The 72,089-nt window shown below is 36.9% G+C and overlaps 5 protein-coding genes across 5 annotated transcripts; 3 read left to right on the plus strand and 2 right to left on the minus strand.

Annotated features, from left to right (window-relative positions):
- Positions 1-211: 211 nt before the first annotated feature.
- LOC128053928 (olfactory receptor 4K14) lies at positions 212-1,144 on the minus strand. Its single transcript, XM_052646433.1, is given in 1 exon segment — positions 212-1,144. A coding segment is annotated over 1 exon segment (933 nt).
- A 17,325-nt stretch (positions 1,145-18,469) lies between these two features.
- On the minus strand, positions 18,470-19,408 carry LOC128054027 (olfactory receptor 4K13). The gene has a single exon (XM_052646561.1). It carries the CDS (start codon positions 19,406-19,408, stop codon positions 18,470-18,472), a length of 939 nt encoding a protein of 312 aa, XP_052502521.1.
- Positions 19,409-43,584: 24,176 nt separating this feature from the next.
- On the plus strand, positions 43,585-44,523 carry LOC128054186 (olfactory receptor 4K13-like). Its single transcript, XM_052646798.1, has one exon. It carries the CDS (start codon positions 43,585-43,587, stop codon positions 44,521-44,523), a length of 939 nt encoding a protein of 312 aa, XP_052502758.1.
- A 7,383-nt stretch (positions 44,524-51,906) lies between these two features.
- LOC128054064 (olfactory receptor 4L1-like) lies at positions 51,907-52,857 on the plus strand. The gene has a single exon (XM_052646624.1). The coding sequence runs from the start codon at positions 51,928-51,930 to the stop codon at positions 52,855-52,857; it is 930 nt and encodes a 309-aa protein (XP_052502584.1). The 5' UTR covers positions 51,907-51,927.
- Positions 52,858-67,163: 14,306 nt separating this feature from the next.
- Positions 67,164-68,093, plus strand: LOC128054149 (olfactory receptor 4L1-like). Its single transcript, XM_052646743.1, has one exon. It carries the CDS (start codon positions 67,164-67,166, stop codon positions 68,091-68,093), a length of 930 nt encoding a protein of 309 aa, XP_052502703.1.
- The last annotated feature ends 3,996 nt before the right edge of the window (positions 68,094-72,089 follow it).

Here is a 72,089-nt window from a genome sequence, read left to right on the forward strand (position 1 = left end):
TATATTGTATGAGTAATTACATATGCATATATATAATATCACATACAAAATTATGTATATATTTTGTTGAAATCAGTAACTATTTCTCTATAAGGTTACACAATACAAATTATACCGATATAATGTCAGAATGAAATATTTGATCAGAATTATATTAAAGAAAGTATCTTCTGAATGAATAATAACATATAACTTTTTGGAAAGCTGGACTTCAGTGAAAAGTCACATGTTGATTTCTCAGTTTCTTCATTGATATTTTCATCTCCTTATTTCTCAGTGTGTAGATAAGAGGGTTAAAGAGTGGAGTAAAAATGGTGTAAAACACAGAGAGGAGCTTGTCCACAGAGAACCTACTAAAAGGCCACACATAAATGAAAATGCAGGGCCCAAAGAAGAGTGTGACTACCATAATACGTGCAGAGCAAGTTGAGAGTGCTTTGGAGACCCCACCAGCTGCACGCTGTCAGACAGTGATAAAAATAACAGTGTAGGAGATCAAGAGGAGAAGAAAACAGCTCATGGAAAGCAACCCACTGTCTGAGATCATAAGTATACCCAAGACATAGGTGTCCAGGCAGGCAAGCTTGATCACAAGAGGAAGGTCACAGAAAAAGCTGTCCACCTCATTGGGGCCACAGTAAGGTAAATTTACAGTAAAGGCTACCTGGCTGATGGAGTGCACAAATCCAATGACCCATGAAACCAACACCAGCCCCACGCAAGTCCGCCGGCTCATCACTGTCATGTAATGCAAAGGCTTGCATATAGCCACATACCTGTCATAGGCCATGGTAACAAGAAGTACCATCTCAGCCCCACCAACAAAGTGCAAGAAGAAGATTTGAGCCATACATCCTCCGAAGGAGATGAGCTTTTGATCACTAAGGAAGTCCCTGATCATCTTGGGAGTGGCAAATGAGGCCAGCCATATGTCCAGGAAAGAGAGATTCCCCAGCAGGAAGTACATAGGGGAGGAGTGTAGGCGGGGGTCAGATATTACAGTGACCATAACGATAAGGTTGCCCAGAACAGTGACCACATAGATCTCAGAGAAGAATACAAAGAAAAATTTTTGTAGATGTTGTGAAGTGCAGAGTCCATGCAACACAAATTCTGACACCAAGGAATAATTCTGCAGGTCCATTGTCACTGGTCTCAGATTTTGTTCTGAATCTACACAAAGAAAAGAAATATAAGTGAAAGTCCTATCATTTCCAGGCACATGAAAATGAACAACTAAGTGTGATCTAAACATAATTTTTAAGTTGTAAGAGACAACATAAAATAAGATATATAGAAGATTAAAACCAATTCCCTACCAACATATTTATTCACCTTTTTCAGACTTCAGTGTTTCCTCAGGGGCAGTTAGACATTCTGAGAGACTCCAGCATATGAGAGTTGTGGGAATATTTTTTTCTTATCTAGCCTTTGCCTGTGAGCAAAAGTAGAATCAATTATGTACAGAATGTAAACCAAAAATCCTTGTAGGATTGAGAATATAAAGATTTTCTTAATAGTATTGTAGTCTGTCCACCTGTCAATATTATCAGCCAATGTGTAACTGTTTTTAAGTAACAAACATAAGAATTGGAATTAAAACTTAATTTAAAATAATGCCATCAATGACAATTGAATGAACATTGTCAAATCTCCCCTTCTTTCTTTTCCATTTACCTGTGCTGTGCTTAGTCATTCAGACACGTCAGACTGTTTGTTACCCCATGGCCGGTAGCCCGCCAAGCTCCTCTGTCCATGGGGATTCTCCAGGCAAGAATACTGAAGCAGGTTGCGATGCCCTCCTCCAGGGGAGCTTCCCAACCCCAGAATCGAACCCAGGTCTCCCTCATTGCAGATGGATTCTTTATCCACTGAGATTCCAGGGAAGCCCCTTGCATTTACATAAACTTAAAACAATATCTGGCAAAGACATCTGATGGGTGGCCATATCTACATATCTAAACACCAATCAACATGTCTCTCACCAGAAGCCAAGAGATGAAGTAAATTTCATTCCTTAGTGGCAAATTGAAAGGAAAAGTATTCCTCCAAACTGAAAAGTATGATTTGGGTTAAAAACATATTTGAGATGATATACAAATATAGGATAACTGCCAGATTGTGAACCGTTGTATACGCTGTTTAGTAAACTGGGGGGTAGTGACGTTATTGTGCTATATATGAGTTATAGACTGGCATTTATCGTATTTTCTGTTACTGTCTTTCAGCAAAATTTGGTCTAAATAGTAGCCCAATTATATGCAATTTTAATCTAAAGCATGAAACTGTACCATCAGGGAGAATAGCCTCAGTTGAGGCCACCGGACTCTTTCCTAAACTTTACTATTTGTCAGCATCTTGGAGAAAACTTAATTATCAAATCTACAAATGACAGAAATCTGATGGAGTTCACCTATTACATATTTCAAAAGGCTAGAAAAATGGGCTCTAGTCAGCAAATTCTATATATTGAAAAGAAGGAGAAAAGAGTGTAGAACTGATACTTACCATGTTAATAGGGATATAGACTATTATTCATGCACTTCTTTATAATTCTGTTTTTTAAGCTTTTAACTATACTGAGAAGATATTTTTTCCTTTATGATTAGAAGTAAGAGAAAACTGTTTTTGTCAAAAAATGAAAAAACCCTTATAGTATAGTTTGTTATTAATGCTTGTAATTAACTGAATGATAAAGAAGATCTGGTTCAGAAAAATCATATCTTATTTTCCAATTAATATTCAACTCAAGATATGGCTTCCCAAAAAGCAATAGAGTTAGTATCTCTTTCAGGTTAAGCTTATTTGGAATTTTTTTTTTGGTCTTATTTATTAAATCCAATTTATCAACTATAAAATTCACCTATTTTAATCACAAAAACTCTATTATATTTAGTAAACATATCTTCTGTACTAATTTACTCCTTTACACACTCACTATTTCAGACCTTATCTATATAACACCAACAGAGTTTCCCATTCTTACTTAATAAAGTATATAGAAATCAACCAATATGAAAGAAAATAAATAAATTTACCTAAGACTTATACAGTTCCTCTGATTACATGCATTGTTAAAAATTGCTGCTTTTGTCATCTTTTTCAATTTAGTTTGGGAATAAAAAGCTAATGGTCTAATTCATTTGTATTTGTAATTTTTTAAAATAAACTGACTATTTTGAAAGGATTTTAGGATGGCTTTCAATGAATGAGATTTTTTTTAGTACCTCTCAACAAGAACCAGAGCATAAAACCTATGAAATAATTTGGTGAAGTTGGGGGAGAGGCTGCTTTCACAATTATATATAAAAGATTGCTAAATTCAGTATTTGATTTTAAAATGTAGCTTTGAGCTCCCCAGAAATACAATGAGATGTATCCCACTATTGATTTATCATGAGAAATAAGCTGGTGTTTCACTTTCCTCACAAGAGGAAATTACTGTATAAATCTATTTGTGAAGGTATTGAAAAGAGTTCTTTATGAAAAATTTTACAATACATGTAGAACTGTCCTTTGTAAGAGTTTTATTTTGCTTATACTTCATAAAGTTGAAAGTAAAAGTTTTGTAAAGTGTTTACAGGGAACTAAAGTAACATAGGGGCTTCCCAGGTGGTGCTAGGGGAATCCACCTGCCAATGCAGGAGACTCAAGAGATGTGGGTTTGATTCCTATGTTGGGAAGACCCCCTGGAGTAGGAAATGGCAACCCACTCCAGTATTCTTGCCCGGAAAATTCCATGGACAGAGGAGCCTGGCGGGCTACAGCCTACCTGGGGCCCCAAAGTGTCAGACACAGCCGAGCAACTAAGCACATAAAGTAACACATTCCATGCTTGAAACATTCTAATGATATGAATAGGATACAATAATAAAATTTTAAAATCTATAGGAATTAATGATTTTATCTGTTTTAAACCACTCAAATAGCGCTCAACAGGCTTGTCAAGATAATAAAGACTCAGAACTTTTTTATTCCTCTTGAACTTTTATAAATGCATTATATTTAATTGCAACACCTTTGGTAATAGACTGGGGTTATAAATTTGAAGTTAAGTGCTTCATGGACAGAATGGTCATAAATCACAATTCAGGAACCCTTCATAAATGTAGTTGGATTACCCTGACACCCATGGTAGCATACATAGTACAGACCATAATGGCAGTATCTTTATTGATATTTCTTTCTCTTAACGACCACGAAAAATTTCACATGTAAACCTAAAACAACTATGTTTAATTTAGTGTTTATAAAAAGTAAGAGAATGAAACATTGAAATAATCAAATGGAAAACTCAGGAAACAAAAAATTTTTTAAAAAATTTCTACTTGCTGTTGAATCAAAATGTTCCAAAATTAGACACTAGTGATAGATGCACAACTCTGAAATGTAAAAATACTAAAAACCATTGAACTGAACACTTGAAATGAGTGAATTCCATGGTATGTAAACTATATCTCAATAAAGTTTTTTAAAAATAGGTAATAAAAGAAGTAGAATAGGAAAAACTCAGTCAGGTCAGTTCAGTTCAGTCACTCAGTCATGTCCGACTCTTTGCAACCCCATGAATCGCAGCACGCCAGGCCTCCCTGTCCATCACCAACTCCTGGAGTTCACTCAAACTCATGTCCATCAAGTCGGTGATGCCATCCAGCCATCTCTGTTGTCCCCTTCTCCTCCTGCCCCCAATCCCTCCCAGCATCAGAGTCTTTTCCAGAGTTCTAATTTCAGAGACTCTTTTTTATTGCAAGGGCTTTTTAAAGCTCATTAAACAAATGTGGAATTTGTAATCAGGAAAACAAATGAAGCTGATTATGTATACCTACAAAAGATACTTAGATACAGCAATGAAGAAATTTAAATGCTAATACATTTTATTCTAATCATTTAATACACAAGATAATAGAATAAATCAGTCTTTACCTGACTTTTATGTACAGACACACATTCACTTAAATATACATCAAATGATTTTTACTAACCTAAAGTATTCAGTACTGACACAGTAGATCCCTCAGTTTGAATTTTACATCTACCATACTTAAATACAAAATTTATATTTTTATTCCAAGAAGATTTAATTTTCTCTTCTTCATCCTAAAAAATAATTCAGAGAAACATCATTTTAAAAAGATAGGGAACTTCAGATTTGAGTCTCTCCCAGATTTCAGATATAAATGTCTATATCCTCTCACCAATCGGATTAAGAATCCTTTAAAGACGGGCTATTTTTGGCCAATTATCATACTGGCATCTGGGGAATAAACCATCGTGGAAATTTTTGGTAGTGAATCATGTTCACTTTCCCAATTGATAATGGAAGAAACATTTTAAATCTCTGTCAGATTATAGTATCATAGTTGCAATTATTTTAATGTCAACTAGAATAATAAGGCATCATTATCTAGTTTAAAAAGAATAAAATATTCTTTCCTCTTGGTTGGTGGTTGAGTCGCTAAGTCGTGTTCGACTTTTGTGATCCCATGGACTATAGCCTGCCCGACTCCTCTGTCCATGGGATTCTCCAGGTGAGGATACTGGAGTGGGATGCCATTTCCTCTCCAGAGGATCTTCCCAACTCAAGAATTGAACCCTGGTTTCCTGCATTGCAGGCAGATTCTTTACGAACTGAGCTATGAGGGAAGACCTAAAAAATATGCATGCTTTTTTCTTAAATAGTTAAATTAATAAGTTGCATTCTAAAAATACGCTGAAAATCTGCCAACCTCATACATTACTTTTATGCAATCTTGATCAAGCATAACACTTTGGAGAAGGCTCATTCTTACCAGCAATATCAGATTTTATATATAACAAAATATCTTCTTTCTCAAAGTCAGATTCAAGTGATCATGTATAATGACCTGTTGTCCGGGTTACTTGCAGATAATTTATAATTAGTGTCCCACTTACTTCCCCCAGAACATTTTAAATTAAATCAAGTTTCTTATTCTAATGGTTGTATGATGATTGCAAAAATCCTAGAATGTTCTAACAAATGGTAATCACATTTGCAACTCTGTACATAATATTGAATTCCATATTAGACATATACATGCAGTCAAAGTTATAACAAATTTTTCTTCAAAGATAGTTCAGTTCAGTTCAGTCGCTCAGTTGTGTCCGACTCTTTGCGACCCCATGAATCGCAGCACGCTAGGCCTCCCTGTCCATCACCAACTCCCGGAGTTCACTCAGACTCGTGTCCATCGAGTCAGTGATGCCATCCAGCCATCTCATCCTCTGTCGTCCCCTTCTCCTCCTGCCCCCAATCCCTCCCAGCATTAAAGTCTTTGCCGATGAGTCAACTCTTCGCATGAGGTGGCCAAAGTACTGGAGTTTCAGCTTCACCATCATTCCTTCCAAAGAACTCCCAGGGCTGCTCTCCTTCAGAATGGATTGGTTGGATCTCCGTGCAGTCCAAGGGACTCTCAAGAGTCTTCTCCAACACCACAGTTCAAAAGCATCAATTCTTTGGCGCTCAGCCTTCTTCACAGTCCAACTCTCACATCCATACACGACCACAGGAAAAACCATAGCCTTGACTAGACAGACCTTAGTCAGCAAAGTAATGTCTCTGCTTTTGAATATGCTATCTAGGTTGGTCGTAACTTTTCTTCCAAGGAGTAAGGGTCTTTTAGTTTCATGGCTGCAGTCACCATCTGCAGTGATTGGCACTCATTAAATGTTTCTGGAAATGACAATTATTTCAAAGAAATCTCTGCCACTGGCCATAAGAGAAGATAATGCTAAAATTACTATAAACGAGGGAAAGTTTCTGATATGTACAGAAAAAAAACAGCTTTGAAAAGCACACATATTTAGACCCATGAACAATATGAAAAGGTAAAATTACAAGATACTGAAAGAGGAACTCCCCAGGTCAGTATGTGCCCAATATGCTACTGGAGATCAGTGGAGAAATAACTCCAGAAAGAATGAAGGGATTGAGCCAAAGCAGAAACAATACCCAGTTGTGGATGTGACTGGTGATAGAAGGAAGGTCTGGTGCTGTAAAGAGCGATATTGCATAGGAACCTGGAATGTCAGGTCCATGAATCAAGGCAAATTAGAAGTGGTCAAACAAGAGATGGCAAGGGTGAACACTGACATTCTAGGAATCAGCAAACTAAAATGGACTGGAATGGGTAAATTTAACTCAGATGACCATTATATCTACTACTGTGGGCAAGAATCCCATAGAAGAAATGGAGTAGCCATCATGGTCAACAAAAGAGTCTGAAATGCGGTACTGGGATGCAATCTCAAAAATGACAGAATGATCTCTGTTCATTTCCAAGGCAAACCATTCAGTACCACAGTAATCCAAGTCTATGTCCCAACCAGTAATGCTGAAGAAGGTGAAGCTGAACTGTTCTATGAAGACCTACAAGACCTTCTAGAACTAACACCCAAAAAAGACGTCCTTTTCATTATAGGGGACTGGAATGAAAAAGTAGAAAGTCAAGAAATACCTGGAGTAACAGGCAAATTTGGCCTTGGAATACGGAATGAAGCAGAGGCAAAGACTAATAGAGTTTTGCCAAGAGAATGCAGTGGTCATAGCAAACACCCTCTTCCAACAACACAAGAGAAGACTCTACACATGGACATCACCAGATGGTCAACACTGAAATCAGATTGATTATATTCTTTGCGGCCAAAGATGGAGAAGCTCTATATAGTCAGCAAAACAAGACCAGGAGCTGCTTGTGATTCAGATCATGAACCCCTTATTGCCAAATTCAGACTTAAATTGAAGAAAGTAGGGAAAACCGCTAGACCATTCAGGTATGACCTAAATCAAATCCCTTATGATTATACAGTGGAAGAGAGAAATAGATTTAAGGGACTAGATTTGATAGATAGAGTGCCTGATGAACTATGGATGGAGGTTCGTGACATTGTACAGGAGACAGGGATCAAGACCATCCCCATGGAAAAAAAAATGCAAAGAAGCAAAAATGGCTGTCTGGGGAGGCCTTACAAATTGCTGTGAAAAGAAGAGAAGCAAAAAGCAAAGGAGAAAAGGAAAGATATAAGCATCTGAATGCAGAGTTCCAAAGAATAGCAAAGAGAGATAAGAAAGCCTTCCTCAGTGATAAATGCAAAGAAATAGAGAAAAACAGAATGGGAAAGACTAGAGATCTCTTCAAGAAAATTAGAGATACCAAGGGAACATTTCATGCAAAGATGGGCTCGATAAAGGACAGAAATGGTATGGACCTAACAGAAGCAGAAGATATCAAGAAGAGGTGGCAAGAATACACAGAAGAACTGTACAAAAAAGATCTTCATGACCAAGATAATCACGATGGTATGATAACCCACCTAGAGCCAGACATCCTGGAATGTGAAGTCAAGTGGGCCTTAGGAAGCATCACTAAGAACAAAGCTAGTGGTGGTGATGGCATTCCAGTGGAGCTATTTCAAATCCTGAAAAATGATGCTGTGAAAGTGCTGCACTCAATATGCCAACAAATTTGGAAAACTCAGCAGTGGCCACAGGACTGGAAAAGGTCAGTTTTCATTCCAATCCCAAAGAAAGGCAATGCCAAAGAATGTTCAAACTACCGCTCAATTGCACTCATCTCACATGCTAGGAAAGTAATGCTCAAAACTCTCCAATCCAGGCTTCAGCAATACGTGAACCTGAACTTCCAGATGTTCAAGCTGGTTTTAGAAAAGGCAGAGGAACCAGAAATCAAATTGCCAACATCTACTGGGTCATGGAAAAAGAAAGAGAGTTCCAGAAAAACATCTATTTCTGCTTTATTGACTGTGCTGAAGCCTTTGAGTGTGTGGATCACAATAAAGTGTGGAAAATTCTGAAAGAGATGGGAATACCAGACCACCTGACCTGCCTCTTGAGAAACCTGTATGCAGGTGAGGGAGCAACAGTTAGAACTGGACATTGAACAACAGACTGGTTCCGAGTAGGAAAAGGAGTACATCAAGGCTGTCTATTGTCACCTTGCTTATTTAACATATGCAGACTACATCATGAGAAACGCTGCGCTGGAAGAAGCACAAGCTGTAATCAAGATTGCCAGGAGAAATATCAATAACCTCTGATATGCAGATAACACCACCCTTATGGCAGAAAGTGAAGAGGAACTAAAAAGCCTCTTGAAAGTGAAAGAAGAGAGTGAAAAAGTTGGCTTAAAGCTCAACATTCAGAAAATGAAGATCATGGCATCTGGTCCCATCACTTCATGGGAAATAGATGGGGAAACAGTGGAAACAGTGTTAGATTTTATTTTGGGGGGCTGAAAAATCACTGCAGATGGTGACTGCAGCCATGAAATTAAAAGACGCTTACTCCTTGGAAGGAAAGTTATGGCCAACCTAGATAGCATATTCAAAAGCAGGCATTACTTTGCCGACTAAGGTCCATCTAGTCAAAGCTATGGTTTTTCCAGTAGTCATGTATGGATGTGAGAGTTGGACTATAAACAAAGCTGAGCTCCAAACAATTGGTGCTTTTGATCTGTGTGTTGGAGAAGACTCTTGAGAGTCCCTTAGACTGCAAGGAGATCCAACCCGTCCATTCTAAAGGAGATCAGTCCTGGGTGTTGTTTGGAAGGAATGATGCTGAAGCTGAAACTCTAGTACTTTGGCCACCACATGGGAAGAGTTGCCTCATTGGAAAAGACTCTGATGCTGGGAGGGATTGGGGGCAGGAGGAAAAGGGGACGATATAGGATGAGATGGCTGGATAGCATCACTGACTCAATGGATGTGAGTTTGAGTAAATTCTGGGAATTGGTGATGGACAGGGAGGCCTGGCGTGCTGCAGTTCGGACACGACTGAGAGAGTGAATTGAACTGAACTGAACTGAAATTGTACAGTTACCAACAATTAAAAGAGAGTTTAATTCATGTAACATTAACATATAAATTGGTATTTCTATGGCTAACCTGCAACTATACTCGTTACCAAAGTATTTTCTGTAAGTAGTTCTCCTCTATTCTTTCATCTTGTTTCTAATCCCATGTCACTGCTGACTTCTGAAATATATTAATTGACCATTTCACTGCCACACTAACTGAAAATGGTTAAGATATAATTGATTCCTCTTAAATCTTTAAATCTTCATTACATAATTAACTGTAGCACTAATTGCTTAAAATGAATCTGCCCCGAGAACCTATTTTATGCCAGAGATTGTATTATAATCTAATGGGAATAAGAAATGAAACATCATTGCAGCCTCAAGGGGTAACTTGATTAGTGGCTCTTGACAAAAAATGCAATAAAATGTCAAACTTTTAATGTTAGTATCATTAGCATGGACAGTGTGTACACAAAAAGGACAGTGGTCAGGTTAAGATAGAAAACATCATTGAGGGCACAGAACTACCTGCTCAAATTTTTTTTTAACTACTATTTATTGAGTATTTAATATTAACTATGGACTATGTTAGTTTGTGACTGATAAGAGTTATTGAAGTCTGTGAAAGACTTAATGTAGAGGATCTTTCTCCAGTGTGACTGCTAACAAATTTACTCAAATATTAGTATTTAATTAACGTTCTCTCATTGACACTATATGGTTTTAATACTCTTTTTATGGGTTTTACTAACAGCAAACATAACATTCACAAACATTTTTCACATAATAAGAAATTTTATTTATTAATTTGTTTATTTAACATACATTTCAATTCTATTCTATGACAGAATTTTCTAAGCATTATCATTGAGTGATGTTTTAGTCTGGGGTAATTTCAAACAGTTTCAGTGCTTCAAGATGGAGCAATTCTGATAAGACATTTTTTTTTCTCTCTCTACTACTTTGTGTCTTTGTGCCACATTTTTTCGGAGGACAGATATTCAGGAAAATATATATTTTTAAATAATTAAAAGGGATCCCAAAGCTCCACACTGAAATGGGAAATGGACTGCCTTATTAGATACAGAGCTCCCATTCCAGGGGAGGGTTTCTTTTCCCTGGGACCTCAGAGCTGAAATGCTGCAGCCAGAGGTTACCTCTACCCACAGCACAGCCTTCCCCCTGATTCCTGCTTGAAGGAAACTAAAAACACAAATCCCAGCTTTGGAATTAAACATGAGACTCCTGGACCAGCTCTACACCTGACTTGCTGGATGATCTCTGAATGTTGCTTAACCTCCCTGTGCCTTATCTTCCAGTGTGCCAGACACTGGTCTAGGTGCTGGGATAAAGGCAGGGTCCTCACCCAGGTCATGTCTCTGCTCCCTTTCTGTTCTAGGCCTCCTCCACATGCCACCACTGGCCTCTCTCCATCTGGTAGAGCCATGAGCCTTTTCAGGAAGGTCTGATCCGAAAGGGGACCACTCACCAGTTACCAAGGGGCATCTTAAAATCTTCCTAGGGGCTAGCTGGTGGCTGAAATGGCACTGCCACCTGGGTGGGGCCAGTTGTGACATGAAGGAAGGGAGGAGTGTGAGGCTCAAGGGCAGTTCCATCCACAGAGCCTCATTTCCCATCGCTGGCCCTTACAGGAACAGCTGCCACTTTGTGAGCACCAGTGGGTATGAGGGAGGAATTGCTTGGCATTAGTATATGCATATATTTAATTCCATTGTGTGTTACCCACTCAGTCATGTCCAACTCTTTGCGACCTCATGGACTGTAACCCAGCAGGCTCCTCTATCCATGAGCTTCTCCAAGCAAGAATATGGCAGTGGGTTGCCATTCTCTTCTCTGATAAATAATGCCATAGTTCTCTCCAAACTGGTTTCTCCCACTAATGTTGCATGAGTCCTATATTTCCACATTCTTGTCATCAATTTGCAACATTCAAAATCTGATTTTCATGTTAATTTGGTAGTGCAAGCTTGTATTTAGCCTTAATTTTTTTCTAGTACATGAAGTAAATTTCCTTGGTTATATTAGTTTCCTAGGGCTCATGGAGAAGGCAATGGCAACCCACTCCAGTACTCTTGCCTGGAAAATCCCTTGGATGGAGAAGCCTGGTAGGCTGTAGTCCATGGGGTCGCTAGGAGTCAGACTCGACTGAGCGACTTCATTTTCACCTTTCACTTTCATGCATTGGAGAAAGAAATGGCAAACCACTCCAGTGTTCCCTGGAGAATCCCAGGGATCGGGGAGCCTGGTGGGCTGCCGTCTATGGGGTCACACAGAGTCAGACACAACTGAGGCAACTTAGCAGCAGGGCTACCATAACAAATTGCCACAAGCACTGTGGTTTAAAACAAGAGAAATTTATTGTTCCACATCCTGTAGGTAAAAGTCTGAAATAAAGGTGTCATCAGGGCCATGCTCCCACTGACAGTGCCAGGAAAGGATCCCTTCTTGCCTCCTCCAGTTCTGGCAGCTCCAAGTGTTCCTTGGCTTGTGGCAGCGTAACCCCTAACTCTGCCTATTGTGTCTTCACATGGAATTTCGTTTGTGTAAGTGTGTGTCCTTTTCTGTCTCCATGGGGCACACTCATTGGATTCAGGGACCACCCTAATCCAGTATGACCTCATTTATACCATTATCTTTATTCTATCTGCAAATACACTATTTCCAAGCAAGGTCACATTCTGAGATTTCAGGTGGATATGAATTTTGGAAAATGCTATTCTACCAACTACACCTCTATGGCAAAATTATAAATTATATACTATTTACTGTTTAGCTTTTTACAATCAACACTACTTGAAAATTTCATCATATTTATCATATGTGGTTATTTCAAAACCTCAATGCTTATGAGCAGGCAAGTCTTACAGTTGAAGTGTTCAATATCACTTTTTCAAAAAATCTTGAGTATATAGGAAAATAAATTAGCTTTCGCATTGTTTGTCCATGGACTCAGCTTCCCTCTGTTAGGTTTTAATCTCTTTCAGGATCTTGGGAATGGGTTGTTTATACATGTGGTTTCCAGAATTTGGGTTAAAGGTAGAGGTAGCATAAGAATTATAGAGAGGTACATGGAGTCTAAAAACAGACTGAGTTTGAATCTCAGTTCTTTACTTACTAGATATGGAAACTTAGGTAAATTATAAAGCCCCTCCGTGACAGTTCCTTCATACATAAAAATGGGGATAAAAACATCAAGTAGCTAACAACACTGAAATAGCCAAGTTATTTAGTTTCTCATCCATTATATTATTTTTAATTAAAAATTAATTTAATTCTATTAATTTTTCTAAATCTGTCTTTTGAATACTGACTGAAGAATTGCCTTTGACCACTCTTTCTGTAGTAGCCTTAAACAATTCCTGTTTTTCTTGGGACATATTAACAAATCTTACCAATTATGCTCAAAATAAAATCTTGCAAATTAAGATCATAATGGGTATTTTATATATTTGTTCCTCCTGAAATTTGGAAGGCTCATCCACACTTTTAGAGAAGTTAAATAATTAGTTTTGTAAATTTATGGTAGGTTATAAAATTTTTAAATCATAAGCAATAGATAATTTCTTGCTACTACTAATAGTTTGACTTGGCTTTTTCACCCTAATGGTGACTTAGGTTGTGATGTCTACTGGGATTCTAGACTTGGCTGATGAGTACTAGAGGAAAGAAAGCTCTCAAAATAATGTTAAAACTTGTCTGTGAAAATGACTATTTTTTGGTAATGATGAGAATAATCAGCCTGACTTCCTCTTTGGGAAATACAGGACTTAGAGCCAAATCTATCGAGGGGATTGGGAAGAATTCAGCCCATTCTTATAAATTCTTCCTAATTCTTGGTTTCTTGTTTAAAGCCAGGAAGAGAAACAGGAGGTTGCTCTCTCTAGATGGCGCCCAAGTTCCTTATAAATTTGTGTTAATTTTTGCTAGTGGCCTAACTTTCAGCTTTAGATACATTTTCTTAGATTTCTTACACCACCTAAAAGATTTACCTCTGCCTATTGTAAATGTTGACAGTAGCTCCAAAGAAATTAGCGATTTTATCCATGTCAACATAGTGTATAAATAGATTAAAATCAGCAAAATCTTACTAGAGTTGAACTGTCTCACAAATTTTATGGCATATATCTATTTTGTTCTCCAGCTTTTAGGAAAAAATTCAGAAAATGTACTAAGTCTTCAACATGTCATAAGATATAAAATAAAATACTGAAAAATAATAGAAAAACATATTTATCATAGATGAAATATTATATACTAAGCCCCCCAAAACTGACTAAAATTTTGAATTGTTTAGAGTTTATTTTAGTGGTTAGTTTTAAGTAAGTATATATATGTATCACACACAAACGCACACACACATATATAAAACTAGACTTTCTTCACTCCAGAATTAACAAAAAATACAATTGAAAATGACATTAAAATTAAATAAGTCATAATTTTAATAGTTTTAGCATGTAATGAAAAACTTTATTAAACATTGTTGGAGGACACAAAAGAAGACCTGAATAAGTGCAGAAATAAACATGTTCTGTATTAAAAAGCCCAAAATTGTCAATATCTTACTTCTCCCTAAATTGATGTTTAAGATGAATGCATATATAATTACTTAGTATTCATGTTATTTCATAGAAGTATTCTACTTAGTATCAGTGAATAACTGAATTGGTTTCAGAATAATTTTAGAAGAATTCTAATCGGGATACTTAATAGATAGATATTAAAATAAACGACCCAATCAAAAAATGGGCCAAAGAACTAAATAGACATTTCTCCAAAGAAGACATACGGATGGCTAACAAACACATGAAAAGATGCTCAACATCACTCGTTCATTATCAGAGAAATGCAAATCAAAACCACAATGAGGTACCACTTCACACCAGTCAGAACGGCTGCGATCCAAAAATCTGCAAGCAATAAATGCTGGAGAGGGTGTGGAGAAAAGGGAACCCTCTTACACTGTTGGTGGGAATGCAAACTAGTACAGCCACTATGGAGAACAGTGTGGAGATTCCTTAAAAAATTGCAAATAGAACTACCTTATGACCCAGCAATCCCACTGCTGGGCATACACACCGAGGAAACCAGAATTGAAAGAGACACATGTACCCCAATGTTCATCGCAGCACTGTTTATAATAGCCAGGACATGGAAACAACCTAGATGTCCATCAGCAGATGAATGGATAAGAAAGCTGTGGTACATATACACAATGGAGTATTACTCAGACGTTAAAAAGAATTCCTTTGAATCAGTTCTGATGAGATGGATGAAACTGGAGCTGATTATACAGAGTGAAGTAAGCCAGAAAGAAAAACACCAATACAGTATACTAACACATATATATGGAATTTAGAAAGATGGCAATGACGACCCTGTATGCAAGACAGGAAAAAAGACACAGCTGTGTATAACGGACTTTTGGACTCAGAGGAAGAGGGAGGGGGTGGGATGATTTGGGAGAATGGCATTCTATCATGTATACTATCATGTAAGAATTGAATCGCCAGTCTATGTCTGACGCAGGATACAGCATGCTTGGGGCTGGTGCATGGGGATGACCCACAGAGATGTTATGGGGAGGGAGGTGGGAGGGGGGTTCATGTTTGGGAACACATGTAAGAATTAAAGATTTTAAAATTAAAAAAAATCAAAAAGAAAAAAAAATAAAGTAGATGAATTGTAGGTGGGAAAAAAATAAAATGAACATGGGTTTATGGTAATTAAAACAACTTGCTATTGAATGAATCTCACAGGCATTATGCTAAGTGAAGGAAGTCATGTTCAAAGAGCTATTTCTATATGACTCCATGTCATTCTAGATCCAAGTCTAGAAAAGACTAACACTGGGGACAGAGAACAGATAACTTGTACCAAGACCAGAGGAGGGGAGAGAAGGTTGACTACAAATGGGGCCAGAGGGATTTGGGGGTTTGATGAAACCCTCCTATGTTACTGTGATGTTTAATGACTATATGCTTTTGTCCAAACTTACAGAATGATACACTAAAGAGAGTGATTTTTTTTTCCATTTAAAAACTACTTTTGAAGAAAAAAATAATAATAAAGCCTGATACTGGTACTAGGGTACTAGGAATTGATTGCAGGATTCTCAGAACTATTAATCATCACTTCCCCCTTGTGAGTTCTGAACCAGTCTATAAATAGAATCAGGACAAAAGAAGAGACAGAGTATCAGTATTATTACTGGTAAAGCTGTATTGAATATGTAACTCCAAAAGTCTCTGCACCATTTCCCCTTAGTTTTAACCCTTAAACCCAAAGGGAGGGTTTGCAGAACAAATACTTAAACAGGCAGGGGCAAGCATAACTTTAAACTGCACATACCTCTAGAGCAGATAATTCTTAGAGGAAGACACTTTGAGATGTTTCCAGATCTGCTCCTAGAAGGCAGGTTATAATCCCTGACTCAGGTTTAACACCAAGAGCAGAAAGAGAACTCATGTGTGTGTGAGCAACTCTGAAAGGGCAAAACTATGAGGACCTCATGCTCAGTCTCCTCTCTAAACCTTAATGATCTATAAATCATGCTTCATACCAAGAGGAATAGTGAGTGAGTGGTATAGGGAAGGAAGTGCAAAAGGAGAGAAGACTTGCTAATATCAAGATGAATGTTTCTGTACTACATGTCGATGGCAAGCAGAATTGTGAGAGAGGGAAATTATTCCTCCTAACAACAGCAGTTTACAAATTTCACATAACAAAGTAAGGAGGATAAATTATATTAAAAATAATGATGTGGAAAAATATGTAACTGGGGGAAAATCTTGAGTAGTTAGTGGTTTTACTCTGTGTTGGCATAAAATAAATAAATTACAAATAATTTAAATTACAAATTTTGGGCCACAACCATCAATCAGTAATGTGCTTGTAGAAACAAGACTGTAGACTATTCTAAATCTATGATGAATTTCTATAAGATGTGCTCAGAGAAAAGATATCTCTCGCCAGATAGAATTCAATATGTATGTACATTGTTTTGTCCAGAAACTGGTTTTTCAGTATAAAACAACGAAGGTTGATGTGATGAGGCTTTTACGTAGAAATGACCTATTGATGTGTTGCTGCCATAGTATTTAATTTATTTTCTGGGTCATGCTGCTGCTGCTGCTGCTGCTAAGTCGCCTCAGTCGTGTCTGACTCTGTGCGACCCCATAGACGGCAGCCCACCAGGCTCCCTCGTCCCTGGGATTCTCCAGGCAAGAACACTGGAGTGGGTTGCCATTTCCTTCTCCAATGCATGAAAGTGAAAAGTGAAAGTGAAGTTGCTCAGTTGTGTCCGACACTCAGCGACCCTATGGACTGCAGCCCACCAGGCTCCTCCATCCATGGGATTTTCCAGGCAGGAGTACTGGAGTGGGGTGCCATTGCCTTCTCCGTTTCTGGGTCATAGCTATGATAAATTCCATAAATGCAATAAGATTCTGTTTTATTGTGTGCTGCAGTTAAAAGACAATGGGCATCTCTTCCCATAACCAGTTGCCATAGATTTCCTTTCGCCTTTTATTCAGTTCCAGGCTTAGTTGCTTAGATGGCAAAGAAGGAATATCATAGATAGAGCTGAAATGAAGAAGGTAAACTTGGAATAAGAACAGTACAATGTATGATTTGGGGCAGGAGAGTCTATGCTTTCTTTTTCCTTCTGTTTTAATTTCCATATCATATAGTTTTGAATGCCAGGGAGTGAGTGCCCTTAGGTCTGCTTTTATAAGATAAGACTGCATTTGACCTAACTCTCTACCTCGGCTCTTGCTATCAAACTCCATGTCCCAGCTCAATAAAATTATGTGTGCTTCCTCCAAGGTGTCATATTTCTTGCTTCCATGTGTGCTCCTATACAGCTCCCTTTGTCAGGATGTCTTTCTTCTCTATCCAACCAATGCTTACTCCAGTTATTTCCTTCTCCTGGAAGCCTTCCTTGCACCTGCTCTGATTTAGATGTCACTCCTCTGCATTTCTACAGCACCCTGTGCATCCTTTAATATTGTGCTTTCATGCCACAACACAACTGCAAATTTAGTTCACTCTGGCCATGCTCCTTACAGTCCTAGATACATCTCCCAGGACTTTGCAGACTCACTAAATATATGTAGAATGGTTGGAGGCTCTGTGGTAAGTAGGTAATTAAAAATTAATACATACTGACTAGGGATTATTTATAAAATGCTCTAGCAAGGTAGTTAGCCAGGCCCTTAGCTAAACAACTACATGAAGTGTCATCTGTGTGCATATTCCAAATGCCGAATACCATTGTAATGACAGAAGCTATAACAGCAGCAATAACAATATACTTTACAAGGTTTAAAGACGTGTTAAATAGTAGAATAAACATACCAGGAAGTTTTTCTAGATAAAGAAACTAAGTTGCAGAGAATTTATTCATTTTGTTCAAATTTCCATGAGAGAAAGTGGTGAAGGTGGGATTTAAATGCACACCTGCCCGACTGTAGATATTATGCATTTAAACATTAAGGATGACAATAGTGAGGCTTCCTTTTTAACAATCACACATACTTTTTTATAGAACTTGAAATACATTTTAAAGTACATTCCTAAATAATGTCCAAACACCCCTTCAGCAGTGTCATCTACAAAGCGTGCTTTGAATTTGTATGTCGAGTCCTTATCTTCCTAATGGCTGCTTTTACCTCTTGATTCCTTAATGTATAAATAATAGGATTTAAGAGAGGTGTGAAAATCGTATAAAACACAGAAAGAATTTTATCTATGGAGTATCTGCTGAAGGGCCATACATAGATAAAGACACAAGGGGCAAAGAACAGAGTCACTACTGTGATGTGTGCTGAGAGAGTGGAGAAAGCCTTAGAGGAACCACTGGCAGTGTGGTGCCTAACAGAGTAAATAATTACCATGTAGGAGAGAAGCAAGAGGAGGAAGCAGACCAGGGACAAGAGGCCACTGTCAGCAATGACCAGGAGTTGGAGTACATAGGTGTCCTTGCAGGCGAGTTTAATCACAAGGGGTAGGTCACAGAAAAAGCTATCCACAACATTGGGACCACAGAAGGGCAAATTCAACATGAAAGCCATTTGACTAGATGAGTGAACAAATCCAACTGCGTAGGAAGATAACAGTAGCCCAAAGAGCACTCGTGGGCTCATGATGGTCATGTAACGGAGGGGTTTGCATATGGCAACATATCTGTCTATTGCCATGGCTACAAGCAACATCATCTCACTCCCACCTAGGAGGTGCATGAAGAACATCTGAGAATAACATCCCCACCAGGAGATGGTCTTCCGGTCTCGGAGGAAATCTGCAATCATCTTAGGGGTAGCAAAAGAAGCCAGGATCATATCAATACATGAGAGATTGATAAGCAGAAAATACATTGGTGTGTGAAGGCATGAGTCAAAAATCACAGTGACTAAGATGAGGAGGTTTCCCAACACAATCCCTCCATAGACCACAGAGAATCCCACAAAGAATAAAATCTGAAGATTCTGAGATTTGGAAAGTCCCAGCAAAATGAACTCAGATACCACTGAACAGTTTGTCTTTTCCATGTCATCCACTTGTCTGGCTGTCTACTTAATCCTGTAATAATCAAAATGAGTAAGAATAAGGAGTATGAAAATTGTGTTTACTTAAAGATGGTTCATGCTGATGTCCAGCTTTGCTATTTAGACACGGTAATGAGTATATAGGCACTTTCTACTTTGGGGAATTTTTGTTGGTCAGTGATTCACTAAATGGTCCAGAGAAGTATCCAAATAATAGTAGAATTCAGAATATACATTTCTGAAAAACAAAAATAAAAATAGTTTATGAAACCACAATTTTATAGGTTGTGAACTTGGAATTAGAGGGCTTCAATACAACAACTAGCTGAGCTATTCATTGAGCAACGTAGAATATGCCATTTCCCTTTTGATGGTCAAGTTCCCTTCTCTGTAAAATAAAAAAATTGGACTACAAGACATCAAAAACCTCTTCGTGCTATAAAGATCTCCATGCATTAGATAATTATGGTGGGTTCTATACTGACAGAGTAATATTGAAAATTTTAATCTGGTAATTAGAAATGTATAAAATATATCCATGATTCTCAAGAACTATATTTTGAAACAGATTTTGGTAAAGAACTATGAATTAAAACATAAATTAAGGTTTAAATATATGCTTTTAGTTCCTGAGAAATCTACCTTTATTTTTCCATGCTCCATTCCCTGTTTCAGTGCAACAATGTCTCACAGCTTAACTAGTGATGGTCATTACACACTTTTTAAAAGTATATAAAAATACAACTTATTCACTCAAAATTTAACTGTGTTCACATCAAATGGCTCTTCTAGAAATCTCGGCAAAAAATAGAAAAGGTGAAAAAAATCCACAGCCAAATGTAACTGATTTTATTTCATTTTTAGTTTTGAATCATTTATTTGTTTTTTGTTTGCTTGTTGCTGTATAGAGGACCACTGTTTGGTTTGTGCAGGTGTATCTGTAACAGGCTTCAAAATAACTGAGAAAGTTTGAGGCAACTAGCTTATACAAATTTTGCAGTAGAATCACCTAATTAAGCCCACGCTTATTGCAAAACTGATTTGACTAGGTTTACTTTTTAAAAATTGCTTTCATCATTCAATTCAGCTCAGTCACTCAGTCATATCCAACTTTGCAATATCATGGACTGCAGCACCCCAGGATCCACACCCATCGCCAATTCCCGGAGCTTACTCAAACTCATGTCCATTGAGTCGGTGATGACATCCAACCATCTCATCCTCTGTCATCCCCTTCTCCTCCTGCCTTCAATCTTGCCCTGCATCAGGGTCTTTTCCAATGAGTCAGTTCTTCGTACCAGGTGGTCAAAGTGTTGGAGTTTCAGCTTCAGCATCAGTCCTTCCAATAAATATTCAGGACTGATTTCCTTTAGGATGGACTGGTTGGATCTCCTTGCAGTCCAAGGGACTCTCAAGAGTCTTCTCCAACACCATGGTTCAAAAGCATCAATTCTTCGGTGCTCAGCCTTCTTTATGGACCAACTCTCACATCCATACATGACTACTGTAAAAACCATAGCTTTGACTAGATGGACCTTGATTGGCTAAGTAATGTCTCTGCTTTTTAAAAATGCTGCCTAGGTAGGCCATAGCTTTTCTTCCAAGGAGCAAGCATCTTTTAATTTCATGGCTGCAGTCACCATCTACAGTGATTTTGGAGCCCAAGAAAATAAAGTGTCTCACTGTTTCCATTGTTTCCCCATCTATTTGCCATGAAGTGATGGGACTGGATGCCGTGATCTTCCAGTCTGCTTCCCTGGTGGCTCAGAGGTTAATGGGTGTGCCTGCAATGCAGGAGACCTGGGTTCAATCCCTGGGTCAGGAAGATGCCCTGGAGAAGGAAATGGCAACCCACTCCCGTATTCTTGCCTGGAGAATCCTATGGATGGAGGAGCCTGGTGGGCTATGTAGTCCACAGGGTTGCAAAGAGTCGGACACGACTGAGCGACTTCACTTTTACTTTTGCTTTGCCATGATCTTAGGTTTTTGCATGTTGAGTTTTAAGCCAGCTTTTCATCCTCCTCTTTCATCCTCCTAATGAGGCTCTTTAGTTCCTCTTCGCTTTCTGCCATAAGGGTGATGTTATTTGCATATCTCAGGTATTGATATTTCTCCCGGCAAGCTTGATTCCAGCTTGTGCGTTATCCAGCCCAGTGTTTCTCGTAATATACTCTGCATATAAGGCCCTCCTTTCCCAATTTGGAACCAGTCCATTGTCCCATGTCCAGTTCTAACTGTTGCTTCTTGATCTGCATACTGATTTCTCAGAAGGTGGGTAAGGTGGCCTGATATTCCCATCTCCTTAAGAATTTTCAAGTTTGTTGTGATCCACATAGTCAAATGCTTTAGCATAGTCATTAATAATTTCTAAATTACCTGTTTTTATAAATCTCCTTCAGTAAATAAAATATAGTCTTTTTGCCCCAATGATACCCAGCAGACAGGGAGAAAATATCTTCATGTGAAGGTGCCTTCTGTGAATCCCAGGGGTATCCATGCATCTTCTAGCCTCAATCCCATCAGTTTCCTACACTTTACTCTCCCAATCATCAAAAACAGAAAGAATAAGCATCATAATAGTGTATATTCTGTTTCTTCAAGACAACTTCATAGTATTAATACATTTTCCAAATGAGGCTGTATTTTTCCCTATATAAACATATCTTTTGGCCAATTTCCTACTCTGAGAAACATGAATTGACTTAAAGCACTAAATTACATCAAGTATGTAAAGTTATTCATCTCCATGTCTAGAAAGTTTATAGCTCCTTTCAGCTACAGTCTAGTACTTTAAGGATCCCTTATTGTGATCCTTTTTAAAATCTAATTTTGAAACTTTATTTAAAGAGAACAGGACAGTTCTCAAGAAACACATAAAGTAATGTATACACATTTTAGCACCTGTGCATGACACTCAAATATCTGTTGAATGAATGGTTGAATAAATGAATTATACAGTATATATTCAGGATTTAAGTTAAAATTAGTTTTAGAGCAAAGTCAATAGAACTGGAAAATTGGGAACTTTAATCATATGTCAAATTGAATGTTGAAGCATTTAAAACAGAAACAATCACCATTTAAAAATATTTGTTAAAAATATAGTCTTTCTTTAGATTACTTTTTAAAAAGTAGATTTTACTAAGGGGGAAAAAAAGAACATGTTACACATAACAGGATCACTAACTGTAAGCCATTTATATCCTAGATAGCTTTCAAGAAAAATAATAATATACTAGTATGGTGTTCATTTGTGTGTTGTGTATATTAGTGTATGTTTAGTTATAAGACAAGTCTTCATGCTATATGCATAGTTATTTCCCTTGGGTTTTTCACTTACAAATTAAAGATATGTTCATATGAGTGCATAAAAATTATGAACTTTTTGCAAGTATACAGAATATGATTTTACATCAATAGATGATGCATATGTAATCACCCCACAAATATAGTTTGTTTTTAAGATTTTAACATTTCCCATAAAAATTCTGTTTTCATCATATCATTGTTTTCTTAACTTATAAATTTTTAACTATATTATGAATCCTCAAATGTTCTTAGGTCTTCACAGTCACCCCCTCACCAACTAATCCAATACAATTTTCTAGTATTGAAAAAATTCAATTTCTCTTTCAGCAGAAACAACCTCCCGGCTTTCTGCATTCTTCATGCATTTCTTTCCCATCCTTGTTTGTTTTCTCCTTCTTAGCTACACAAATTCCTTTGTCATATAACCAAATCCTTCAGAGCACATCAAGGCCTCTCTTGTACATAATAAAACCCTCCATAGATTTGAAACTCATGATAATTTCCACTGTATTTATTGCCCATTTCATGCATTCTATAACTTAACTATTTCCCATATATATCACATATATTACATGTATTAATTCTCAGTCTTCTGAAGGAACACTGGAATAAGAGTTGTTTAAGTTGCTAAGCCATGTCCAACACTTTTGTGACCCTATGGACTAGAGCTCACCAGCCTCCTCTGTCCGTGGGATTTCCCAGGCAAGAACACTGCAGTGGGCTGCTATTTACTTCTCCAGGGGATCATGCAGACACAGGGGTTCAACCTGCATTGCCCACATTGGCAGGCAAATTCTTAACCACTGAGCCACCAGGGAAGCCCAGAATAAGAATTCAGTTTAGTTCAGTTCAGAGAAGGCAATGGCACCCCACTCCAGTACTGTTGCCTGGAAAATCCCACGGACAGAGGAGCCTGGAAGGCTGTGGTCGCTGAGGGTCGGACACGACTGAGCGACTTCACTTTCGCTTTTCACTTTCATGCATTGGAGAAGGAAATGGCGATTCACTCCAGTGTTCTTGCCTGGAGAATCCCAGGGATGGGGGAGCCTGGTGGGTTGCCGTCTATGGGGTCGCACAGAGTTGGACACGACTGAAGTGACTTAGCAGTAGCAATAGCAGTTAGTTCAGTTCAGTCGCTCAGTCGGGTCTGACTCTTTGAGACCCCATGAACTGCAGCATGCCAGGCCTCCCTGTCTACCATCAACTCCCAGAGTTTACCCAAACTAATGTCCATTGAGTCGGTGATGCCATCCAATAATCTCATCCTCTATCATCCCCTTCTCCTCCTGGCCTCAATTTTCCCCAGCATCCGGGTCTTTTCCAATGAGTCAGCTCTTTGCATCAGGTGGCCAAAGTATTGGAGTTTGAGCTTCAACATCAGTCCTTACAATGAACACCCAGGACTGACCTCCTTTAGGGTGGACTTGTTGGATCTCCTTGCAGTCCAAGGAACTCTCAAGAGTCTTCTCCAACACCACAGTTCAAATGCATCAATTCTTCGGTGCTCAGCTTTCTTTATACTCCAACTCTCACATCCATACATGACTACTGGAAAAACCACGGCCCTGACTGGACAGACCTTTGTTGGCAAAGTAATGTCTCCGCTTTTTAATATGTTGTCTAGGTTAGTCATAATTTTCCTTCCAAGGAGTAAGTGTCTTTTAATTTCATGGCTGCAATCACTATCTGCAGTGATTTTGGAGCCCCCCAAAATAAAGTCAGCCACTGTTTCCACTGTTTCCCCATCTATTTGCCATGAAGTGATGGGACCAGATGCCATGATCTTAGTTTTCTGAATGTTGAGCTTTAAGCCAACTTTTTCACTCTCCTCTCTCACTTTCATCAAGAGGCTCTGTAGTTCTTTAATTCTTCTAATAAGAATTAGGCACATTTATTCTAACACTAGGTATCTCTGACTCCTAGGGTTAAATTTCTAGTGTGATTTCCTTCCCAAATAAGGAATTTTTAAGGTCCTTGAAAATATACAAATTATTTCTCAAAATACTAATACAGTTTATGAAAGCCATCAATAAAGCTGTTGAGTGAGTGAAACCATACAGATATTTAAAAAGAAAAAAAATTCTAAAAATTTGTTAATATTTTTAGAATAATATTTCTAAAACATATAACTAATAATTTTTACATGCCAGTGGATTTTTCTACTTTTATTCCTTTATGTTTTTATATTGTTGCACTAATCTATGATTCTCCTTTAAAGAATATTTTTATATATAGGCTTTTAATCCAAAACCTAACACATATACATACAGAGAAAGCACACACACATACACACACACATTCATACAATCGCCCACACACCACACAGACTCCCTAAGGGTATGGAGAAGGCAGAAGTCAGAGAAAAGAATCTTTTCTTTTCAAAAGGATCATTTTGATTGTCTGCCTGGCATCTTCCCTTTCTGCAAAAGCAAAGTCCTTCACTTCTCTTTCTTAGACAAAAAACTTTCAGATTATTCTAAAACAGTTGAGGATAAAGACGGATATATGAAACTCTTAAATTAACATTTTAATTCTAATGCTTAAATGGTAAAGAATCTTCCCATAATGTGAGAGAATTGGGTTCATTCCCTGGGTTGGGAAGATCCCTAGGAGGAGGGCATGGCAACCCACCCCAGTGTACTTGTCTGGAGAATCCCTGTGGACAGAGGTGCCTGGCAGGATACATACAGTGCATGGGGTCACAGAGAATTGGACGTGACTGAGTGACTAAGTACAGTGCATAGACTCATGTGCAGGAAGTATAACTGAACTATTTACTTATAGAAGATTATAGTCATCAAAATATGATAAGAAAAGGACAAATTGTGGTTGATTACCTAGTGATTTAGGGTTTCCCAGGTGGTGCTAGTGGTACAGAATCCACTTGCTAATGCAGAAAAGATAAGGTCCCAGTTTTGATCCCTGAGTCAGGAAGATCCCCTAGTGATGGCAATGGCTACTTTCTCCAGTATTCTTGCCTGGAGACTCCCAAGGACAGAGGAACCTGGAAAGCTACAGTCCATGGAGTCACAAAGAGTTGGATACGACTGAAGGAACTTAGCATGCACCTAGTGCTTTATCTACAAAAATAAAATGTTCAAATATTAGAGAACAGATAAAAGATTTATTCTATTAAAGCAGAGACATTACTTTGCCAACAAAGGTCCATCTAGTCAAGGATATGGTTTTTCCTGTAGTCATGTATGGATGTGAGAGTTGGACTGTGAAGAAGGCTGAGTGCCGAAGAATTGACGCATTTGAACTGTGGTGTTGGAGAAGACTCTTGAGAGTCCCTTGGACTGCAAGGAGATCCAACCAGTCCATTCTGAAGGAGATCAGCCCTGGGATTGCTGTGGAAGGAATTATGCTAAAGCTGAAACTCCAGTACTTTGACCACCTCATGCGAAGAGTTGACTCATTGGAAAAGACTCTGATGCTGGGAGGGATTGGGGGCAGGAGGAGAAGGGGATGACAGAGGATGAGATGGCTGGATGGCATCACTGACTCGATGGACGTGAGTCTGAGTGAACTCTGGGAGAGGGTGATGGACAGGGAGGCCTGGCGTGCTGCGATTAATGGGGTCGCAAAGAGTCGGACACAACTGAGTGACTGAACTGAACTGAACTGAAAGTTTATATTTTAATATTTGTAATCTTAATACATAAAAACGTTAAAGAAAAGTGAATATTCTTGGGTCAGATTTGCAAAAGTCATATCCTTATCCATATGATACTAGTCAATTTAGCTGACTTTTTTTCTTTAAAAATAGAATAGAATAAATTGATGTGTTAGATGTGGTAGGTTTATAAGCACAAGAGAATAACACATTTCTTGGGAAACAAGAGGGAACTTTGCATTCACCCAGTTACTATTTTAAATAAACACTGGCATAGTTCACCATAAAATTTTTGTTGGCAATAACATTGACATGATAAAGTTTGACATGGACAGATTGAAAATAAAATCACTTGAGTTGTATCAAAGTGTACTCAATCATATAATTTTCTTCATGTTGTCACACACATTATGAGACTATGCTATATTTATATGACAACTAGAATAATAATGCCTTCTAGAATTTTATAATTTTATCGCATTGTTCAGCTTCTAAATGACTTTTCACATCTGATTCTACCTATGGACACTGTGATTATAAGCCAGTATCCAGGAATGTTTCTGTATTGTTTTAATCTACATTAAAACTGACTCCATGACTTACCAACTCTACAGAGTGTTTCAGAACATCACTTGACTCGGGGCACACTGAAACCTGGAGAGTGTCTCACTCCAAAATAATTGTATTATCCCTAAAATACTGACACAGATGAATATTCAATTTCCTAGGGAAAAAAGGATCATAAATATTGAGATGGTGGTAATAAAAAAGGATATATTTTGAGACCTAACAATACCCAACTGATGATCAAATACCAATGGGAATTATTAAAGATGCTGCATTGTTTTCCCTTAATTACAATAGAATTAAACATTCTTTTCTAGTATCACATAATTATAGAAATTGATATGCTTTATTTATGGACAACAGAAAAGAGGGCAATATAAAACCACTCTCAGGTCTGGTATATTCAAATTATGAAAATTTACTTGAAGAGTTTTAAAAAGCATCAAATACAAAATATATCTGACTTTTACTGTAAACTAACTTTAGTTTTTTTAATGTATTTAATGTATTTTAAATACAACTGGGCCTATTAAAATACAAACTTGAAAAGATAATGTTAGGTAATTATATTTCCCTCTATTTCCTCATTTCCACCTCCAGTTTTAAGAAACTTTTCCTGTGGAGTATTTCCTTTTACTCTTATATTTAACTGAAAAGTACATTTTCCATTAATATTAGCAGACTTTCATGTCTGTATCCACTCCTATTCAAAGTAACATACGTTTTGAATTGCCTGTTTCAGTTTTCAGTAAGACCAGTGCTCTAAGAATGATGAGAAATGTGAATACCACATAATTAAATGTTTCTTGGATAATTTTTTGTATATTAATAACAAAAAATGCCTTTCTTGACCAGAGGAATTGCATTCATATGAAGTACACTGATAGACTCTGCAATGTTATAAATCTTTACTTGTATTCATAGTGGTTGCTTCTATAAGAGGCTAAGCAGATTTAAGAGCTGAATAGGTGTCAGTTCTATTGAATATCTGTTTTTATACCACTGGAGTTTCAGGAATGAATCCAATACAATCCATTTTCTGATTTTGTGCAGGTTTGCCATCAGAGAAATTTGCCTTAACTCATCTTTAGATTATTTTTCCCCATGGGCATCGAGCTCAGTTCAGAGAAGTGGCTTCAGCAGCTGTGTATGAGAGATATATGGACATCTATTTCTTGTTTGATGTTCCCATGTCAATTTATTTCATGACCCCAAGTGGCTGCTTCTAAGAATTCTAAGTCATCTGAAAGACCTTGCAGATGCATTCCAGTTTCCTGGCTCCAGGTTTTTTTTTTAAATAGGTTTCTACATGACCTTTTAAATTTTTCTCAAAGTTCCCATTAAAGTTTCCATGACCAAGTTCTCAAGATAAGAGTGGTTTTATTTTCCAATTATCTAGAGCCAATGTATTTGACCACATAGGAAGAACACTGGTTTAAGAGACTATCAATGTCTGAAGTTATCATTGTGACTATGAACAGAATTCCTGCTGCAATACTAACATGGGATACTTGGCACATTTGTCATGCAGATTTCCCTTTTACCTTTTTCAACATTTTTATTGCTTATTGGGACTGACTGTGGCTGATTAATAATGCAAAGGGCAACATGGCCTTCATTCTGGAAAGCCCATCACTAATCCAAAAAGCTTATTTGGTTTGACCAGGAAAGAATCAAATGGCTTAGACTGGGCTGTCCAAGTTAGTAGCTACCAGACAAACATGATTATTTTAGATAACCTCTGTTTCATTTTTCTTTCGTTTCTTCTTTTTTCCTTTCTTCCTTCTTTCTTTCCTTCTTCCTTCTGTCATTCTCTCTTTCTCTATTTCACTTTTGTGGTTTCTTTAGAGTATGTCATATGTAACTTTAAATTACATAATATAAGTTTTCCAGTCCTGGCAACGGGACTGGAAAAGGTCAGTTTTCATTCCAATCCCAAAGAAAGGCAACGCCAAAGAATATTCAAACTACCACACAGTTGCACTCATTTCACACGCTAGCAAAGTAATGCTCAAAATTCTCCAAACCAGGATTCAACAGTTCATGAACCAAGAACTTCCAGACATTCAAGTTGGATTTAGAAAAGGCAGAGGAACCAGAGATCAAATTGCCAACATCTGTTGGATCATAGAAAAAGCATGAGAGTTCCAGAAAAACATTTATTTCTGCTTTATTGAACTGTTTGGATCACAAGAAACTGTGGAAAATTCTTCAAGAGATGGAAATAAAAAAAAAAAAAAAAAAGAGATGGAAATACTAGACTACCTCACCTGCCTCCTGTGAAATCAGTATGCTGGTCAAGAGCAACGGTTAGAACCAGACATGGAACAACAGACTGGTTCCAAATTGGAAAAAGCCTTAGTTTTTCAGCTGTGTCTGACTCTTTGCAATTCCATGGACTATAGCCTGCCAGGCTCGTCTGTTCATGGGGTTTTCCAGGCAAGAATACTGGAGTGGGTTGCCATTCCCTTTCCTAGGGTATCTTCCGAACCCAGGAAACGAATCTGGGTCTCCTGCATTGCAGGCAGAGTCTTTAACATCTGAGCCACCAAGGAAGCCGTCCAAATTTGGAAAGGAGTACGTCAAAGCTGTATATTTAACTTATATGCAGAGCACATCTCGTGAAATGCCAGGCTGGATGAAGCACAAGCTGGAATCAAGATTGCCAGGAGAAATAACAATTACCTCTGATACACAGATGACACTACCCTTATGGCAGAAAGAGAAAATGAACTAAAGAGCCACTTTATGAGGGTGAAAGAGGAGAGTGAAAAAGCTGGTTTAAAACTCAACATTCAAAAAACTAAGATCATGGCATCCGGTCCCATCATTTCATGGCAATAGATAGGGAATCAATGAAAACAGTGACAGACTTATTTTCTTGGGCTCCAAAATCACTGCAGATTGTGACTGCAGCCATGAAACTGAAAGACGCTTGCTCTTTGGAAGAAAAGCTATGACCTACCTAGACCACATATTAAAAAGCAGAGACATTATTTGGCTGACCAAAGTCTGTCTAGTCAAAGCTGTGGTTTTTCCAGTAGTCATGTATGGATGTGACAGTTGACCATAAAGAAGGCTGAGTGCTGAAAATTGGATGCTTTTGAACTGTGGTGTTCGAGAAGACACTTGAGAGTCCCTTGCTCTGCCAGGAGATCAAGCCAGTGAATCTTAACGGAAATCAATCTTGAATATTCTTTGGAAGGACTGATGCTGAAGCTAAAACTCCAATACTTTGGCCACCGGATGTGAAGAACTGACTCGTTGGAAAAACCCTGCTGGGAAAGACTGAAGGCAGGGGGAGAAGGGGATTACAGAGGATGAGAGGATGACAGAGGATGAGATGGTTGGATGTCATCACCAACTCAATGGACAAAGTTTGAGCAAGCTCTGGGAGCTGGTGATGAACAGGGAAGCCTGGTGTGCTTCAGTCCATGGGGTTGTAAAGAGTTAGACATGACTGAGTGACTGAACTGAACTAAACTTTAAATTGTCACTTTCTGGTTCCTGTCAACTTAAATACTCACAACCTAAAAGTTGAGAGCTATCCCTCCCCCACCCCCCAACCCCCGCCCCGTGGGAATTTTTAGAACTTCAAACCTAGAAGACAACATCTCAAGTGACCCTGAGAGAACTGCTCCAAGGAGGTGAAGGGAAGAACCAGGTTATATAGAAGTTTTGCAACAAAAGGCAGATAGTTTGAACAACAAAATATTGTTATTACTTTAAAAAAACCAGATAACTCAAGTTAAGGAATTTCGTTCTTTTCCATGTGTGGGAAGATGCAAGAGTTTGGGCTCACTGAAATCATCCCATTTATTTGCACCTGAGCTATGTAAGACCAGTATCCCGTGTTGTTCACATCCTGAGTTTCCTTGTGGCTCACTGTAGGGAGTGGCTATAATCTGATGGCTGCAACATGGCAGGTATTCTTCTGCTTCCAAGTTCCCTCAGAGTTACCAGCTCCCCATGGTGGTGGCTGCAATTGCTAATGACTGTAACATCTTCATTTACTGATATGGCAGGAAACGTTCTATTTCTCATACCTCCAAATAATATACCATTTCATAAAAAATATGTAAGAAACTTCTTTATGCATCTTCTCTTCTATGGACTGTTGTCATATTCAAATTTTATTTGTACATAAATAAATGTAAAAAATTTCATTACAACTTCATTTAGCATATTTATATAAACATCAGGTTGCTAAGAATTCTTTAATTTTTTTGTACGCTTTAAAATTTCTTGATTTCAACTTTAAGTTTTAAAGGTAGTTTTATTGTAGGTTGAAAGGTCTTCTTGATCATTGTAAGATGTTTAGCACCATTCCTTCCTCTATGCATTAAATTCCAGTAGTAGCCCCTACATATGACATCCAACCAGGTCCCCAGATAATGCCAAATGTCCTTCACGGAGAATCCCACTGATATATGACATTCAATCATTAGCTAATAAAAATTCAAAGAAGTAAGATATGATCTATATAATCAAGAGATACATATTCAGAAATGTTTTAGATGAACAAGCTTTTAAAATTAAAAATTTTGAAATAGACACTATATAAATAAATCAAGAATTTAAAGGAAAATATGAAAATGAGAGAAAAAATGAAGATATGAAATAAATAACCAAATGGAATTGGGGGATGGTAGAATATAACACAGAAACTGAAAAATTCCATTTTGGAAACAGGAAAAATAAAACACCCTGATAGAAAATAGAAATCATCTAAGCTAAACCAGAAACAGAAGAAAATTGGAGAAAAACTTAAAAGAGCCTCTATAACCTATGAAAAATATCACATGATATACCACATGTGGTACTGGAGTCAGGGATGACAGAAAAGAAATATCTAAAGAAATAATGTTTAAAAAATTCTAAATTTAATGAAAAGTATGTTGGGCTGGATATGTTACAAGATGGAAACAAGATTGCCAGGAGAAATATCAACAGCATCAGATATGTGGATGATACCACTCTAATGGCAGAAAGTGAAGAGGAACTAAAGAGATTCTTGATGAGGGTGAAGGAGGAGTGTGAAAATCCAGCTTAAAACTCAATATTAGAAATCTAAGATCATGGCATCCAGTCCCATCACTTCATGGCAATTAGAAGGGGAAAAAGTGGAGGCAGTGACAGATTTCCTCTTTTTGGGCTCGGAGATCACTGTGGTTGGTGACTGCAGCCATGAAATTAGAAGAGATTGCTTCTTGGGACGAAAGCTATGACAAACTTGGACAGTGGGTTACAAAGCAAAGACATCACTTTGCTGACAAAGGTCTGTATAGTTAAGGCTATGGGCTTTCCAGTAGTCATGTCCAGATGTGAGAGTTGGACAATAAAGAAGGCAGAGTGCCAAAGAATTGATGCTTTCAAACTGGTGCTGGAGAAGACTCTTTAGAGTCCCTTGGAAAGCAAGGAGCTCAAACCAGTTGATCTTTAAGGAAATAAAAACTCTTAGGAAGGTTTGATGCTGGAGAAGAAGAAACTTTGGCCACCTGATGCTAACAGTTGACTCATTAGAAAAGACCCTTATGCTGGGAAAGATTGAAGGCAGAAGGAGAATAGGGTGACAGAGGATGAGATGGTTGGATGGCATCACTGATTCAGTGGACATGGTGAGGGAAGGGAAGCCTGGTGTGCTGCAGTCCATGGGGCTGTGAAGAATCAGACAGGACTTGATGACTGAACAACAGCAGTGAACCCACAGATCAAAATGAGGCTGATGAACTCTTAGCTTTTGTCTGTCTCTCCTTCCATTCTCAATGATAATCTTGCTTGGTAGAGTATTCTAGGTTTATTCTTTTCTCTTTTGATAATTTATATCATATCATTCCCTTCCAGAATGCAAAGTTCCTGCAGAAATTCAGCTGATAATCTGATAGGGGTTCTTTTGTATATGACTCTTTGGTTTTTCTCTTGCTGCCTTTGGAATTATTTATCTTTAATTTTTGTCATTTTAGTTATGATATGACTTGGTGTGAGTTTTTTGGGTTCATCTTTATTAGGGTCCTCTATGATGAATATCTGAATATTTGTCTTATACCTAAATATTTGTCTCCTTCTTTAGTCTCAGGAATTTTTTAGGCATAAATTCATCAACATTGAACACTCTCTTTAAGAAAGGCAGTGTTCACTCTAGCGGGGAGTGTGCTGGAGGTAGAGGGGCCAGAGTGGGTGACTGACATGGGCAAAGGTACACTTTGGGGTGTTTTCTGGAAACCAGCCAGAGCCTGAGGCGGTTTCAATCTGCTTCCTCATCCTTGTTCCTGTGAGTTAAGAGATGTACATGCACTTCACCCGTGGGTCTGGGTTTCTCACAGCCCTCTGTAAGTTCAACTGCTTTTCAAATCAGCTAATGGGACTCATACTGTTCATGGGGTTCTCAAGGCAGGAATACTGAAGTGATTTGCCATTCCCCAAAACACCTGGGCTAACAGGCAAATTTGGCCTTGGGATATGGAATGAAGCAGGGCAAAGACTAATAGAGTTTTGCAAGAGAACGCACTGGGCATAGCAAACACCCTCTTCCAACAACACAAGAGAAGACTCTGCTCATGGACATCACCAGATGGTCAACACCGAAATCAGACTGATATATTCTTTGCAAGCAAAGATGGAGAAGCTCTATAGAGTCAGCAAAAATAAGATCAGGAGCTGACTGTGGTTCAGATCATAAACTCCTTATGGCCAAATTCAGACTTAAATTGAAGAAAGTAGGGAAAACCACTAGACCATTCAGGTATGACCTAAATCAAATCCCTTATGATTATACAGTGGAAGTGAGAAATAGAGTTAAGGGCCTAGATCTGATAGATAGAGTGCCTGATGAACTATGGAATGAGGTTCATGACATTGTACAGGAGACAGGGATCAAGACCATCCCCATGGAAAAGAAATGCAAAAAAGCAAAAATGGCTGTCTGTGGAGGTCTTACAAATAGCTTTGAAAAGAACAGAAGTGAAAAGCAGAGGAGAAAAGGAAAGATATAAGCATCTGAATGCAGAGTTCCAAAGAATAGCAAGGACAGATAAGAAAGCCTTCCTCAGTGATCAATGCAAAGAAATAGAGGAAAAGAACAGAATGAGAAAGACTAGAGATCTCTTCAAGAAAATTAGAGATATCAAGGGAACATTTCATGCAAAGAAGGGCTTGATAAAGGACAGAAATGGTATGGACTTAACAGAAGCAGAAGATATTAAGAAGAGGTGGCAAGAATACACGGAAGAACTGTACAAAAAAGATCTTCATGACCCAGATAATCATGATGGTATGATCACTCACCTAGAGCCAGACATCCTGGAATGTGAAGTCAAGTGGGCCTTAGGAAGCATCACTATGAACAAAGCTAGTGGAGGTGATGGAATTCCAGTTGAGCTGTTTCAAATCCTGCAAGATGATGCTGTGAAAGTGCTGCACTCAACATACCAGCAAATTTGGAAAACTCAGCAGTGGCCACAGGACTGGAAAAGGTCAGTTTTCATTCTAATCCCAAAGAAAGGCAATGCCAAAGAATGCTCAAACTACCACACAATTGCACTCATCTCACACGTTAGTAAAGTAATGCTCAAAATTCTCCAAGCCAGGCTTCAACAATACGTGAACCATGAACTTCCAGATGTTCAAGCTGGTGTTAGAAAAGACAGAGGAACCAGAGATTAATTGCCAACAGCTGCTGGATCATGAAAAAAGGAAGAGAATTCCAGAAAAACATCTATTTCTGCTTTATTGACTATGCCAAAGCCTTTGACTGTGTAGATCACAATAAACTGTGGAAAATTCTGAAAGAGATGGGAATACCAGACCACCTAACTAAGAAAAACCTGTATGCAGGTCAGGAAGCAATAGTTAGAACTGGACGTGGAAGAACAGACTGGTTCCAAATAACAAAAGGAGCACATCAAGGCTGTATATTGTCACCCCGCTTATTTAACTTATATGCAGAGTACATCATGAGAAATGCTGGGCTGGAAGAAGCACAAGCTAGAATCAAGATTTCCGGGAGAAATATCAATAACCTCAGATATGCAGATGACACCACCCTTATGGCAGAAAGTGAAGAATTAAAGAGCCTCTGTATGAAAGTGAAAAAGGAGAGTGAAAAAGTTGGCTTAAAGCTCAACATTCAGAAAACTAAGATCGTGGCATCTGGTCCCATTACTTCATGGGAAATAGATGGGGAAACAGTGTCAGACTTTATTTTTTTGGGCTCCAAAATCACTGCAGATGGTGATTGCAGCCATGAAATTAAAAGAGGTTTACTCCTTGAAAGGAAATTTATGACCAACCTAGATAGCATATTAAACAGTAGAGACATTACTCTGCTAACAAAGGTCTGTCTAGTCAAGGCCATGGTTTTTCCAGTGGTCATGTATGGATGTGAAAGTTGGAGTATAAAGAAAGCTGAGCACAGAATAATTGATGCTTTTGAACTGTGGTGTTGGAGAAGACTCTTGAGAGTCCCTTGGACTGCAAGGAGATCCAATCGGTCCATTCTAAAAGAGATCAGTCCTGGGTGTTCTTTGGAAGGACTGATGCTGAACCTGAAACTCCAGTACTTTGGCCATCTCATGAGAAGAGTTGATTCATTGGAAAAGACTCTGATGCTGGGAAGGATTGGGGGCAGGAGGAGAAGGGGACGACAGAGGATGAGATGGCTGGATGAAATCACCGACTCGATGGACATGAGTTTGAGTGAACTCTGGGAGTTGGTGATGGACAGCGAGGCCTGGCTTGCTGCAATTCATGGGGTCGCAAAGAGTTGGACACAACTGAGCGACTGTACTAACTGAATGAATGGGACTCTTCTTCCCAGTGCCAGAGTCCAGGGCTGGGTTGTCAAAATGCGATTTTTACTGCTCACTCCCTAGGGAGGATCTCCAAACCCCGATTCTTCTGTGTCCCCTGTGATGGATTGTGAGTCGTGAACTGATCTCTTCTCTTCCCTTCCTACCTGATTCCGTGTACATCTTTCTTACAACCTTGGTTGTACAAGAGTCTTTCTGCCAGTCTCAAAGTTGTTTTCAGTGAGAATTGCTCCACGTGTAGATATGTTTTTGATGTGTGTCTGGGGGGAGGTGCAATTAGCATCCTTCTATTTCACCATCATCTCTGTCTATTCTCTCAAAATTATTTCACTTAAAACATTTGGAAATTTTTCATTTTGAAGCAAATGTGGCTTGTGTTTCTTTGTTAAAGGGAATATTTTAAATTATGGTTTTAATCTCTTTGATACACAACATGTACATTTTCTTTCTTCTCTTGCCAGTAGTATAATTGTGGTTTCAAGATTTTCTTGTTTCACTTAAGATGTCCATTCACAAGATTTGGGTAAAAAGAGTTATATAGGTACTTCACAAAAGGGAATATTCAAATGGATAATAATCATATGAAAAGGTATTCCTTATTACTATCAATCAGGGAAATGTACATATAACCACAATTAGTATTGTTATGTACACAAGAACATAGCTTTAATTAAAAAAAGGTTGAGAATAATCAAAGTCTGTGAAGGATATGGAACATCTAGCATTCTTGTACACTGCTGGTGGGAGGAAAAACTGGTGAAACAACATTGGAAACTGGCAGTTTCTAAAAGACATGCCTACCCAAGAGCCAGTAATTTCACTGCAAGGTATATATGTAAAGAAAAAGAAATGATCATGTCCAAAAGAAAGGTACAAGAATGCTTTAAATAGACACTCAGTTTTTGTATGCATGTCTGTTTTTTGAAATGTGGATGTATTGTTGGGAATAACACATTAACCTTTTAACAGGTATGTTATTTTCTTAAGAGTATCTAAACTATGAATACGTGAAGTAACCAATATGTGAAGCTGTCAATGTAGAGGCTGAAAAAAAGTGCTTTTGGATACTATTGACCAGGCTTCTCACTGAAATTCCAATATAATTTAACAAAATAATTGGTTGCATAGACCATTTGTTGACATAATAAACATCGGCAGTCAAATGTGAGAAATAAATTAGCTGCTGTTTGACATGGAAGAAATCGAAAAACAGTAAATGTCTCTAATTTTAACCAAATTTTAACCAGTTTGAACTCTTCTGGAACAATGCAGTTATGGGGGAGCTTGCAAATCCAAAAGGATCTAATTACAGAAGACAATAGAAAGGTATCAGAGGAATGTGACTCTTAGGAATAAGCTATTTCCAATATTTCCAATTAAATTTGTTCTCTTGACTTTTATTCAGATAATAGGATTAAAGAAAGAGATATTTATGGCTAGAAAAGTTTTTTTAAAAGAAATTTTCTATAATAACATGAATTATAATATAATTAATCTTGTCTCTTATATTTATAAATCCTTCTTACTTTGTATTTTTGAAAATTTAATTTTATCTACATTTTAAATGGACACTCAGTTTTTGTATCCATGTCTGCTTTTTGAAATGTGGATGTATTGTTTCGTTAGTAAAGCCTTATTTTGTCCCTTGTTATTGGGAAAAACTTACACACTAATGAGAGAATTTGATTACTCTAGCTTGCCAAATACATGTCCTTTTAATTGCTGAGGGAATTCAGTTATAAGATGCCAGATTTTCCCAAGGTTATTAATTGACACATTTTTCATGTTGTCTTGTACATTTTCAAGTAAAATTCTCCTTTATTAGAATTTGTACATACAAAAAGAAGATTAAAGAAAGTGGGAGCAAGTGAAAAAAAATTCTAGAAGAATCTCAGTGATTTTCAGCCACAACTCTCAAAGCAGGTACAAGGTATGGAGAAAAAAAATAAAGATGTTTTTATGTTTGAATATATTAAATAAACTATTCAAGCATCTTTAATTTTAAAAATTAAATATCTCTATTACCAAATATCTGTGACATATCAAGATATATAGGAAAACATAACCAGAAATCTAGTTCTACCATCCAACTAAATCTCCAAAACTTTGCTGTGTATGATCTCAAGCTATATTTTTATGGAAATTAATTTCTTTTCCCCACAGGTTTAAACATCACATATATTTTCTTAAACATTTTATACTTCACTTTGTCTTATTTTTTTTACATGGCTCTTGATATTGTCCTGTTGACTCATAAAAAATTGATATTAAGGGCATATATATTGACTGTTTCCAGTTCAGCTCTTGCCTCTTACAAATTTTTTGTTTTTGAGATAGTAGAGAGTTTACTCATCCTCACTGAATAAAATCTATTGACCTTTATTTTTGCCTTTTACATGATCCTAACTCAAAACTATAACATAACAAAATGAATATATTTACTTATAGGTTTATCTTGATCTTACCCAATATTAATACAAAAGAGGATATATATTCACTTATATATTTATGTCAGTATTTTATCATTGAAAGTATTGTTGAAATATTTAAAATATTTGAATTTATTTTTCTTTACAATATGTAGCTAACCAGCCATATTTATTCTCAAATAACTGTAAATTTATCCTTAAGAACATATTTTTAATCTATGACTATTTTTAAATTCTCAGGTTTCTTATAATCACTTCATTACTCCATCTAATGTTATGAAACTAAAATATCATTTTATTACTCTGCTTTGTAATACATTTTAATATCAGATTTCATCTTCCTTCACTTCAATAATTTTTCTCATTATTCAAAGAGGACACTTTGGAAAGGTTGAAGGGTAAGGGGAAAGAGATATTGTCCTGACTTTCTTGAAGTTTCTTTGTCAAAGTTGATATACAGTTTAGAATATGTTTCCAATTCTGGCTATATATGATTGATTGCCAAATCCATAATTACCAACTTAGAATTGCCACTGCAACTCTAAATGCTTTAGGCAGTAGATGATAAACTGGCACAGCAAGTTAATATCACAAGTTTCAGGTTATTTATGGATATTTTAAAATATTCCATTATAGCTGTGTGTAAAATAAATGACTCTCTGATTCAAAGCTTTTGGTAGCTAAATGCCAACTACAGTTTTGAGAGCATTTATCCAGGACTAGACTCTAATTCAATTTTATTAAATTGTACAGAATTTGAACTTATAAAATTTAGAATCTTTATTAAAGTTTATATGTTAATATGTCAAAGGTAAGCAGTTCGGTAGTTTAGTGAATTGAGAATTCTCTGAAATTCGTATGAAATATTTCATTAAAATATTGCAGCAATTTAAAATATAACATTTACAAATATAATGTCATATATTTTTCCAGATCAGCACATATACATTTCCATTTTAGAATAATCCCACTAATAGTGGGATTTTGAGGAGGTTCTTGATTTTTGGTTATTAAAGACAATGATACAAAGAGAAGCGATTATGTTTCTTTGAACACTTAGCCTATAAATCCCCTAAGTGGAGGTTCTCCATTAAACTGTCATAAAACCTTTAAATCTAAGATATAGTGCCAACTCCCCCTCCCAAAATATATATAGGGCCAATATCAAAAAGAGAATTATTAAACTCTATCTTACATCCTGTCAAAATTAAATTTATTTTAAAATGTGATAAGCATATGGTTTTTCCACTTTTCCACTGTTTCTTTAACCTTTTCTTACTAATCAGATGTTCTTAGTTTGAAACATTTCTTAGTTTCATTTGTTGACAGTATATTCTCATCTATTTTTTATGATCACTTTTTTTATTTTTTACATTTAGTAAAATCAAATCTACTAGTCTATATCTTCCTAGAGTTTAGTTTTTGCATCATATCTAAAACATTTTTAATGAGCTATTTTAATGGGTTAAAATATGTACCTATGTTTGCCTTTAATGTTTTCATAGCTGTATTTTTACAAATCTAAATCTTTTATACTTCTGAGATTTATTTTCAAAAGCGAAGTGAAATTAGAGGTTTGATCTTACCATTCCTGATTGCTAAGTTGCCGCATTATCATTTACTATTTCCCTTCAGTTCAGTCACTCAGTCGTGTCCGACTCTTTGCAACCCCATGAATCGCAGCACGCCAGGCCTCCCTGTCCATCATCAACTCCCGGAGTTCACTCAAACTCATGTCCATCGAGTCAGTAATGCCATCCAGCCATCTGATCCTCGGTCATCCCCTTCTTCTTCTGCCCCCAATCCCTCCCAGCGTTAGAGTCTTTTACAATGAGTCAACTCTTCCCATGAGGTGGCCAAAGTACTGAAGTTTCAGCTTTAGCATCATTCCTTCCAAAGAACACCCAGGACTGATCTCCTTTAGAGTGGACTGGTTGGATCTCCTTGCAGTCCAAGGGACTCTCAAGAGTCTTCTCCAACACCACAGTTCAAAAGCATCAATTCTTTGGTGCTCAGCTTTCTTCACAGTCCAACTCTCACATACATACATGAATACTTACAGATCCCAAAATCTATTTCTATCATATATCTCATTTACCTATGTGTTTGTGTCTAGGTGTCGACAATACAATTGACTCTGAACACATCCTGGAGAAGGAAATGGCAACCCACTCCACTACTCTTGCCTAGAGAATTTCATGGACAGAGGAGCTTGGTGAGCTATATATAGTCTATGGGATAGCAGCTGGACATGATCGAGCTACTAACTTGAACACATGGGGAGATTAGGGGCACCAACCCTCCAACACAGTGGAACTAACCAATTATACAATACTGTAGTATTTATTGTTGGAAAACAATCTTCATATGCACATTTCTAACCCTTATCCAAGGGTCAACTGTAGTTATCCAAGGGTCAGCTATAGTTTTGTTTCATTTTGCTGTCTCATTCTTCCCGCTCTGCGTCCTTACTCTCTAAAATTTGTAATTTGTGGAATAAGTAGTGCATGAAGGCAAACACCACTATGTCACATGGCAGAGTCACATGTGAAAAGTATGATTTAGTGGAAAAACTTATAAGTAAAAATTTAGCAAAGTTCCTTCTTTTCTCATCATCTCATGAGGAAGCTGGGTTATTGCTGCTTGTAGACTTATAATGTGTCCTAGGCAAGTTGTCTCACCCACTGCCTGGTCTACTTTATAATCAGGCAAACCTGAGAACAAACTGGAAGAAAAGATTAAAATATCAAATCTTTAAAGTTAAGCAATACTAATTTTGAAGCCAAATTTTTAGGAGAGTATGATTAAGCCAACTACTGGCATTTATTGATAATGTGGAATTCTGACATTAGAAAAGTCCTCTTTCCCAAAACAGAGCCACCAGCACCAGCTACTTATTACATACTGGCTCATCAGTAAAGTTATATTTGTTTCTCCACAAATGTGCTTTACTATGTTATTTGTCACTGTCATTTCTCATATTTCTTTGGTTTATTCTTATATCCTTGAGCCAAAATCAAACTGTCTTATATGGCTTTATAAGTAGGTCTTGGCAGTATAAATCTTCTAGCTTTGATCTTCAAAACAGCCTTGGATCATCTTGATCTTTTGTAATTCAATATACATTTTAGAATTAACATGTCAATTTTCCAAAAACTCCTACTTGAATTCAGATTGGGAGTACATGAATATATATATGAACTTAAAGATAATTGGCATATTTTACAATTCATGAATCTAGTATTTATTAGATGCTTATTTTGTTGTCACTTGTAAATTATGTTACTTGCCTAACTTTTTAATTTTGGTAATTATATAAAGTGACTTTCTAGTATTGAACCATTTTTGCATTCCTACAATAAAATCAGGTGGTCAGAATGAGAGCTAAAAAAATACCAATATTTGTGCAAAGTAGTATTTCTATACATCTTTACTGAGAATTTTGCATTATTTGATTAGTTGAAAATGACTAGTAATTGTGCTTCTGGTAATGTAATCTTGAAAAAGTTTTTCACATGTAGATAGATACGTACAAGTATATTGTACAATTTTAGAATATCAGTTTGTCAGTAAAAATAAAATCACTTGCAGAATGCTGTTATGGCAGGATATCACTTATTCATTTTCATATCATACACAAACTAGTAAGATGATAAGTGAACTTTACCTCTGCCAGTATTTTTTATTTTATTTAAAAAGTTTGAAGCAAAATGATAAAAATGCATATACTTATTAATTCTGAAAACAGGATGGAGATCTTTATTATAGTATTTTTTACTTTTCTGGATTCTTAAAATATTTAAAAATATTTTTCTTTGCTCAGCTAGAAACTCTTCTGTTTTTTGTTTTTTTTTTCAGATATCTTAAAAACAATGTATTGTGTTACTATCTCTTCTTAGATACCTGGTATATCTTCCTTATTATTTTGTTTCAAAAATTCTGGCTAGCATTCAGTTCAGTTCAGTTCAGTTGCTCAGTCATGTCTGACTCTTTGCGACCCCATGAATCGCAGCACGCCAGGCCTCCCTGTCCATCACCAACTCCCGGAGTTCACTCAAACTCACGTCCATCGAGTCGGTGATGCCATCCAGCCATCTCATCCTCTGTCGTCCCCTTCTCCTCCTGCCCCCAATCCCTCCCAGCATCAGAGTCTTTTCCAATGAGTCAACTCTTCACATGAGGTGGCCAAAATACTGGAGTTTCAGCTTTAGCATCATTCCTTCCAAACAACTCCCAGGGCTGATCTCCTTCAGAATGCACTATTCATGTGTAAATGGATGTCATTCCACAAAGGTCTGCTTTACACATCCAGAGCAACATGGATGTGTTCCCAGATAAACAGATTTCCTTTCTTTAAAAATTTTTATTTTTACTTTATTTTACTTTACAATACTGTATTGATTTTGCCATACATTGGCATGAATCCGCCACGGGTGTACATGAGATTTCCTTTTGTTTATCAGGGATCCACAAGCCAGTAGCAAGCATCCATTTAGGCTATCTCTGCACTGTACTTCTCAATCTACTAAATGCATAGGCCCAAAGGAAATCAGGGCCTGTGGGAGAAGACTCAAATATTTGGACACTTCTTCCATCTCAGAAAAAAATAAGATGGGAAGCTATCTCAATTTGCCAAACATAGATTCATTTGTCTCAAAACTGATAATGTTTATTATCTCTCTGTTCATCTGACTTTTAGCAGCAACTACAGAACGACTTCTAGATTGTTAATGCTCTATATTCCAGTTACCCAGTTTCATTTCTCTTAGTCCTGCTTATAATTAGAAAACCACTTGTCCTTTCTTTCACTTGAAAGTGAAAGAAAGAAAGTGAAGTCACTCAGTCATGTCCGACTCTTTGCGACCCCATGGACTGTAGCTACCAGGCTCCTCTGTCCATGGGATTTTCCAGGCAATAGTATTGGAGTGTATTGCCATTTCCTTCTCCAGGGGATCTTCCCAACCCAGGGATAGAACCTGGATCTCCCGCATTGTAGACAGCTGCTTTACCGTCTGAGCCACCAGGGAAGTCTTTCACTTACATGACCCTTACTATTGTTAGAGTTCAAGATGGTAGACCTTATTTTTCTGTCTATGGAGGAAGAATAAATCTATTTCTCAAACTCTAAAAGAGATGTCAAAGAGCTTGCATATTCTCCCACCAGCTGAGATCATCACTTTTGTTAAGACCAAATATGAGTTACATATTATAGTTTTAATTTCCTTCAAACATCTTGGTTTATGGCAGATATTCCTCATAATTTTTGTTAAGAAATTGTGTCTATCTCTTTCAAAAAACTGGATTTAGTGTTAATTCTTTTTTATCCTTTTTAAGCATTTCAGGGAATTTTAGGGAAAAAAGTTAAGTGACTATGCACTTATCTTTCAAATTCAACTAACAGACTTTCTATTTTGGTTTTGTTTTAGGTAACATTTGCCAACAGCCAAACAAATGGAAAAACAGAATCACTCTGTAGTGGCTGAATTTATTTTGCTGGGACTCACAGAGTCTCATGAGTTACAGATTTTCTTTTTTTACTTTTTTTCCATTATTTACATAGCCATTTTATTAAGTAACCTCATTATAATCTTGGTAGTGAAATTGGACCCTCAATTACAGTCTCCAGTGTACATCCTACTGGTCAACCTGTCCTTTATTGATATGTCTCTGGCTTCCTTTGCTACTCCTAAAATGAGTGGTGACTTAATTAGGGAAAATAAGGCCATTTCTTATGAAGGATGCATGGACCAGATTTTTTTCCTTCACCTTTTAGGTGGAAGTGAGATGATGTTGCTTATAGCCATGGCAATTGATAGATTAATTGCTATATGCAAACCCCTTCATTACAAAAATATTATGAGCCACCATATTTGCATCAGACTTGCACTTTTCTCCTGGAGTGCTGGATTTGTGCATTCTGTTAGCCAAATGGTTTTTATAGTGACTTTACCATTTTGTGGCCCCAATGTTGTGGATAGTTTTTTCTGTGACCTGCCTCAGGTGATCAAACTTGCCTGCACTGACACCTATGTCTTAGACCTATTAGTCATTGCATTTAGTGGACTACTTTCTTTGTTCTGTTTCATATTTCTGTTCATTTCCTATAGCATCATCCTGATAACTGTCCATCATCACTCCTCCAGTGGATATTCCAAGGCCATGTCCACTCTTTCAGCCCACATCACCATGGTGGTACTATTCTTTGGACCTTGCCTCTTTATCTATATATGGCCATTCAGCCATGTTTTCATAGATAAGATCTTCTCTGTGTTTTATACAATTTTTACTCCCCTTTTAAATCCAATCATTTACTCATTTAGGAATAAAGACGTGAAGAAAGCAATAATAAAAATAAAGACCAAGAATGTGAGTTCCAGATCAGCCTTTTAACTTAAATATTACAATCCTCAAAGGCATCATCATTGTTGTTGTCATTGTAATCATCATCCAGAGACACAGGTATAAGATTTTACACTGAACATAAGTCATATTTTGGGAAATTATTACTTTTCCCTACACAAGAATATATGCAACAAAGCATTCTGAATTGCACATCCAAGTGCAAAATCATTCCAACATATTATCATCCATTTAAGTTGTAATTTTAAATTTTTCTATAAATTCTTAGATTTTAAAATACTGTTGGTTGAGTTCTAACCATGTCTAAGGCACTTTGCATGCATTTACTCTTAACCTCACACAGTGAAAATAGAGAATATTATTTATATTTATCACCAGAAAACTGCACATTATAAAATTTAACAAACTTGTCACAGAAATTGTTAAGTACTAGACCTAGAATCAGATCCTACATGTAACTACAAAATCTATGCTTTTATTAAAAAAAATTTTATCTATATTTTAATTAGTATTCATACATTTTGTTTTCTTGTCCTCTCCTTTACATATCGTAGTTCCCAATAATTAAATCTTCCCAAAAATAGGTTAAAATGATTTTCCTTTGATCTGAAAGTAAAAAGAAACCAACAATTTCTGTTTCCTTATGCCTCTGATTCAATGAAAAGAGTTTATTAAAACAGCTAAGAAGGTTGACCCATTGAGCAAGGTGTACCAGTACTACTGTTACACAGCAGGGTAGGAAAAATCATATTTGAAACCCATGTGATTCTCTGTGGTGCCTCACAGTATTTGCATATCAAGTAGTAAAAATATGAAAATTACACAACCTAGTACAAATTAGAATTTGATTCACTCCACCAAGAAAAGAATCACCATCAATGGAGATCTTGGATGAAGACAAAAGAAGAATGCAATTGGTAGTAAAAGAAGATAGCCATAAATAAATATTACAATAGTTTAACATTGAATGATGATTATAGAAATTAAGACTGTTTCCTTCCTAAAATATTTATGGTCATTGTGTATGTATAGTATTTGTTGACAAATTTCAATTTTTTGTTGTTGTTCATTATCAAGGAGTTGTTGGAGGTTAACTTTAGAATTTTGTCTCTAAGATATGGGATATTCATGTGGGATTATGACTAAATTAGAGGAAATACCAATACCTCACTGAGATGAACAGAGTAACCTACAGAATTTTGTCTTTCCATTTGGAGAAAAGAGGGTGAATGTCTTGATTTGTGTAAATCTTTAGGCTAAGACAACTGTTGTTCCTTGGCAGTTTAAATAAAGATAGAATTAGAGTATTAAACATTTGAGAAGAGAGAAGGCATGTATCGAGAATCACAGAATTTTACCCTGACCAGTAACTTAGGATACATATTTAATCAAGAATAAAGGATATTATATAAGTAATGAGGAATCTGGAGGAATATTTTATTGGGTCAAAATTCATAGTTGAAACAAAAAAGAAGCCTGAATTAAGCAGTTATTTTAAAAAGTTATTTAAACCCATTGTTTTAAGGAGGGTGCATGCATTTTAAGCTAACTGTAATCATTTAATTAGGTACAAAAAAATGAGAACATCTATTTATGTCTTTTAACATTAAATGACAAGTAAGTTTTGTTATTATTTACTACACAGATTATTTTAGGTATTCAATTAATCTGTGTGTTGCCTGGTCATGATATATGGCATTTAAAGTTTCTGGAGAAGATGTGAGCAACCAAAGACAGAGGGGGATCAAAAGCAGTTCTCTTCAAGGTCATTTGCTTTGAACAAATTGTCATTCAATAAACAGCTGTCTCTCTGTATAATAGCTGAGGTGTGCTAAAGTGAAGGAGAGGGAATGCTTAAAGATTATATTATCTCATGTTAGCTCAATTCATCCTCCACAACTTCATTAGGGCTTTAAAAATGTTTCTGTGAATAAACCTTGGATTGAAGATCATTCTTGTTTTTAAAATTCATGTAAATGATTATAAAATGACAGAATTGATCATTATACCCACAATATGAACTTTTCCTTAGCTAAATCACAAAGTATTAATAAAAGAACAATGAGATACATAACTGACAAATACAAGATACAGTAAACTGGCCAAAATATTTAAAGTTAAGAAAAATTATTTCACAACATGGATTTACTTCCATCTTTATTAACAGTGAAAGTGACAATACATATTGTACCTTGATAAATTAGCTAGTCATCAAAATTAGTAAAACACCAAAAACTAAATATATAAAACATAAAATAAACCTCTACAATTTTATTTGCAATATTAATAGTCAATGATAACCAATGGAAGGCTTTAAATTTTAACGAAATGTAGTAAAAAGTGTTTCCGTTTCTTACTAATACCAAAAGAACAAAAGCCACATTCCACAGAGAAATTACTTGTATTTTCTGCCATTCTATAAAAATGACTAAGATGAGCAGTATGACAATAAATAAAATATATTCCTTATCAGCAAATGCTATTGAAAAGCACACAGAAACTATTTCTATTATCTGCAAATTAAGTGATAGAATAAATTATATCTTGGGAGGAGTTTTACCTTATATGAGTTGAAAGATTTTAACACTTGTACATAAAAATTCTCATCAATAATACTGACTCATAATAAAAGCTAGTCTATGACAAAAATCTACATTAAGCCCTTGGTTGAATAGTGAATTTGACTGGAATTAAATAAGAACTTGCAGATAAGATACAGATATGTCAACCAATTCGAAAGTTACTCATGACATTGTTGGCAAGTTATTGAAACAGACTGTGAAGGCTGCTGTGCAAAGTACATTAGGATGATCAATATGATAAACTGTATAAAAGTAAACTCTTAGAATAATTTACTGTAAGATTTTATAGTAAAAAGGGCAATGACAATGAAAATATATTTTGCCATATAAATATTCTCTGAAACTCTCATAGCAAGGTAAATAAATTTTTAAAAAATTAGTATTTTAATGACCATAAAACAGTTAGTTGTAACATTAACGTATAATATGAAATTTGAAGTAATTTAATGTGAATTATTCTTAGTATATCTTTACAATTTTCTATTTCTAAATATATTAATGTGCACATAATATGCACTTTTAGGAGTAATTGTGTAACATGTATAGATCAATTTTTCTATTAAAGATGTAATGGTCATAAAGGTCTAGAGATTATTTATCTGAAATGATACCATAAAATGGTTAGAAGGAAGCTAAGAATGTAGTTTGGGAATAATGTGAGGAAAAGGAAGTGTCCATTAAATCAAAGCTGTCTGTACTTATTATATCACAAAACCCCAATACTCTCATGACTATTTTAATCATTCCAATACTCAAGGAAAGCAAAGCATATTACAGGACCAGAAATTAAGAGTGAACATCTCTCCTGGTTATGCTATCACAGCAGCCCCAATGTTGTAACTACTCCCACTGAAATTTGGATTCCCAGAGCTCCAAAAAATCTGCCTCCAAACTGGTTCACATCTTTATAAAAAGATGTGAACAGTATCCAGAATCACATGAAGGGCATCACAGAGAGTGAACATTAGATTTATAATTTCAAATAACGTCTTGAACACATATTGTTTCTCATAATGCACCTTTACAGCAAGTAAGTGAAAACATTATAGAGGATTAATTCATTACAAATTTAGTATACTGAAGATGGTATTTTAATTAATTCTGTGTTGACTGGAAGGAAAATACTATGGTTTTCAAGACATGGAATTACATACTTATTTTACAATGGACTATAATCAACAATTTCCATGAAAATTGAAAAGGTATATGCTCTCAAAATGATATTGCAAATAATTTTGGTGGTATATGGTAAATGATTAAGAATAATGAATAAAATTAAGAAACATAAATTCCTGAGCATCCAGATAATTCATACTATCATTGAAAATAGTGGAAAAGCTAGAAACTCATATTATTTTTTGTAGTATAGTGATAGATTTCTTTTAATAAATTTCAGGTATACCCAGGACATATAAATAAGAATAGCATGATTACAGTTGGAAAAGAAGCTGACAAGGGAGAATTAATGAACTAGATATTTAGGTATTTAGAACTAGATATTTAGAAAATCACTGTTTGAAACTTATGGTTATTCCATATATACATAGGGCATTTTAAAGAATAAAGACAAATAAGCTCTTACAGGATGTTCATATTCAGGAGAATGAAGGAAAAAGTGAATACTTCAGGAATCTCATTATGAATATTCAAAATAGTAATAATAATCAAGAAAACTATTTAACAAAATAGAGAAGAGCAAGCTTCCAAATAGATGTCATTCAAAACCATAAATTTAAATAGGAGACTTTAAGAAAAGTTTAAAGCTAGATTGTACTGGATTGCAGTGTGACAATAATTGTCTCCTGGTAAAATAAATTTGAGGACAAGCAGCTGGACAGTACTAGAAAACCCTATTTAAAAACACTAAATTAAAATATTAAAGATAATTTTAATTTAATAATAAAAGCAAAAATACATAATAGTTTTATCGAATATAATCACCTTATATAAAATCACCCATTTAATACACATTTTAATGATTATTATTCTATTCACATAGCTATGCAAGGATCACCACAATCTTATTTTACACAATCTTATTTTAAATCATTTTCACCACTGCAAAAAGAAAACTCACGCCCATCTCCAATCGATCCTCAGCTGAAGGGCCACTAATATGAGTTCTTTTTTCAAAGATTTGCTTTTTCTAGACATTTAATATAAGTGAAGTTACAAAGCATATAGTCTTTTGTGTCCAGCTTCTTTTATTAAGCATATTTTTCGATTTCATCTGTATTTTCAGATAAATATGTATAGTTTTAGAAAAAGGTGAAATTAGTCAAGGTAGAAATAATGCTTAGTTTATTTAAATGTCTATAATGAAAATGGGAGAACATATTTATTTGAGTTAGTTTTGCTTATAGTGTTTGTTGTTCAGCTGCTAAGTTGTGTCTGACTCTTGCGACCCTGTCACACACAGCACACAGGGCTCCCCTGTCCTTCACTATCTCCTAAAGTTTGCTCAGATTCATGTCCATTGATTTGGTGATACTATTTAACCATCTCATCCTCTGCTACCCCCTTCTTTTTTTGTTATATTGAGTAATTTATGTCTTATACACACATGAGCAAGAGTAGAAATATTTATTTTCCACAATTTACTAAAACAAGTCTTGACTCCTTCCTTTCCTAATAGAGATTTATATGGAAAAGTCTCAGGGTTATATAAGATTTATATGAGTGACTCAGATTCAACACATGCCCTCTCTGTGCCCATTCTGTGTCCAGCCATTAGCTTATACGTACACCATCTCACCTAATAATCACTACATTTCCTCAGGGTGGTCCTACCTCTAAGACTTGGGAAAATTTAATTAATTATGGGAGTCGATTTTTCATTTACTAAAGAGAACAACTAATTACAAAGTTCCATCCTAACTCTAATATACTGTGATTTTGTCTTCAAATTCCTGCAAAGCGCATCATAAATTGAGTAAAGGTAACTAACACAAAATGTGCAATTATTTAAGAGGAAGACAATTTTCTTCATTGATAGGATTTTTGTCTAACCTATATGATAACTTATTTCTTTTCATTTGCATAGTCTTTTTACCTTCATAATATAGAAGCAGGTATACTAAGTGCAGAACCAAATAAATATTTTCCGAAAGCTTGCTTAAAAGTGAAAGAGAGGAATAAGAGACAGAAATGCAGGGAAAGTCATCAACACAGTAAATTCCAGCTTTCCCTCTGAAATAAAAGGCCAAAATAAATCTTTCTTAATCAATTATGTTTAACTAAATTAATTTCATTTGCATGTTGTTCTGTTTTTACTTTATTGTGGGAAATAAAATTCAAGGGTATTGGTTCCCAAATTATAGCTGGCATATTCATTATTTTCTAACAGTTATCAAGCCATGTCACTTCCCCAGAGTGCATGCAGTTATTGCAATTTCTGTCACAAAAGTCTCAACAGCAATATTTCTGGTCACTCTCATGATAGTCATGTAACACAGTCGTTATAGAAGGCATGGTGTGGAGACTGTCCTCTGCATGCCCCTCCAGGCCCGCAGTACACCATTTAGCATCCACTCTGTACACTCCTGGAGGATGACCTACAGGAACTACATCATTTTTCACTTTTATTTCCCCTAGTTTGTAGACACTGACTATTTCTTAAAAATATAGGAGGTAGGATAACAATTGAGATAATTAAGGTTGTATAATGGTGATAAGAAGTTTTGACAAAAGACTGAGCAGAGCTGAAAACAAGGAGAGATTTATAGGTCATTGGAAAACAAATATTTCCTAAGCATCTCTAAAACTTAATTCAGTCACTTTTCCAAATACACCACTCTTTCTACTCACTGTTATCAATTCTTCTTATAAATCTTCAGTCTTTATGCCTTGTCCTTTTTATTTACTGACCATGAATACTTTTTTTTTTTAATGATTTGAAGATAAATAACAAGCAAGCTTGAAGCTGTGTCTTAAAAGTGACACTTGGAATTGGTTGCCAATTTAAAAAAATCTTACAACATTTTTCACAAATCATGTGCTAAATTAAACATTTTGTTACATGTCTCATTGCTAATTTTTGTTTGACAGTTAATCTCTAGATGGTAAACTCCTGAGATACCAGGTTCTGATTCTTTTTGTATAAGAAAAAAAAGTGCAGTTAATTACCTAGAAGGATTACAAATACTTGTTGAATCATATCTGTTATGCTCATATAAATCGAACATATTAATTCAATCAATATTTAATAATCTGACCATAAATATACATTCCTTTATGTTTGGAGGAAATATGGTGTTTTGCTATAAGCCCAGATACTGGTGTGAGTAAGTCATTTAAAACATCTATGCCAAGTTTCCTTTAATACAAAATTAGGATAATTATAATAATGGGATTGTTATGCCCATAACAGTAAAGCTTGTTAACATATGTGAAATACAACACAGCTTATCACGTAGTGATCATATAATTATAACTAATTTTGATCACTCTACATCCTAAGAATGAAATCTAAAAAGCTCAGCAAAGAAAATTTAGTGTGATATATTGCAACCAAAGCAATATCTATACATTAGGATTGAATCATTTCACTATTTACTTCTAAACCACAACATACCAAAAGTTTGCACACAACACACAAACTTTTCACTGTGAACAATGATGATAAAAGGATTTGGGAAAACATCTCCAATTAAGATCTGAGATTTAAGACTATCTATTCTCATAGCACCAATAGTTACTCATCAAATAGAAATCAAAAAATGTTGGTGTTTTTGTTGAAGTTCATTTGATAAGTCATGTTTGACTCTGCGACCCCATGTCAGTGCTAACTGTGGCTTTTGAAAAAATTCTCTTTGCATATAAAGAACATCTAGAATCTTCCTGAGTTGAGTAAATGGATCTGAAAAATGGATCTGTAGTGACTGAGTTTATTTTACAAGGATTTTCTGCAGGATGGGGACTTCAGATTGTCTTCTTCGTGACATTCTCCTTGATCTATGGGGCTACTGTGCTGGGAAACGCTCTCATTATGGTCACAGTGACATGCAATCCCACCCTTCATTCTCCCATGTACTTCCTCCTTGGAAACCTCTCCTTTTTGGACATGTGTCTCTCCTCGGTCACCACACCCAAGATGATCAGAGACTTGCTCACTGAACACAAGACCATCTCTATAAGGGGATGCACGGCTCAGATGTTCTTTATGCACTTGTTTGGAGGTGCTGAGATGACTCTGCTGGTAGCCATGGCTTTTGACAGATATGTGGCCGTATGTAAACCCCTGCACTACAGGAAAATCATGAACCACAGGTTGCTGAACGGGTTTGTTGTACTCTCATGGACAATTGGTTTTACACACACCATGAGTCAGATGGTATTAACTGTAAACCTGCCTTTCTGTGGCCCCCGCGTCATAGACAGTATATTCTGTGACCTTCCCCTTGTGATTAAGCTTGCGTGTGTAGAGACATACACCCTGGAACTATTTGTCATTGCTGACAGCGGGCTGTTGTCCCTCATGTGTTTCCTCCTCCTGCTTGTCTCCTACACGGTCATCCTGGCCACTGTGCAACGAAGATCATCTGGAGGGCTCTCCAAAGCTCTGTCCACACTGTCTGCCCACATCACTGTGGTCAGTCTGTTCTTTGGGCCGTGTATCTTCATCTATGCCTGGCCTTTCAAGAGTTTTGCCAGAAATAAAGTGCTTGCTGTATTTTACACTGTTATCACACCCTTATTGAATCCTATTATTTACACCTTGAGAAATCAGAAAATGCAAGAGGCCATGAAAAAATTAAGGTTCCAAAATGTTAGCTCCACATAGAACTTTTAGATTTTAGAACTGTGTAAGTAATCCAGCTTTCAAATATAATGCAAATATAATGCAAATATAATTTGAATATATATGCAATACATGGTTTTACTCTTTTATTTTAGAATCATAACTGATGCTTAAAAATTAATGATATATTTTAAATTTATACAGTGCTGTTATAACATATGATAATTCGTGATCTCAGCAAAACAGACATATAAAAATCATTAAATACTTTATGATACAGGCAATATATTTGTTAGTGAAGAAATAAATATGAAAACACAGTGATTATTGTTAAGAGATTACTTCAATTAAAATGGGTTGTTAATGACAGTCATAATACTATCATTTATTCTCAGTCATTTATACAAATGACAGTCATTTATATTATCATTAAATGAGACACCCTGAACAAATTATTGAAAGAATTTGAACCAATGAGAGAAAATGTAAGAATAAAAAATTATATTTGACAGCATCATAAATATGAAATGCTAGACTGAACATAATAGGCTGAAGGAAAAAACAAATAGAAGGGCAATTTCAATAGAACTGCACAGAGCAGCCTTGAAGTCAAATGCTCTAAGAAATTCCATCTGTATGCACAGTTGACTTTCAAACCTAAGGAAATAAAAGTAGTAGCACACTTTTTAAATTGTATGTAATATACCACGTAACTTGTTTTTTCCAAGTGCTTAAACTATGGTTCAATTGTCTTTGTTAAGCTTGCAACTTTTATTGCAATTATAAGCAAATTAACATTTGCTTGTTAGTGTTAAGGGGTAGGGGGCATTTCTTGCTGAATTCAGAATCCTAAACTTATTGATGGCTAATCTTAAGTATTCTTCCCCAATTCAAGAGACTAAATATTTCTTCTTGTTCTAGGCAATAGTTTTGAAGTTAATCCTAAAGAAGCATATAGACTTTTTTCTCCATTCAGTGTATCCTCAAGTTCATCCAGAGTGATGCTGTTAAAACACATCGCTTGGATTCTTTACAGCAGGTTGGTAGCCTGTTTCTTTAAACTCTATGACATGCTAAATTCATGCTTAGTAGTTCACAAATGTCAAAATAACCTAAACATATTATTGACCAGAATGCTCATAAAAAATTACCAGTGAAACAGTTCTATACTATACCTAAAATTGTCCCATAAAAATTATGATTATTTCTCAAAGATGGCGATAATCAAAAAGGTGACAAATAACAAGGGTTGACAAGGATGTAGAATAATTGGAACCCTCATATACTGCTGATGGAATACAAAATGGTGTAACCATTTTGGAGAGAATTTTGGCAGTTCCTCAAAAATGTTAAATATAGAATTACCATGTGCCCTAGTTCAGGTCAGTGCAGTTCAGTTCAGTTGCTCAGTCGTGTCAGACTCTTTGCAACCCCATGAGTCACAGCACGCCAGGCCTCCCTGTCCATCACCAACTCCCGGAGTTCACTCAGACTCACGTCCATAGAGTCAGTGATGCCATCCAGCCATCTCATCCCCTGTCGTCCCCTTCTCCTCCTGCCCCCAATCCCTCCCAGCATCAGAGTCTTTTCCAATGAGTCCACTCTTCGCATGAGGTGGCCAAAGTACTGGAGTTTCAGCTTCAGCATCAGTCCTTCCAAAGAAATCCTAGGGCTGATCTCCTTCAGAATGGACTGGTTGGATCTCCTTGAAGTCCAAGGGACTCTCAAGAATCTTATCCAACACCACAGTTCAAAAGCATCAATTCTTCAGTGCTCAGCTTTCTTCACAGTCCAACTCTCACATCCATACATGACCACAGGAAAAACCATAGCCCTGACTAGACGGACCTTTGTTGGCAAAGTAATGTCTCTGCTTTTCAACATGCTATCTAGGTTGGTCATAACTTTTCTTCCAAGGAGTAAGCGTCTTTTAATTTCATGGCTGCAGTCACCATCTGCAGTGATTTTTCAGCCCCCCCAAAATAAAGTCTCACACTGTTTCCACTGTTTCCCCATCTATTTCCCATGAAGTGATGGGACCAGATACTGTGATCTTCATTTTTTGAATGTTGAGCTTTAAGCCAACTTTTTCACTCTCCACTTGCCCTAGTTACATCATTTCAAATACACCCTCGAAAGAAATTAAGGCACATGTACACCCCCAAAGTTATAATAAAATGATGGTAGCAACTTTCATCATACTAGTAAAAATGTTAAAACAACCCAAATGTTCTTCAACTAATGAATGGATAAATAAAACATGTTATATCCATACAATGGAATATTATTTGGCAATAAAAATGAATCAGGTACTGATATATGCTACAGTTCAGCTCAGTTGCTCAGTCGTGTCTGACTCTTTGCGACCCCATGAATTGCAGCACGCCAGGCCTCCCTGTCCATCACCAACTCCCAGAGTTCACTCAGACTCACATCCATCGAGTCAGTGATACCATCCAGCCATCTCATCCTCTGTCGTCCCCTTCTCCTCCTGCCCCCAATCCCTCCCAGCATCAGAGTATTTTCCAATGAGCCCATTCTTCGCATGAGGTGGCCAAAGTTCTGGAGTTTCATCTTTAGCATCATTCCTTCCAAAGAAATCCCAGGGCTGATCTTCAGAATGGACTGGTTGGATCTCCTTGCAGTCCAAGGGACTCTCAAGAGTCTTCTCCAACACCATGGTATATGCTGCACTATGTATGAATCTTGAAAACACTTGGCTAAGCTAAAGAAATGAGTCACTAAAAACTACACCTTACATGAGTCCATTTGTATGAAATGTCCTTTATAGGCAAAACCTTAGAAGTAGAAAGTGGACTAATGGTTGCCTAGAGCCAGGAGTGTGAGGGAAGCAAGGATGTGGTCTTTTTAGCCTGGCTTCTCTTGGATGTTTTCAAGACTCATTCACGTCACAGCTTACCTCACTTCTTGATGCTAAGAGTGACATGAGCAACGTGAGAGGAGGAATCCCTGGACCATTGCTCTCCAACAAACACACCAATTTAACAGCAATTTGTGATAGATTTTCTTTGTGAGAACTTTGAAACCAATTGAAAGTCTCTTTTACCCCTGGGGGATGAAAAATTAGACTCACCAAATCAGGCAAGGAGATTCAAGTCTTGCTAGTCTTGGAGCTCTGACAGGTCTGTCACAGTCTGGCTCTCTGGGGGAAGACAGAGGCAGTTAGCTGGGCCAGCTATATAATTGATTCTCCATAACTCAGCACAGAATGAGTGGATAAAAAATTCCAGCTCTCAGCTTCTGCCTGTAAAGGAAAAGAGTCAATTTATGGATCTAGCATCCAGACTTCACAGAAGATTCTCAAAGAACTAGTACTTATCTCACCAGGCAGGGGCTGTGATGGTTCTGATAGAGTCCAGATGCTGGGGGACAACTGGGTTGGCAGTTTGGGCTTCTAGATGCCAGAGCTTCACCACATACCCCACCACAATCTGTCCACAGAGTGAGAAAACAAAAATCACTGCCAAGAGGCATGCTTCCTCCTGAGGAGGGAAACCATCGGCAGAGGTCTCCAGAACCTCTGTTCAGGTTTATTGGTGAGGACCCCCTCCTCTACAAGGCCAATCTTTGAAGACTGGCAGAGGCGCCTGCATGGTGTAATGTTTAGAGACCAACACAGAGCATCAACAGAGAACCAGGCAAAGATGTTCTAAATAAATAAGCAAGGTAAATCTCCAGAAACTGACAGTAATGAAACAGAGTTCATGATTTACCTGACTGAGAATTGAAAATAACTGTCATAAAGATTCCCTGTGGAATGAAGAGAACAATGCATGAATACCCCCTTCAATAATAGTCTCATGGCTCCTGCAAGAACATGACAGTGAAATGTCACAATTACTTTAGTATATAGTCTCTTTCATTTTTTTCAGGCCCAGCGTATCCCAGGGATTATGCTGGGCTTCCACTCTAGTTATTATGTACAAGACGAAGTTAGTCCAGGCCTAAAAGATGACCTATTTCCTTGCAGAGGCGAGGACTCTGAAGCTCCTTGAGCAGGAGAAAGTTCAGGTTCTTACTGATGTTGACGAGTCTGTAGAGCTAAAGTCTGCCAGGGCATTTATCCAGATGTACTCATTCCATATTTCAGAGTTCTAAATTTTTCCCTACCAGTGCTCTGACCTTATCATGACACACATGCCTAGAGTGTTTGCACTTGTTTGGATCTCTGTAGCTGTGGAAGATCCCCTAGAGAAGGGAATGGCAACACACTTCAGTATTCTTGCCTAGAGAATTCCATGGGCAGAGGAGCCTGGCGGGCAACAGTCCATGGGGTTGCAGAGTCAGACACTACTGAGAAACTAGCAGTTTCAAAGATGAAGGATATTCTATAGGTATACTTGTGTAACTCTGTTAGATCTTCAGAGTCTTGCTTGTCTGTGTCTACTTAATCAGGAGACAAGGAACTCTTTGAAAACTACCAAAGAGTTTTTAAATCTTTTAAATACCTAACCTTTAACGTCTGCTAGTTAATGGCTTTCAATTTCTTTTTATTTCAAGGCATCAATACAACTTACAATAAGCAAACAACTGCTCTCTTTGTAGGAACTTCTCTTCTCTTTCTTTCAAACAAAAGAATCATTCACCTGCGATAGCATTCCTTTCCAACAGGTTGTATCCCCAGATCACCACCCATGAAATATTTAGCCGTCAGCCAACTACTCTAAGCCAGGACCTGGGTCCCATCTACCCCTTGTGTGAATGCATGCTCACTCACTAAGCCATAGCCAATTCTTTACGACCCCATGGACTCTAGCCTGCCAGGCTCTTCTGTCCATGTAAACTTCCAGGCAAGAATACTGGAGAGGGTTGCCATTTCCTCCTCCAGGAGATCATCCTGAGCCAGGAATTGAGCCTGTGTCTCCTGCATTGGCAGGTGGATTCTTTATCACTGAGCCAGGTGGGAACCCTACCATTTGCAGTGGAATCTTATTGGCCACCAGGTGATGAGCCAGCTACAAATCCCCATTTTCATCTGTTTCTCAGACCACTCCTGGTACCAACTATGTTAATTTAGGTCTTCTGAGAAATGGATACCAAGATGAGGTTACATTCATAGTACATTCACATAGTGGAATAAAACTCGGTAATACATTTAAAAAATTTCAAACTTGTACATTAAACACTCTGGATACATCTCTTAAAGACTGTTATTTTAGAGAGAAGATACTCAAAAGCATACACACTGTAAGATTTTATTTAAAAAATTCAGCAATAGACAAAACTGATATTACGTGAGAGAAATGAGAATAGTCCTTATCTCTGCTGGTGAATGTTTATTGCAAAGCAGTCGAAGGGAAATTTTTGGTGTGAGAAAAATATTTAGAAATTTGACAAGTGTGGTAGTTTCATAGATGCCTGCAAAAGGGAAACAAAATTTTCAAACTACACATTTAAGATTTGTTCATCTTAACATCTATAAATTATTTATCATGTAGATAACAGAATTTAAAGATTGGCTTTAAAAAATAGCAAAAATATCAAATAAAGTTATTGGGTATGGTATTCTTTCAATAGTTAATAAAAGAAAATTTGAGAGTGCTTTATGGAAATAATATTAATTATAATAGAGCAGTATCTTGATTTGTTTTCTTACCAAAACCCTTTTTCTCCTTCTCCTGGGATGCAGCTATAAGCTCTTAAAGCCAATGTCTAATTCATTTTCCAAGGTAAAAGTAGGCATGGCAGAGAGGAGCTCTGGTTTTACTGGTCCTAATAGATATTTTATTGTTTTTTTTTTTTTACATTCTCTACTTTTTGGCATTTTTGTATGCTATATTTGTCTCTAATTTTTCCTATTATGTTAAAATTAAACTAGTAGTGCACTAAAATTAATAGCTTTTCAAGTTTTCTTTTTTTTTTCAGAAAAATAGATGTAATTCACTAGTAAATTACTTATTGCCTTATTCTTTCCTTTTCCCAAACACTGAGAGCACCATAAGTGACCATCTTTTATAAATTAAAACATAGTTTAGAACATTTGACTTTTAGATTATATTAGTATGTATATATGAACTTCTCAGTTCAAACTGAAGAAAATTAGTCTTCAAAGACATGGGCTATTTTATATGATGAGAGAGAGCTTCAGTGTTTTTCTTTGACTGTTTAATAAGAAGTATCCCAGGGGTTCCATTTATTTTAAAGTATCAAGTTATTAATTGAGAACATAGTTGGCAATCAAGATCCAATGATAAATGGTGGTATATAGGGTTCTTTTTTTATACTGAATTATCTCCTTTGATGATCTGCTTCTTTCCTCAATATAAGCCTTTGACCATGTGGATCACAACAAAACTGTGGAGAATTCTTAAAGAGATGAGATAACAGATCACCTTACCTGTCTTCTGAGAAACTTGTATGCAGGACAAGAAGCAGTATTTCTAACCTTACATGGAACAGCTGATTGGTTCAAAACTTGGAACAGAATATGTGAAGGCTGTATACTGTCATCCTGCTTATTTAACTTCTATGCAGAATACATCATTTGAAAAGCCAGGTTGGATGACTCACAGGCTGGAATCAAGATTGCTGGGAGAAATAACAACCTCAGAAATACAGATGATAGTCACTCTAATATCAGGAAGCAAGAGGAACTAAACAGCCTCTTGATGAGGATGAAAGAGGACAGTGAAAAAGCTGGCCTAAAATTCAACATTCAAAAAACTAAGATCATGGCATCCAGTCCCATCACTTCATGGCAAATAGATCGGGAAACAATGGAAACAGTGAGATACTTTATTTTATTGGGCTCCAATATCACTGTGGATGGTGACTGCAGCCACAAAATAAAAAAGCGCTTGCTCCTTGAAAGAAAAGCTACGACAAACGTAGACAGTGTATTATAAAGCAGAGACATCACTTTGCCAACAAAGGTCCATATAGTCAAAGCCATGGTTTTTCCAGTAGGTCATGTACAGGTGTGAGAGGTGGGCCATAAAGAAGGCTGAGTGCCAAACAATTGATGCTTTTGAACTGTGGTGTTGGAGAAAACTCTTGAGAGTCCTTTGGACAGCAAGGAGATCCAACCAGTCCATCCTAAAGGAAATTAGTCTTGAATATTCACTGGAAGGACTGATGCTGAAGCTGAAACTCCAATTCTTTGGCCACCTGATGTGAAGAGCTGACTCATTGGAAAAGACCCTGATGCTGGGAAAGATTGAAGGCAGGAGGAGAAGGGGATGACAGAGGATGAGATGATTGGATGGCATGACCAAATTGATGGACATGAACAGGCTTCAGGAGTTGGTGATGGACAGAGAAGCCTGGAGTGCTGCAGTCCATGAGGTTGCAGAGAGTCAGACATCACTGAGTAATGGAACTGAATTGAACTAGTGTAATGCTACTAGTCAAGGCTATGGTTTTTCCAGTGGTCATGTATGGATGTGAGAGTTGGATTGTGAAGAAAGCTGAGCACTGAAGAATTGATGCTTTTGAACTGTGGTGTTGGAGAAGACTCTTGAGAGTCACTTGGACTGCAAGGAGATCCAACCAGTCCATTCTGAAGGAGATCAGCCCTGCGATTTCTTTGGAGGGAATGATGCTAAAGCTGAAACTCCAGTACTTTGGCTACCTCATGTGAAGAGTTGACTCATTGGAAAAGACTCTGATGCTGGGAGGGATTGGGGCATGAAGAGAAGGGGATGATAGAGGATGAGATGGTTGGATGGTATCACTGACTCGATGGACGTGAGTCTGAGTGAACTCTGGGAGTTGGTGATGGACAGGGAGGCCTGGTGTGCTGCGATTCATGGGGTTACAAAGGTTCGGACACAACTGAGTAACTGCACTGAACTGAATGCTACTACAGAGGAATATTTTCTTCAAAAATTTCAGCTAGGAATAAACAAGAACAAGCAAATAATTGCAGAGTAATGAAATATTTCTAAGTTTAAAATAGCATAAATTTAGGAACTAAAATAGAAGAAAGAGAAATAAGTTTCTGGAATGCTAGGAAACATCGAGCAAGCCTGAATCATGGAAGACATGGCTGGAGCAGAAGCTTTGAAAAAGCAGGGTAGTGCAGGAGAAACAGGTATCAGAGAACAATCTCATGGCTGCTTTTGATTTTGTGTGTCTGCCTTCAAGTCATCCAGTAAACTTGCCACTGAGACACCAAACTTCCCAAGTAGCCCTTCTATGTCCTCTGTCTCTCATTTAAATTTTTTTATTTTTTGGTTTCTTCTCTGTTATTTTCTAAGCTGCTGATTATCTTCTGCTTTAAATATCAGAAATTTATGCTTAAATGAAATACAGTTTTAAGTTACAAGTTGTGTTACACGATCAAGTACTCTGTGAATTTACTGAAATATTAAAATCGCTTTGCAGCTATTCATGCCTTATTTGCTAACCTGGATATAAACAAGGTTGACTAGTATTACATCTTGTAAAAATGAAAATCATTTATTTTTCAAAATAGAAATAGCACTTGTAAGTACTTATGCACTCAGCATAGGAACTTCTAAATACATAAAGCAAATAATAACAGACATAAAAGGACAGTACAATAATGGTAGGGGGCCTTTAACACACTACTTATATCAGTGGATTTTCTTCCAGACAGAAAATCATAAAGAAATATTGGTCTTTAATGACAAATTAGAACAGAAAAACTTAACAGATATTTATTGAACATTCCATCCAAGATCAATAGAATATGTATTTTTTCAATTTCACATAGAACACTCTCTAGGGTAGATATCAAGTTAGGCAATAAAAGAAGTCTCAATAAACATAAGAAGATTTAAAATATATCAAACACCTTTTCCAATAATGCCATAATGAAACTACTGATAATTTTCTTTGGAATATTAATAGTCATATAATAATCAATGGAAGGCTTTAAATTTTTCACTTTATATAATATAAAGTGTTTTAGAATGTTTCTTATTAATAGCAAATTAACAAAGCCATATTTCACTGAGAAAATACTTGTTTTTCTGCTATTCTGTAAACATGGGTAAGATGAACAACATGACAATAAATAAAATACATTCTTTATCAGCAAACACCATGGAAAGGTGCACACAAACCATTTCTAATGCTTGCAAATATAGTGATAGAATAAATTAAGTCTTGTGGAAAGGAATTTTGCTCATTGTAAGACTATGGGAGATTTTAACATCTGTATATGAGAAATTCCCATCAACCACAATGACTCTTGCAAAAAAGCAATATCTATGCAAAAACTCTTGGAGAAGGCAATGGCACCCCACTCCAATACTCTTGCCTGGAAAATCCCATGGACGGAGGAGCCTGGTAGGCTGTAGTCCATGGGGTCGCTAAGAGTCAGGCACGACTGAGCGACTTCACTTTCACTTTTCACTTTCATGCATTGGAGAAGGAAATGGCAACCCACTCCAGTATTCTTGCCTGGAGAATCCCAGGGACAGAGGAGCCTAGTGGGCTGCTGTCTATGGGGTTGCACAGAGTCGGACATGACTGAAGCGACTTAGCAGCAGCAGCAGCATGCAAAAACTCTGTATTAAACCATGGGTTAAATGATGAATTTGACTAGAATTAAATAAAGATTTGGAGATAAGGAACAGAGATGTCAATCAATTCAAAAGTTATTCAGAGCATCCCTTGTTGTCAAGTTATCAAAATAGAATTTGAAGCCTGTGTTGCAGAGTATACCAGAAATATCAATATGATTACTTTAGTAAAAGGAACAACTTACAAAACAAGAATTTATTATATTTTATTTTTAAAAGGATAATGATTATGAAAGGGTTTCCTAGGTGGCACAGTGGTAAGAATCCCCCTGTCAAAGCAAGAGATGCATGTTTGATCCCTGGGTCTGGGAGATCCCCAAGTAGGAAATGGCACCCACTCCAGTATTCTTGCCTGGAAGATTCCACGGACAGAGAAGCCTGGCAGCATACAGTCCATGGGGTCACAGAGTCAGGCACAACTGAGCACACAACACAGAAGCACCAGAAATGATTATGAAACTATTTTGTGCCAAGTACAAATATTCTCTCAAAATCTCATAGAAAGATACCTGGATAACCCCACCAGGCTCCTCCGTCCATGGGATTTTCCAGGCAAGAAAATGGAGTGGGGTGCCATCACCTTCTCCAAAGTAAATCCTGAGTATCCAAATAATTCATACTATCAAATAAAATAAAGGAAAACCTAGAAACTCATGACATTTTCTACAGAATAGGGATCAAGGTTCAAGTGTTGGCAGAAAATGTAAATATGCATATACAATGACAGTTGAAGCAGGAGTTGGCAAGGTGGAGTTAGGTAGACAAACTAGGTATTTAGAAAATCTCTGTATAAAATGTACCATGAATACAATTAGATTTTAAATAAATCTGAAAGAGTGAGAAGTCCCTACAAGACGTTTGTATTAAAGTGCGAAGTCGCTTCAGTAGTGTCCAGCTCTCTGCAACCCTATGAACTGCAGCCTGCCAGGCTCCTCTGTCCATGGGATTCTTCAGGCAAGAATACTGGAGTGGGTTGCCATTTCATTCTCCAGGGGCTCATCTTGACTGAGGGATGGAACCAGGGTCTCCTGCATTGCAGGAAGATTTTTTTTTACTGTCTGAGCCACCAGGAAAACCCTTCATATTCAAGAGTGTTGTTCAGTTCATTTCAGTCACTCAGTCGTATTCGACTCTTTGTGACCCCATAAACTGCAGCACGCCGGGCCTCCCTGTCCATCACCAACTCCCGGAGTCGACCCAAACCCATGTCCATTGAGTCAGTGATGCCATGCAATCATCTCATCCTCTGTCGACCCCTTCTCCTCCTGCCCTCAATCTTCCCCAGCATCAGGGTCTTTTCCAGTGAGTCAGCTTTTCGCATCAGGTGGCCAAAGTAATGGAGTTTCAGCTTCAACATCAGTCCTTACAATGGACACCCAGGACTGATCTCTTTAGGATGGACTGATTGGATCTCTTTGCAGTCCAAGGGACTCTCAAGAGTCTTCTCCAACACCACAGTTCAAAAGCATCAATTCTTCAGTGCTCAGCTGTCTTTATAGTCCAACTATCACATCCATACATGACCACTGGAAAAACCATAACCTTGACTAGATGGACCTTTGTTGGCAAAGTAATGTCTCTGCTTTTGAATATGCTGTCTAGGTTTGTCATAACTTTCTTTCCAAGGACTAAGTGTCCTTTAATTTCATGGCTGCAATCACCATCTGCAGTGATTTTGGAGCCCCAAAAAATAAAGTCAGCCACTGTTTCCACTGTTTCCCCATCTATTTCCCATGAAGTGATGGGACCAGATGCCATGATCTTCGTTTTCTGAATGCTGAGCTTTAAGCCAACTTTTTCACTCTCCTCTTTCACTTTCATCTAGAAGTTCTTTAGTTCCTCTTCACTTTCTGCCATAAGAGTGGTGTTATCTTCATATCTGAGGTTATTGATATTTCTCCTGGAAATCTTGATTCCAGCTTGTGCTTCCTTCAGCCCAGCGTTTCTCATGAGGTACTCTGCATGTAAGTTAAATAAGCAGGGTGACAATATACAGCCTTGATGTACTCCTTTTCCTATTTGGAACCAGTCTGTTGTTCCCTGTCTAGTTCTAACTGTTGCTTCCTGACCTGCCTACAGGTTTCTCAAGAGGCAGGTCAGGTGGTCTGGCATTCCCATCTCTTTCAGAATTTTCCACAGTTTATTGTGACCCACACTGTCAAAGGCTTTGGCATAGTCAATAAAGCAGAAATAGATGTTTTTCTGGAATTCTCTTGCCTTTTCCATGATCCAACAGATGTTGGCAATTTGATCTCTGGTTCCTCTGCCTTTTCTAAAACCAGCTTGAACATCAGGGAGTTCATGGTTCACATATTGCTGAAGCCTGGCATGGAGAATTTTGAGCATTACTTTACTAGCATGTGAGATGAGTGCAATTGTGCAGTAGTTTGAGCATTCTTTGGCATTGCCTTTCTTTGGGATTGGAATGAAAACTGACCTTTTCCAGTCCTGTGGCCACTGCTGAGTTTTCCAAATTTGCTGGCATATTTGTGTGCAGCACTTTCACAGCATCATCTTTCAGGATGTGAAATAGTTCGACAGGAATTCCATCACCTCCACTAGTTTTGTTCATAGTGATGCTTTCTAAGGCCCACTTGACTTCACATGTCTGGCTCTAGGTGAGTGATCACACCATCTTGATTATCTGGGTCGTGAATATCTTTTTTGTACAGTTCTTTTGTGTATTCTTGCCACCTCTTCTTAATATCTTCTGCTTCCATTAGGTCCCTACTATTTCTGTCCTTTATTGAACCCATCTTTGAATAAGTGTTCCCTTGGTGTCTGTAATTTTCTTGAAGAGATCTCTAGTTTTTCCCATTCTCTTGTTTTCCTCTATTTCTTTGCATTGATCTCTGAGGAAGGCTTTCTTATCTCTCCTTGCTTTTCTTTGGAACTCTGGATTGAAGGAAAATTTGAATATTCCAGGAAACTAATTATGAGTATTCAAAATAGTATGAAAAGTATGAAGAAAACTGTTTAGCAAGAACAGAGAAGAGCAAGTTTCCAAATACTAAACATAGCCAAAAATATAAATTCAAATAGGGGTATTAATACACTTATAAGTAGATTCAATTGGACTGTAGTAGGTCATTAATTATCTCACAATGAAATATATTTTAGTATAAGCAGCTGTACAGTACTAGAAAACTATAATTTACAAACACCAAATTTTAACATGAATAAAAGTTAAAAATGTATAATGGGTTTACATTTTATTGAATATAATTCACATAGTATACATTTACCCTTTGTAAGTACACATGTAAGTGATTATTATTACATTCATATATTTGTGTACCTATCACCACAATCTGATTTAAGTCATTATCATCAGCAGTGCTCATTGGCATTCACATCCCAACTCAAGGGGACTACTGATATAATTTCTGTCTTTATGGATTTTTTATTTTAAATATTTCATATAAATGAAATTATATAACATGTGGTCTTTTGTGTTAGGTCTCTTTTACTTAGTTTTTGAGGTTTGTCTAGGATAAGTGTGCGTAGGTTTTAAAAAGTATAAAATCCATCAATACTGAAATTATGTTTGTTTTGTTAAAATGTCTATATGAAAGGGAAAGAAAAGATTTACTTGTTACATTAAGTAATGTGTATTGTATACACATGAGCAAGAGTGGAAATGTTCATATCTGATAACTTCATAAAATAAGCCTTGTTTTATTACTTTTCTAACAGGGATTTATGTAAATTATTCTCAGACTTTAATCTTGGATTTACATGAATAACTGACTCAATATATGCCTTCTCGGTGCTCATTCTGTGCCAAACCAGGAGCTTATACATATGCTATCCGATCTAATACTCACTACACATTCTTGGGAGTGGTCTTGCCTTTAGGACTCAGGGAAATCATTTACTAAATAAGATTTGGAGAAAAAATGATTAGAAAGTTCTATCCTAGTGCTAATGTATTATTTTTCTACCTTCAGTTTTCTCCAAAGTGGATAATAAATTGAGCGAAAGCAATAAAATCTAATTGGCAATTAATTATTCAAGAGGAATAAAAGTTTCTTTACCAATACATTTTGTTGTCTAAGCTATAAAATAATTTCTTTCCTTTCATTTAAATTGCCTTTGTATTCATAATAGAAGAACAGGTCTATTAAGTGCAGAAATAAATATTTTGAGAAGACTTGGTCAGGAAGAAGAATAAGAGACACAAGCGCTGGGAAAGTCATCAACTTAAATGAATGCCATCTTTCCCTCTGAAATAAAGTAAAAGGCCAAAATAAGTCTTTTTAATCAATTTCTGCTTAATTGAATTAATTTCATATTCAGATTTTTCTTTTGTTAATTGTATCATGGGTTGTAAAATTCCATGTACCATAGGAACTATGTGAGGTATAGTCCCTTTCTCATTAACTGGAGCATTTACAATAGAAACCTATCTTTATGTTTAGTTTTAAAAAATAAGAAAATATAATTCTGGAAGTAAAAAAAAAAATAAATCCATGTGACAAAGGCAATGGTCCCCAAATTATAGTTGGTTTTCATGTTAATAGTTGTCAAGGTTTGTCGTTTCTCCATAGTGCATGTAATTGCATTTACTGTCACAAAAGTGTCAACAGTAATATTTCTGCTCATCTACATGTTATTCATGTAGCACACCTCTTCATAGAAGGCTAAGTGTGGTTCTGTCTTCTGTGTACTCCCAGGTCCACCGTCAAGATTTTAGTATACACTCTGTATACTTCTGGAGGCTAACCTACAGGAACATTATTTTCATTTTATTTTCTCTAATTTGTAGGCACTAATCATTTCTTGAAAACATCCGAGATAAGAAAGAACTTCTGGAACTTCTTTTGAGTTGAGTAAATGGATCTGAAAAATGGATCTGAAGCGACTGAGTTTATTTTACAAGGATTTTCTGCAGGATGGGGACTTCAGATTGTCTTCTTCGTGACATTCCCCTTGATCTATGGGGCTACTGTGCTGGGCAACGCTCTCGTTATGGTCACAGTGACATGCAGTCCCACCCTTCATTCTCCCATGTACTTCCTCCTTGGAAACCTCTCCTTTTTGGACATGTGTCTCTCCTCGGTCACCACACCCAAGATGATCAGAGACTTGCTCACTGAACACAAGACCATCTCTATAAGGGGATGCACGGCTCAGATGTTCTTTATGCACTTGTTTGGAGGTGCTGAGATGACTCTGCTGGTAGCCATGGCTTTTGACAGATATGTGGCCGTATGTAAACCCCTGCACTACAGGAAAATCATGAACCACAGGTTGCTGAACGGGTTTGTTGTACTCTCATGGACAATTGGTTTTACACACACCATGAGTCAGATGGTATTAACTGTAAACCTGCCTTTCTGTGGCCCCCGCGTCATAGACAGTATATTCTGTGACCTTCCCCTTGTGATTAAGCTTGCGTGTGTAGAGACATACACCCTGGAACTATTTGTCACTGCTGACAGCGGGCTGTTGTCCCTCACGTGTTTCCTCCTCCTGCTTGTCTCCTACACGGTCATCCTGGCCACTGTGCAGCGAAGATCATCTGGAGGCCTCTCCAAAGCTCTGTCCACACTGTCTGCCCACATCACTGTGGTCAGTCTGCTCTTTGGGCCGTGTATCTTCATCTATGCCTGGCCTTTCAAGAGTTTTGCCAGAAATAAAGTGCTTGCTGTATTTTACACTGTTATCACACCCTTATTGAATCCTATTATTTACACCTTGAGAAATCAGAAAATGCAAGAGGCCATGAAAAAATTAAGGTTCCAAAATGTTAGCTCCACATAGAACTTTTAGATTTTAGAACTGTGTAAGTAATCCAGCTTTCAAATATAAGGCTAACATAATTTGAATATGTTATATGTAATACATGGTTTTACTTTTTTATTTTAGAATCATAACTGGGTGCAGAAAAAATTAATGATAAAATGCTTTAAATTCACAGTTAATGCTGTTATAACACATAATGATAGTTATCTACAGCAAAACAGACATATAATGTCATTAAATACTTTATGATATAGTCAATATTTATTTATTAGTGAAGAGATAATTATAAAAATATGTAGTGGTACTATTAGAGCTTATTTTAATATAGATTGCTAATGATTATCACTAATTTATATTACCATAAATGTGGTACCCTGAATAAATCATGATTTAAAGAATGCTAACAGCAAAGGCAAAAATTTAATTCCAACCTCTTGAACCAATGAGATAAATAAATTTGATAGTATAGTTAATATAAGATGACAGAAGGAATATAAGATACCAGAAAGGAAAAAGAAAAAATGGAAGGACAATTTCAATAGAACTACAAAGAGCAGCCTTGAAACCACATGCTCATAAGTATAAAGAGTTGACTTTCAAACATAAATTAAAAAAAAGAAGTACACTGTTTGATTTTATGTTATATATCATAATTTAAGAATATTTGCCATAAGAATTATATTCAACTCTATTTCTCCATAGTAAACAAAAATATCTCAGCCCTACAATATAGCACACCTGATATTAAAGCAATCCTAACTAATTGCAAGGTAAAGTATACATTCAGTGGTAGATGGAATTGTATGTCATTTGATAAAATATTATGTAAGACTTTTGTGTCTATCAGTAAAACTTGCTCAAGCTCTTCAGTCCCTCGGCTGACAAAACATTTAGAATTGTCAAAATCATTTAAAATATTTTTAAAATTAATGATTTTAAAAAGAAATTTTAAGAAATCACACCTGAACTCTAGTTTGAACTTTCAATGGCATTCCAGAAAAATACACCACCATGGAACCATTGCCTACTTTGAGAACATCTATAGAATACCACTGCCTAGAACTTGCTAGTAAAACTGAATTTGGGAGAGCACTGTGGACTAGACTTTGAGCCTGAACAGGGATGGCTCAGACTTCACCTGAATGAGAGCTCAGAGTCTGGAAAAAAAAAAGAGAAAAAATCAGAAGAAAGCTTGCCCAGCAGAAGCAGGCAGCAAGAAAAAAAAAAAAAAAAAAAGTCTCTCAAACTTGATTTTTAGTGGAGATGAAAATAAGTGCTTCCCTAACAAGGGTTTGGCTTGTCATCAAATTCTTTGTATGTCCTGAAACATCAAGGTGATAATTTTCTTTTAACTTGCAACTTCAAAGTGACAGGCTTGAGTATTTGGTAGAAGAAAACACACGATCACTGAAAAAACTGTGGTTTGAAACACCTGTTAAAATACAAAATTCAACTGAGTAAATTTGCAGATCTAATTGGCTTATTAAACAATTCATGTCAGGTAGAAAAGCTCATCTGCCAGAAAGATACTATGAGTGAGATGAACATGAAGCTTTGATAGTAAGGAGAGTGGGATAAGGAAAGGAAGTCACATGTAAGTAAAAAGAAGAAAGTTCATTGAAAGAAAGCAAAAGTTCAGGTGAAGTCTGAGCTTAGGCATTTTCCTTTGGCTTGAACTTGTTGCTGGACAAAAAGAAAGTATTCTTTCCTCCTGCTGGGAAAGTAGAGTGATTGCCCTTCCTTTTCGGGAGAACTATATACATCTATTCCCACTGAGGCTAGTGCCTGATTACTTCCTGTTTGGGGTAATTGAGGATAAATGGCAGGGCATGAGAGCTCCCTTTACAGGCCTTCCCAAATCCAATTTTAGTTAAGGTTTCCTCTTAATTTTCAGACAGGTTATACTTACTCTTGTAGAAAGATTGAAAAAGAGAACTCACAATAAAAGATGCTTCCGTGGTGGCTCAGACACTAAAGAATCTGCCTGCAATGCAGGAGACCCAGGTTCAATCCTGAGGTTGGGAAGATCCCCTGGTGAAAGGAATGGCTACCAGTTTCAGTATTCTCGCCTGGACAGAGGAGCCTGCCTGGCTACAGTATTTTTGCCTGAGGAATGCCATGAACATAGAGCAGACCGGATGACAGTCCATGGGATCGCAAAAGAGCTGGACATGGCTGAGAGACTTTCACACTTTCACGATAAAAAACCCAAGACAAGCAAACAAAAAGTGCAGCATAATTGAGAATCTGGAGAAAGGGAAAAGACAACACACAGAATGGTAGAAGTCGATTATAAATCGTGTATCTGATTGGGAACTTGTATCCAGAAATACAAGAATTTAGAAAATTCTATTAAAATGGGAAAATAATCTAAATAAATGTTTCCATAAAAGATATACAAATGGCCAATAAGTATATAAAAAGATGCTGAATATCGTGAGTATCAAGAGAAAACCCAAGTCAAATTCACAATAAGAAATCACATCACACCCACTGGGACGGCTATAATCCAATAGACAGACAACTCCAAGGATCAACAAGGATGTACAACAGTTGGAACCCTAATACACAGGTGGTGAAACATAAAATGGTGCAACATTTTTAAAGAAAATTCTGGCAGTTTTTCAAAATGTTAAGCATAGAATTAACATATGACCTAGTAACTTTACTTCAGATATCAATGCAACATAAATGAAAACACATATGCACGCAACACACTGTAGACGAATGATTACAACAGCCTTAATCATAATAATAGAAAGTTAAAACATCCCCAAGTGTTCATCAACTGATGAATGGATAGAACAAAATGTGCTATGTACACATTATAGAATATTACTTGCCTTCAGAATGGGAGAAAATAACAGCAAATGAAGCAACTGACAAACAACTAGACTCAAAAATATACAAGCAACTCCTGCAGCTCAACTCCAGAAAAATAAACGACCCAATCAAAAAATGGGCCAAAGAACTAGATAGACATTTCTCCAAAGACATACAGATGGCTTTCAAACACATGAAAAGATGCTCAACATCACTCATTATCAGAGAAATGCAAATCAAAACCACAATGAGGTACCATTTCACACCAGTCAGAATGGCTGCAATCCAAAAGTCTACAAGCAATAAATGCTGGAGGGGGTGTGGAGAAAAGGGAACCCTCCTACACTGTTGGTGGGAATGCAAACTAGTACAGCCACTATGGAGAACAGTATGGAGATTCCTTAAAAAACTGGAAATAGAACTGCCTTATGACCCAGCAACCCCACTGCTGGGCATACACATCGAGGAAACCAGAATTGAAAGAGACATGTGTACCCCAATGTTCATTGCAGCACTGTTTATAATAGCCAGGACATGGAAACACCTAGATGTCCATCAGCAGATGAATGTTTAAGAAAGCTGTGGTACATCTTCACAATGGAGTATTACTCAGCCATTAAAAAGAATACATTTGAATCGATTCTAATGAGGTGGATGAAACTGAATCCTATTATACAGGGTGAAGTAAGCCAGAAAGAAAAACACCAATACAGTATACTAACGCATACATATGGAATTTAGAAAGATGGTAATGATAACCCTGTATGTGAGACAGCAAAAGAGACACAGATGTATAGAAGAGTCTTTTGGACTCTGTGGGAGAGGGAGAGGGTGGGATGATTTGGGAGAATGGCATTGAAACATGTATAATATCATGTAAGAAACGAATCGCCAGTCCAGGTTCGATGCATGATACTGGATGCTTGGGGCTGGTGCACTGAGATGACCCAGAGGGATGGTACGGGGAGGGAGGAGGGAGGGGGGTTCAGGATGGGGAACACGTGTATACCTGTGTCAGATTCATGTTGATGTATGGCAAAACCAATACAATATTGTAAAGTAATTAACCTCCAATTAAAATAAATAAATTTATATTTTTTTAAAAAAGAATACTACTTGGTGATTAAAAACCTCAGCTCTCATTTCTCCCTGGGGAGGGAAAGAATCAATCCATGCACCTAACACCTCAAC

This window comes from Budorcas taxicolor, chromosome 10, assembly GCF_023091745.1.
Source record: "Budorcas taxicolor isolate Tak-1 chromosome 10, Takin1.1, whole genome shotgun sequence".
NCBI lineage: Eukaryota > Metazoa > Chordata > Mammalia > Artiodactyla > Bovidae > Budorcas > Budorcas taxicolor.

Excerpts from the sequence above, each read along its gene's own strand:
- LOC128054149 (XM_052646743.1), top strand. The coding sequence starts at position 67,164 with ATGGATCTGAAAAATGGATCTGAAGCGACTGAGTTTATTTTACAAGGA.
- LOC128054186 (XM_052646798.1), top strand. The coding sequence starts at position 43,585 with ATGGAAAAACAGAATCACTCTGTAGTGGCTGAATTTATTTTGCTGGGA.
- LOC128054027 (XM_052646561.1), bottom strand. The coding sequence starts at position 19,408 with ATGGAAAAGACAAACTGTTCAGTGGTATCTGAGTTCATTTTGCTGGGA.
- LOC128054064 (XM_052646624.1), top strand. The coding sequence starts at position 51,928 with ATGGATCTGAAAAATGGATCTGTAGTGACTGAGTTTATTTTACAAGGA.